The sequence below is a fragment of the Myxocyprinus asiaticus genome, chromosome 21 (genome assembly GCF_019703515.2).
Source record: "Myxocyprinus asiaticus isolate MX2 ecotype Aquarium Trade chromosome 21, UBuf_Myxa_2, whole genome shotgun sequence".
NCBI classification, from domain to species: domain Eukaryota; kingdom Metazoa; phylum Chordata; class Actinopteri; order Cypriniformes; family Catostomidae; genus Myxocyprinus; species Myxocyprinus asiaticus.
The window spans coordinates 40605667-40666614 of NC_059364.1; the positions used below are offsets into that span (position 1 = coordinate 40605667).

Below are 60948 nucleotides of genomic sequence, written 5' to 3' on the forward strand. Positions count from 1 at the left end.
TTATGCAAACGCGATTACTTCCTGGTTTAAGTGGGAGAGGAGAACCCAGCTCTGCTGACACAGCACACAATCGGCTGCACCACAGGAGAAGGTAAATGCACATGAACTGATGCAAAATTGTCTGATGGAGATGGCGCTTGTTAGTAGCTTGGATTGTACTGGAACAATCTGTAGCAACATGTCAACTTCGCGTGTGATCATCTTGGTATATCAGCTATTTTTTTACAACAGGTTGCTTGTGGCTCAACAAATCAGAATTTAGAGTCAGAATAATTTGTTTTATAATATTAGTTTTACTTTTTGGGGTCTTTTCCTTTTAACTAAAGTGTTACAGAATGTGAAGTTGTTTTACACTGATGACAGACTTATTTATTTGTTATAATATAATAATAATCAAATATTTTGTTTGTGTTCATCACATTCCAAATAAAATTGGAAAATAATCAAATGTGATGAAGAAACTTTCGTTTGTAAAACAATTAATTCACTGGATTATTCAAAAATAGACATTACCACATGGTTATTAAAATATTTAAACAATTTGTCATTGAATATTCAGCAAAAATAAGCATTATATTATGATTATAAAAAATTACTGGCTACCCCTAGGTCAAGTTTTTTTCTGCTTAATGACATTTTTAAAGCAGTCTAGGACATGAATGTATAGCATTACCACCACCATTTTGTATTTTCTTTATATATGTGTGTGTGTCCACAAAAGCAAACAAAACCAAGTTGCTTTGTTAGTAGGGAATGTAAGATTTTGCACTAGTTCCAGATGTCACACTGGTCCATTTAATGACGTTCAGTGTACCAACAGCGGCTCTTACACCCACTGACTTCTTTTTGTTTGCTTCCAATTGTCCTGGATGAAACAGTTTTGTTCCATGAAACTTCCCTTGCAGGACTCTGAATCGCTTCTCTACCAGAGCAAATGAGATCTAAGGGCCCAGGTTGCAACAGTTGAAAGGGGGTGGCTCTGCATTGTGAGGACTGACAGGTGACCACTATGCTTGAACAAAAGATGGGTCATTGCTGCTGCGAAATCCCTTTTCTGATGCTCATGTTCCCCTCTCACCACAATCTGTCAAAGTTTTACTTGCCATTGAAGGACTTGGCAGCAGAAAATAGCTTTATAGGGACTACACCTAGCAGAAGTAAGATTATACATATAGACTGATTCGGAGGCATGTTGTAAACTAATATCACTCAACGTTTCCCAGAACAAAGAAGACAGCAAATAAACATATAGAGGGTATTTAATCTGTGATGAGATCTGCCCTTGAAGTGGAAACACTAAAACAACCAATCTCAGCTGAAATTTGTCTCTTGTCATGAAAATGTACTTCACCATGAAACGTCTTGTGCCGTCAATGGTTGCAACCTGCAAAAAAAAAAAAAGACATAATAACCTGAACAGAACAAAGATTCTGTAGTTAAACAGCAAATGGAAAGAATGTAACTGTTAGAATGACTTGAAATAAAAACAAATAAATAAATAGTGGAATATGTTCTCACTTCTTTGTCTTTTCACACTAAGAGCAAAAATACTACGCAACATGACACAATCGTGGCCAATCAGAACATATTTTATATTTAATATACAGTTATGTGGAGTGGGATTTTGGAACAATGAGATTTTAGTATGGGTGGGGCTACCAGCATGACCTCACAGAAATAGCTTTTTGCGACTGGTTAGGACAAAAACCCATTTACATGGAAGAGATTGTTGCTTTATCACATTGTTACTGGTTTGGACAATGTGTTCTGATTGGCTGTGATTGTGTCACGTCGCAAAACAGTTTTACATTTGCACTAAATATGCAAACCCAACTATAAATAAGCCATTAAAGGTTGATTTATTCTAAAACTTTAACCCTGTGGCACTATCATTCCTCTGTTTGTTTAGAACTTGCCCATCCAGCCCATCGAGCCAGATACAGCAATGCCTGCTCCACCAACTGTGTGACCAATGGAAGATGAGGGGAGTTTTCTGGAACCTGTTTGACAACATTAATTATTTTTGACATTTTGTTTTTCAAAAAATGTCCAATATAGTCTCATGACATCTAATGTAATAATTCGTACAAGATGGTGAAACTGTAAGATATAGTACGCATTGGTTTGTACAAAAAGGAACAACTTTTATTCCTATAGAGACCAACCAATGAACAAACAGAATTTCAAATTGATACAGTACAGGCATCAATTTAGCTAGCCTCCTATCCAACACTTTATTGTAAGAATGGAAACGTCAGTGAACAAATTGGGTTACTCAATTCATATTTATTTATGCAATAAAAATGTGTATGTCAGTAACCTGTAGTACATGTAATCCAAATCCAAATTGTTCCTATTTAAATCATGGTTAGGTTTAGGGTATGGGTAAGGTGTTACACTTTATGGTAATGCTAGGCCCAGTGGATATTCGGGGCTTAGCCCAGACCTCTGTGAATACATAAGGGGCCATCCTTTAATGAAATTTCAGAATATAATACACTTTATAGTAAAAGTTTAAATGTTACATCTGTGAGATGTTATTTACATAGTAAATCTTTAAATATAACTGAAACTAAAACTAAAGGTTCTACTTTTCTCTCAGTTTCAGAGGCGCTCGAAGATCAGATCATTGCATGCTTTTAACACTATGTACTTTAAAAAGTGATTTGAAAAGACACTGTATTGTGCCTTTCGGTTTACCGTAGTTTGATGATACTTGTTTTGTCAGGTGCTTTAAGTTAGTTTAGAAGATAGCAGGCTGTACATTTTCAAAAATATTTACTTATGAGGAAATCTTTTTTTGCTAGATTTGCCAAAGTTTGCAAGGTTTATGTCACTCTGTCTTAATAAAAAAAAAAAAAAAATAAAAAAATATATATATATATATATATTTTTTATATGTGTGTACAGATTTGAGTCTGTATTGGTATTATCGATACTGTAGAAAGACAGGTATCTTTAATTTAGATATACTGTATATATTACTTAATACTAATATATATATATATATATATATATATATATATATATATATATATATATATATATATATATATATATATTTTTTTTTTTTTCCTTTTTCACCCAATTTGGAATGCCCAATTCCCAGTGTGCTTTTTTAAGTACTTGTGGTCGTGTAGTGATCACAATCTCGTGGAGTTGCCTCTGCGTATGAGTCCATCAACCCGCGCATCTTATCACGTGGCTTGTTGAGCGCATTGCCACGGAGACATAGCGTGTGTGGAGGCTTCACGCCACCCACCGCGGCATCCACGCTCAACTCACCACGTGCTCCACTGAGAACGAACCACATTATAGCGATCACGAGGAGGTTACCCCATGTGATTCTACCCTCCCTAGCAACCGGGCCAATTTGGTTGCTTAGGAGACCTGGCTGGAGTCACTCAGCACGCCCTGGGATTCGAACTAGCGAACTAGCGAACTCCAGGGATGGTAGCCAGCGTCTTTTACCACTGAGCTACCCAGGGCCCCAATATTAAAATATATTGTTAAAATATTAAAAATATTATATGTTTAGTATCAACTTGATACCGAAGCACTTGTGTTTCTGACATCACTACAAGATGATAAAACATTCAGGGCTTTACGGAAAACATTTGTGGCTTAAGCCCCAGTAGCCCAGCCCTAGCGCCGCCCATGTGGTTAGGTTTAGGTTTAGGTTTGGGTTAGGGGATAAACTTAAGAAAATAACATTAATAACATTGTCCATTGGTTCGTTTATTTTTCTCTGGGTGAAAACCTGAGAAAAACCTGAAAAAATATGTCCTGGTTCTATTTTTCTCCCAAATCAAAAGAAACAAATAAAAAATTATATTTTGCATATAGAAAATTAACCTTTTAAGGGCAATTAAGATTTTTTACATTGTGGCATTTTTTTCAATACAGTTATGCACATTTTACCCACAATTTGCTTTACTAAAATGCGAGAAAAAAAAGAAAATAATTATGTGAAAATGCTATATTATTTTAATTGTTAACTATTTATACAAAGTACTATCTAGGTACTGCCTTTCATTTTCTTCAATTGCTTATAAGTCCTGAAAATAATGTCACAATTGAATAATCGCCATGGCCCTTGATGTAGGCTTTATTTTCTTCATGCAAAATCTAATTTCTTCTTCTTTTTATTTATTTATTTATTTTTTTATATAGGTTCAAATATGACCAAGACATTTTCTTGACAGATTTTGTGAGAAACACCCCTCTATGGGAGTAAAAGTTGTTCGTTTTTGCCATCTCGTACAATTATTATGACTTGAGAATGGGTTGGAAATGAAACACCTCAGCTTTAAAACATAAAACTGTACATAAAGAACTATACACTGAAGCAATGTATGTTTTATACTTTAGGCTTTGATGTTACATTGCATTAAAGCTGAAATATAAAGTTATGCTACAATTTTAAAGGTCCATACCAGCATCTGGATTAATTTGCCCTAAAAAATATCCTGTTGTAAACTCTTATGATTGAAATGCTAGCAAACAGGATAAATTATAATGTCCATTGATCTCTCTATATAAAATACTTTTACTTTTTCCTCCAGTAGTACATTTTCAGGTTTGCAAAACTTTTTTATTCTTCCTGTTTTTAAAGACTGGTCGCAATAAGAGCACCACCACAGGTAAAACACATGCAACAATCCCATATCCATGTACAATTACACAAATGAACGTCTTTTCTAGCAGTGGTTTTGTGGGATAGTTTTAAACACCTAGTTTAAAATGGTTTTAAACTATTTTGATCTATTGTCAGCCCGCATCGGATTGCTACGAGTACACCATAAAAATCTGAAAAACACCAACATTTGTACAACAATTTTAACGCTTTTTACTGCCTGGGTTGAAAATGACATCTAATATGAGGATTGCACAAAAATAAGGAATTGGGACCCACTTTATATTAGGTGTCTCTAACTACTATGTACTTAAGCATTTCATACAATGTACTTATCATGTACATACATGTTGTTGTACTGCACTTACATTTAAAATACCTGCATTAAATGACATCTGTAGTTACACTGTTAACCTTACGCCAACCCTTACCCTAAACACTAAGTGCTACCCTAATCCTACCTCTACTCCTAAACCTATCCGTACCTCAACCTCAATAGTGGCAAATTGAATTTATTTATTTATTTATTTATTTTTGCAGAGCAATATGTAGTTACACAATAAATGCATTGTATTGTATATATTTTAATGTTAGTATATAGTAGTTAAAGACATCTAATATGAATTGTACTGCTGTAGCAAAATAGCAACCATTAAAACTGCATAAAAACCTTTTCCAACTGGAGCCTACATCATTTGTTAGCATAGCTGAGCACATAAGTGAACTTGTCATCATAACCTTTAATACCATTTAAACCTTTTGACCCTGAGCCTGATCATTCTGAGAGCATTAAAAATATTATTTGAGTGATAATCACAAGCAAATCTTTTTGGTTTCTAAATAAGACCATAACATAAGCATTTTGTCATTTATCACATACCAAACATTGTTCAAAACACATAACTGAAAAAGATCAAATAGAAGATATCTGTCACTGGCTGCTGAGCAGTGCAACAGGCCTACACTGAATGAAGAAACAAAAGAGCTGCTTTAGGCCTGTCTCCTGATATTTTCCAAACTCAGCGAAATCCTATTGTGTGAGTGAAAAAAGTTACAAGTTAAAAGCTTAGCGTGGTATGTGAAAGCAACTGTCCAACAGTTGGGTAATACCAGCAAATACTTTTCACTGTATCCTCACTGCCCTCACAACAAGACGGTTCTACTTTACAGAGCTGAGGCATGAAACCTACTTTTAAATTTTGCAGTAATTGGTTAAAAGGAAGATAAAGAAAGGGATAATGTCAGCCCATCATTATAAAATAATATAAATGATCAAGACCCTGATGCAAGTGGAAGGGACTTGTATCACTAAGAAGGAATTTATTTTGCAATAATGACTGGCTGACTGCACTTTATCCCACTTATTACATGGCTACAAACCAAATAAATAGATAAATGGATTTGATGCTGATTTGATTTGAAATTATTTTACAGTATTATGTGAAAAGAAAGAGACAGTGGTACGAGAAACATGAAACTGGTACAACTATGTAGGAAATCGGTTGCCTGGGACAGCGGTCAATCATACAGTTTAGCGGTCAGTATACAAAAATATCTGACTGCAGAATGTTGCGATTGACCAATCACAATTAAGTATTCCAGAGAGCCATATAAAGCCACGTTATAAAGATAATGAATTACTTCCTATAATGAAATGATAAAAAACGAAATAACAAAAACAATGAATTGGACTTATAAACCATTTTCTGCCATCATTTGTTCACGTATGGACCATGATTTTGTCTCTCTTTGTAAAGCAAGGCTGCTGGAATATGTTGACTTCTGAAGCAATGCATATAAAGTATTATGCTACTATGCTCTGAGCACCCATAAAACGCCATTCCTCAAATGTCATAATGCCATCTCAGTTGATATCACCTTTAGAATGACTTATAGTGTTGTTTAGTTGTTTGCTCAAGTGATGTGTCAAATACCTTATTTGGCACTGAATTGTCTCTTTTAAAATGTTTTCACCTTTACCCCCTGATGATTCTGGGAGATTGGGAGATAATGAGAATATTCTGTAAATGATAAACACAAGAATTTTATTTTGAAAAATAGACGGCACTACATAAGCATTTTTTTCAATTATCGCAAACCAAACATTGTTGAAAACAACACAGAAGATATTTGAGTTGAGCCTAATTTTACCTTTAAATACCTTGATTTGGCTTCTACATTGCATATTTAATTCATATTATGATACTATGGGAGTGTTTCTCTTCTCCATTTGCACTATATAAGTCACTTAATGAGCATGGCTACATCTTAAACATAAAAAGTTAGAAACTTTGACCAAACCATTTACAAAAAGTGGTTTCTCATGTTTTTGTCAGAGTGCTTTTGCATCCCCAAAATATCCTGCCATCAAGATGAAGGCTGTAATTTGTGATTACCGGGTGTGTCTTTGTCTCACATAAAGTGAGGTACAAAAAGGAAATAGTTGTCTTCATCAGATCAAGAGTCCATGCCACAATACACACACAGATTGATTGTGCAGATATATCCGGAGATCTTGATAAAATGAACAGAACAATTCAAATATAGTTAGCATTACTTCCTTTGACTTTTCGTTAAGCACAGCATATTGTCATTATGCAAACAGCTGAAACTGACCAACTGAGTGAACAAACTGTTCATTAATTCAGAAATGTCTGACCCATTTTATAATATTTCATTCAGGATTTATTTGGAATAATATTAAGGTGATTTTCTTCATTAACAAGTCATAAAACAATTCCTGTACATTTTTGACAGCATGTTTAAATACATTTACATCAGAACACAGTCACATCGACCCGAAGTGCCTTATTTACAATAGACAAATCTGCAAAATGAAATGGATAATAAATTACATCAAACTTCACACACACAGAAATAAAGTCACAAACACATCAATCACAAATAAGCATTTAAATAAAAGAAATACAACCTTTGAAAAAAAAAAAAGAAAAGAAAAAATCAGTAACAAACAAATTTGATGGCAGTGTTTTTCCTCTCCTGATCTAGAATGGATCAGAGAACTTCCAGATACACACTGCGGTCAGTGCATATGCATACACAGTATTCGATTCAATTGTGTGTTAAATACATAAAAAAATACAACCCATCGTAGTGCAATGAGGTAAAACCGTCCCTACAGGAAGTGCAACGAGTCCATTTGGCACGTTCCTGGGAAACAAACTTTGTCCGAGCCAGTATGGCCCAACGTCCTTTCCTGCAGACACTGTGTTTACTTCAGTTGAGAACCAGCTCATTCTGAATATCACTTTCAACATAAGTTTCACAGCAGCAGTCACATGAAGGGAAACTTCCCTCTGGTTTGAGCAGCATTACTGGAGTAAAACCTCCTGTAAAACAAGATGAGCTACAGCTCTGTAGTGGCGTTACACCTGTAAAGAGACAAAATGGCCCAAAGTTAGCTTTCGGAAATCTAAATTTGCAGACTAATATGTCAGGACATCAAGTACTGGTTTCTCGACTCACCTCGGTTGCAATAATACATTCATCCTTTTCCTCTGATATAACAAAGACTGACTGGTACTTTGTGTCTTTGCACAAAGAATCTGTACATTTCTTCTCTGAAGAATCACTGGAAATGAAAAAAAAAAGAAAAGAGAACTTTAGTACTGTATGAAAACACCTTATCGTCATTAACCCATGTCAAAAGTCCTCATGCAACGATTTTTACCTTTTTAAATGATTTCTGTGCTTCTCCTCCAAGTCCAAATCGAGGGACTCACATTTTGTCATTTCGCTCTTCTCAGAATCCTCTTTTACCAAGTCATCCTGCTTCAACTCATGAACAAAATTGTAATCCACCAGTGAGTAACGAGATTTGAATCCATTTGTTTCTCCACCTGCAGCATCACTCTGAATATCCACCTTCTTGTTGATGTTCTTTACTTGCGTGGTTCCAATGATGCTCACGGACAAGTCCTTGTCTCGGCTGCAGTTGTTGGTCAAGTTGTTCATTGTCTCAATTTCATTATGGCTGTCAACTTGCTGGCTCCTTTGCTGCAGCTTAAGACGGATGTAGACGACTAACACAGCACCACTGATCAGGACTAAAAGCACCAAAATAATCCCAGCGCAAACTGCCGTCCAAGGAAAGGCACCATCATCCTCATCGTACCTGTTGGGTCCCTCTACAACAGCTTGTCCTTGTGGGTTATCTGGCAGCAAGAACTGACAGTTACGTCCGCCGTATCCAGGAACACAAGCACACACATAACGGTTGTCCCTTTCATGGCAAGTGGCCCCATTGTGGCAAGGGTTGTGGATGCACTTGTTAACTGGAGAGCTGCAGTTCTTGCCAGTGTATCCAGGTGGGCAGGTGCAGGTGTAGTCATTGAGTCCATCCTGGCACGTGCCACCGTTCTGGCAGGGATAGGCAGCGCACTCATCGATGTTGTCTTCGCAGTGCATTCCGCTAAAACCTTCTGGACACTGACAAAGATAGGAGTCCACAAGATCGAGACACTGAGCACCTGGAAAATAGTTAAAATGGAAGACATTAGAAACTCACTTTGCATTTTAGTTCTGGCATTAGAATTGAAGCATTCAACGTACTATTTGAGCATGGGTTGGAGCTGCAGTGATCAATCTTCTTTTCACAGTTGAAGCTGGCATAGCCTGCCGGACACTGACAAAAGTATCCTCCATCAGGGTTGTCAGTGCAGCGTCCACCATTGAAGCAGGGGCCATCAGCACAAGTCATGGCGCTCAGCTCACAGTTTCTTCCATAGAAACCAGGGGGACATGTACAGCTGTACGTGTTTTCGAGATCCTGCAATATCAAAGAAATGGTTGAGAAGATGTTCATATTGAACACAACTTACTTCTTTGTTACAACAGAGAATGAAACAATTAATATATTAATGAATACTTACAGAGCAGCTTCCACCATTTCTGCACGGGCTTCCAGAGCATTCATTGACCTCGATTTCACAGCTTTCACCAGTGAAGCCAGGTCTGCATGAGCAGGTGTAGCTTCCCTGGCCAGTGTTGGTGCAAGTGGCCCCATTCTGACACGGTTTGTGATGTGTGCAGTAATTGAGATCTGAAACACAAAATGAATGTAGGTTTGTATCCTTTGCCAATAGACAACTCTAAACCAACAACTTCACCAATTACATCTCAATCTACTATGACACTAATCCTTTTTTAAATATAGCCGCAAGCAACAATTATCAGGGTCCAAGCCCATGTGAAGATGTGAAGATGACCAAAATAGACAGATTTGACAGAATATATCCTGTGGATGCAGTGGACACAGTGGTTTTGGGGCCGAATTTCAACTGCTTTGATGACAGTTGCACAATTTGGTTATAGCAACCCCTAGCATGGGAAATTGATTAAATTTGGCACGTGACCTCAGAAGATACTGCTGTCCATGTGTACCAACTTTTGTTCAGTTTGAATATTGTGCTTGCAAGACACAAGCCATTTACACATTATGGGCCACACCCAAAAACATATTGGCTTATATCTTCCAAACGACTTTATGAATCAAAATTCGGCCTGGGACAAGTAAAAAAAAAAAAATCTTGATCTACAATGACAATAATCCTCTTTGAAAAAGACTCACCTTGGTTACAGAAGAGGCCTCCCCAACCCTCTTGGCAGTTGCATTGCCATGGCTGTTGGCAGGTGCCATGCAAGCAACCAGGATAACGGATGCAGTCATCACAGTACTTTCCACTAAAGCCCACTCTGCATCTAAAAACATGACAGAGGACCAGTTAGTACATTGTTAACTTTCATAGTGATGAAAGTTGAGTGTTAAAAAACGTAAAAACTGAGAATCTCCACCACACTTACTTGCATTCACCAGGTTTATCGCAAAATCCATGGTCCTCGTCACATCCCGGAAGACAGATTGCTATAAAGAGAAATATATTGATTAATAACAGTTCCCTGAAGAAACTGAAGTCAATTCTTACCAAGCTGCTCACCCTTACTGTGTGGGAAACAACAACAACAAAAATGTTCTCCTCAATACCATTGGAAGGACCCTCTGGTTAACACAGTTGCACTCATACAAAAGCTTCCCAAACAAAAGCTCCTTTTTTCCCTAACTGTGGGTCAGAAGTCCCCTTTTTCACCCTGTTCATCCAACCCCCCTCCCTGTAACGTCCCAGAGTCTGCGCAGATAAGGGAGGACAGCTGGTGTACATGGTGCCAGTGCAGGGCAGCTGCTCTATTGTCTATGTTCACTCTGCAGCTGCCCCCTTTCAACAATACCTCAGTGCGCTGAGCCAATCAGTGCCGAGCGCTCTTCCAAGTAACCAATCAGGCGTTACATTTAATCTATGGCACGCGTTCCATTATTTGGCTACCATCCCTCATTTGAATCACACAAACGCCTGTTGCGACCATAGTAATGAAGTTTGTTGTTGTTTTTTTAGCGAAGTACCGCAACATATCCAGTAAAATATCTTCTAAACACAAAATACTTCGACGCTGATTGACAGAAATGATGACAAATATCGTTTGTAGCCCACTTACGTTCTGTGCAGTAATGTCCTTTCCATCCAGAATTGCAGATGATTTCTCCGCGCTCTCCGCAGCTAAAGTGGCCGAAGGTGTCGTCGCGTGGGCGGCAGAAGACCGAGCAGCCCTCGCCGTAGTAATGCTCATCACAGACGAATCTGTACGAGTACTTCAGCTCTGTCCTCCCAGCAACCTGTATATCCTGGGACCATTCTTCACCCACTGTTAAATGCCTCTGGGTTGTCATGCGGCTGATGAGTCGGTCTGGGTTTTCTATGAGAGTTAATAGAGATGTAAGTAAGCCTTATGTTATTGTTGCATAAGCATGCCAAGAATTTGCGCGCTGTTTGTATTTTAGTTCGGCTTACCTGTTGACAGATCATCGTTGGAATCGGTGTGCAGAGCTTCAATAATAAGCGAAAATGTGCCCTGAAACATTGAAGAGGATTATGTAAAAAAACAGAAAATAGTTTATTAGACATGACGCGTATTCCTCTTCACGGATGATGTGAGTGACAAGAGGTGTGATCGCATTGGGGATTCAAGCCTCATTTCTCCGATTTCACACTTACTTATTGCAGTGAAATGAAAGGTTTCGGAATTTCACACTGAGCTCTCAATTATATTCCAACCCAGGGGATGTGACTTTTCCCACCCCACCAAGAAGCGTTAAAGCGTCCTAATGCCTATATCCTGAGTACAAATATCCTTCTTGAGTCATGCACTAATTTGTAAGATCTGTATGCTAAACGTACTATAAAACAAGTTAAACCAGTCCCGTTTTGTCCAAATACAGAGTACAGCCTAAGAATAATAAGGTTAGGAAGAAACCAAGTACTCACCGGCCATGTGAATCCGAATGAGAACTGAATGGGGTTGGTGAAAGAATTGTCTGGAGAGGTCACGGGAACTTGGAAAGAGTTTGATCCGAGCACCGGGGTGACTGCGCCACCGTATGTGCATGGAGGATCCGGAGATACATTGGCTTGATAATGTTTAAGGCAAATCCTAAAAAAAGTTTTGCATTCACATTGCTGAATCACTGACGCGGACGCAGTTCCTTTGCAGCAGTTTGCGTTGCCTGCCACCCCTTTCTTGTTGAGAAACTCCTGCAACTTTAACTCGAAAACCCCAGAACAAAAACCCTGAAAAGGAATGAAAATAGAATTAATGACCAAAAGTTGCCATCATAAAACTTATTTCCATGTTATAGGCTACTTAACTGCTATAGTCATGTGAGAGCATCATCAACCACATATTGATTTTCATACCTGGCTTATCATGATACAGAGGAAAGCAGCTATCATAAGTCGTCCCATGGTGGAGAGGATCTGTACTGTGTTGTTAAGCGTCCACTGGCCAGGCAAATGTGTAAGACCGTGTCTCAATAAATCATTGAGACTCGAAGTTCTCCACTTACTGGGAGCTCTTTCTGATGCTCTCTTGTATTCACTTTATCTGCGCATGCAAGCCCATCAAAGTCCCCCTTGGAAATATTCAAGCCAATAAATCCCAAATACGAATATAAAAAGAAAACCCCGACGCGCAAAGGGTTGACGAACAGGAAATTCCCTCAGAAGACGAATACTCCAAGTTGTCAAAAGTTTGCAGTCCACTTGCGGTTATTTGAAAAAAAAAAAAAAAAAAAAAAAAAAAAATGCAGAAAACTCAGAGGTTGTCTACACGTGTGTCGCTTATTCTCCGTGTATGCACTTGGCGTGGAGATGGTCCAAAACTACTGTTCCAAACTTTCCTCCGGTACTCTTGTGTCCATGTAAGAGACTGGCTGACGGTGCGTGTTTAATGTCCCAGTCCTCCTGCAGTCGGTTATATACAGACTGCGCCTGCTAGGGTAATGAGATGCAAATGAGCTACTCCCCAATCTGGCTCTGGTTGTTACAAAGGGACAATTTTCAATCTACACCACCCCCGACCCCCCGAAAAAAAATTCGGCAAATGGTCACTGAGCTGTAAAATGTGCAACTCTTTGCCACTGCTAAAAGGGAGAGAGTGGGATAGAAAAAAAAATCTAATTTACATACAGGAAAATAAGCAACCTTGAGAATCCTGTACATCCCACTCTGACATAAACCGCAAATTACATCACACATTGCGCACGCATGGCGCATACCTTATCATAGGGCAACATCCTTATGGTGCGGGCGAAATGGAAAGTTTAGGAAGAACGGTTTTGCTTGATTGCAACATGATTAAAACATTTTAAAACATCGCCGTGAATCTGATCATTAGTCTTTGAAACATGAATAACCAACATATTATAATTTCTGAACTAAAACAGACAGGGATAACTTTTTTTAAATTATTTTTTATTATTAATTTAGTCTACGAGTCATTGACATATAATGTTGTTCGAGGTGATACAATTAGAAATCTTTTAAAAATCTAGTTTAAAACATAACTGTCAAGTTCGTAGAAATGTAACCTTTGAGTCCAAGTGGGTTTCACTCATTTAAAAAAATAAAAAAATAAATAATAAAAATAAAGATTATAGCATTTTCTACAATAATAATAATAATAATAATAATAATAATAATAATGTAAAATAAATTATTTAATGACTTTAAAAATGTCATGTGGTGTAACTATGAAGTAAAAGGTATTAAAATGCTTTCCTTACACACTGAATACACGATAGTGTATGCAACTAAATTATTAATATATAAAAAGTTTTTAAAATTATATTTTTCAAGGTACAAAATAGCTTTTGCCAATATCATGAATTTTTGAGTCAATAATATCAATAAGTTTTCTCAGTGTTACTCCATATGGCCTATAAATGTGCATTTGCATAAAATTTTATATATATATATATATATATATATATATATATATATATATATATATATATATAATATTTTGTATATATATTTGTATATAATATTTTGATGAGGAAGCAGGTCAAGTGAATATATATATATATATATATATATATATATATATATATATATATATATATATATATATATATATATATATTATATATATAATAACAATAACTATATATATATATATATATATATATATATATATATATATATATATATATATATATATATATATATATATATTGATATGACAAAATACTGATTTTTTACAAACTTTTTTAGGGTCTAAAAGGGTCCTCTCAATTCTCTTTTTTTTTTCTTTTTTGATACATGACAAACAAAATGGCTAAACGTGTTGGTTATATCACATGACTTTAATTTGGTTGACAGGTTTTTCATATATTAGCTATATTTTAAAACTAAATTGGTTAACTGCTTATTTATTTATTTATTTAAGAAATATTAATAAAAGATTATTCTGATTATTTCGCATTTAATGAGACTTTCATTTCTTTTACTGTCTCCAGACCACCACATGGCAAATAAAATAAAATACAAATCTCAGTAATTAAAAACATATTCATCAAAATAGGTTAATTCAAGTAATTGCTTTGTGTGAATTGCATTTTGTATGTACACTTTTTTTTTTTTTTTTTCGGAATATTTTAATAGATCTGGACAAAATCATGATCGTCACTAAGTACACAGAATGTGTTGGCACCTCGCATAATTAGGTCAAGTGAACATTTATAGTAGGCTAAAACATTCTTTAGTTTTCTTTCTTGGCCTCATCACTTCTTTACCACACTTCATTTCCATGCTTAAAAGTATTGGTGACTCTATACGTTCAGAGTTTCCATCTCTGAGCTGGATTGTAAAAAGTGAACTGGTGTGTGTCGTTCGCGTGGCTGTCATTAAGGCACTTTGTTATTGTGTGAGGGGAGAATACGTTTTTTCTCTCTCTGTGCTCTCAGCTGTATGGTAATTCAGACAGCACCTGCTCCCCTCACAATGTAGCGGGGAGAAAGAGCTCCCCTCTCTACACATCATCTCCAACAAAAGTAACTAGCAGCTTCTGTTGTTTTTGTGTTTTATCAATTATTTTGCGTTTAATTTGATGAGGAAGTTGCGTTTTGCTCTTTCAGATGCGCGCTTTTAATCATTCATATTGTTGGATTAATCAAGGTCTCACCTTTTCCGCTCTGTCTCACGCATGAGATGAGCATTTGTTTGTGTGTATAGTGCGTCGCCGTTTTAAATCTAGAGGAATGCGACAATGTGACAATAAGTGCGTTTGTGAAGTCATCAGAGCAGCGGCATGCGCACAGTTTTGGTTTCAAATTCAATCACAAATTCATTTCGGCATTTAATGTCGGTTATGCTTGCAAAACAAAATAAATACTAACTAAAAACTTTTTATTAAAGGCATTTTCTTGGACTTCGAAGATGTTTTCGGGCGACAGGTGTCATTGCAACACACTGTGGGATTCGCTCAATGCCTCCGCACCATGATCGTTATTGAACTGTTGACCATAAATAAGAGTGGACGCATGTCACCCAGCTATCATCACACTTTCCCCCACAATTTTACCACTGACATCGCACACATTTCCCGATTGCCGCAGCAAAGCGTAACTGAAAAGCATGTTGAAAACTCTCAGATTTATGCCCACTTCGCTTATTCTTTTCAGGCATAATTTATGCCACGCGATTCTGTCCGGGTTAAATCAAGCAGAAAGCTCCTTTCTCGCATTCCTCCTCTTTTCTGAAGGTGGACTATGGGGAGACTGTTTAACTTAAGTGTTTCTATAGGGGGCTGTTGTACTTTAACTCCTGCCCACCAGTAGCTGCGACGAACAAAGCCTGGACTCGAGGTCTGACTCTTCATCTTTTCTTTGCGCTTTAATTTTCATTGATTCTGAATACAAGGGGAGCCCTCGGGGATTCTCTCTGAAGACGCGGACAGCCCCCAAGCCAACCATCTGCTCCCAACCAAATGGCGTTTTTTCACATCACCGCTGCATGTCTCCACTGCCTCTCTGGGCAGTGCGCACACGCAAGCTTCCTCCAAATTAGACTGGAAGCATGCTAAAGAAGCAGCACATGAATGGTACTGGGCCATATGGTTAGGGAAACTGGAGTATGTGGCCGTGGGAACAGCAGCAGTGTACGGCTATACAATAACGACCACATAACGGCCTGTGTGAGAGTGTCTGAGAATCGGTACAGATCTGTCAAACCAAGTAGAGCGCAAATTTACCGAAAATTATTGTCAGAGTGGCGTGAATGTTGATTTCGGTTGACCAAATGCCTAGTTTGGCTGAATAAGATTGCGCATTCCTTTGCAACAGTGATGCGACTGTTGAGGCAGTAAATAGATTTTAAAAGTTATTTTGTTTTTAGAACAAAACACTTTTTATTTTGTTTATTTTATTTTATTTTTTTGCTGAGAGGTAACAGTAGGTTAGCCAACATGATGCAGCAAGGGCTTGCACTGATTAAAATAACAAAGGATGTGTCGCGTGGCTCGGGTGAGGCACACATCATGGAAAAGCAACAACAAGCAAGAAGAAAACTTTAATGTGCAACAAATCAACTGCATCCGGTCTAGAAAATTACTTAAAAAAAAAAAAAAAAAATAAAATTATGGGTGAGCTGTTGTATATGTCCTGATGACGTTGAGTTGGTTACCCGTGCTTGTGTGTGTGTGTGTGTGTGTGTGTGTGACTCGTGGAGGAGGGGTTTGCATTCTTCAGCAGGCTTGAGGACTGTCGCGTGCCGTTGTCCTTAGTGAACATCTGCCCCTTTCCCTGGGGTGGTTTTGTTTATGTGAAAAACTTTGGTTTAAATTGGCAGAAAATCAATAGTTCAAAAACCCTCTGCTTATAGGCACTCATGCAGGCTACACTGAATTCTTTCATCGGCCAAATGTGACAACACATCTGTTATTAGCCCTACTATTATTCAGGTATGATCAATAGCACATCATAGGCTACAACGGGCGTTTTTGGTAACACTTTATAATAACGGTCCGTCATTAATAGGTAACTATGCAGGAATGAGTAGTACTACATTGCCACTTTAGTTACTACTATTAACTAATATGGAAACATGATTAACTAATCAGTAAGTAATAGCAAACTGATGACTGAAGTAGTTCACTGTTAGGTAATCAGTAATTACTGAATTTGATGTATCTGATTGAGAACTATTAAGTAACTATGGCTGATTTAAAATAACTACTAATTAATTACTAATCAAACATTAATATGTGTCTAAAATGTGAGCAAGTATGTTTTTATTGTGAACATGATCATGATATGTGCCTTCAAATAAACATGCGCCTCACCCTCGTTCTTTGTGGAAATTAATTTATGAATGTAACAGCTCTCTAAATCAAGGCTACAGAGTATCTGACTGGTAGAGTACAATAGTCAGCTTACCTTACAGATATATGGATGTATGCGCCCAACCTGTGTATTCCTTGGGATATCTCTTCTGTTCATTACAAATTATTAACTTCAGTATGTTTGCTGGAGGTCTTTTTTAATCATTTTTGTAATCTATAAGTAATGAGTCAAGTGTTACCACACACAGTAAACATTAAGGAATTACTAATGATTGGGACCATTATTTAAAAGTGGGGGTCATGGTAACGCATAATTAAATGAGCAATATGTAAGCGTTTAAAATGGGTACTGCAGTTCAAATTCAAAATATTGGAGAGAGTTGTCTCCCTTCCTCCCCAGACTCGAAACTCACGCGGGTTGCCAGGTTGAGGGCACGCAACAGGAATGAGCAAACTGACAATGGCCAGCGACGAGCCTTATGTAAGTTGATCAGCTAATGTATACGTTTGCAATGTTTTTATTGTTGGCAAATTATAAACCAGCTCATGTGGATTTTTTATTACTTTGTCATTGTTAGCTAGATGTATTGCTGGCTTCCATGGCTGCAGCTTGCTTTCAAATCTGGCAACCCGGGATGTCGAAATACTATTGGGAAATGGGCAGTGGGCGGGATCACACAGGCCAAAACACAAACAGAAATTTTGGCCTGGAACAGACATTTCAAAGTAGAATATACTGGCCGTAGCATTGTTATCGGAGAAGCCAGTATTTCAACTTAGCATGTTTCCTAAATCATATTATGATAATTTTATGCTTTAGTAGAGTAAATATATTACATATTGTACCTTTAATTAATGAATATACTCTTGAATATAGCTACACAATGTTTTTTTAACAAAATATTTTTACAATGAATTTTTTTTTTGTCATAGAAACTGTAGGTTAATCTCACAAGAAGTGTTTAATTTTATGTGAAGTGCCTTTTAAAAAAAAATTCAGAGTAACTTAATGGATCCAATAAAAAAATAAAATAAAAAAAGAATGAGTGTCACATCCATCAAGCTTCTGATCCAATCAGGGTTTGCCATATTGGATGCTCCTGCTGAAACTGAAAGAAGATCCAGTGTGATTTTGCTCCGCCCTCCAGTGCTGCCAGATTGGGCAGTTTCCCACCCAATTGGGCTACTTTCAATAGATTTGTACTTGCAAAAATGTGATTGGGCGGGTGGTCAAAATTTGGGCTGCTTTGGAATGATTTTGGTGGGTTTTTAAAATGATACAATTAAGAATTTCCATTGGCCATGCAAATAAAATAAAGAAAACGTCTCCAGAAACAAATATTCAATCAAATAGCCAGAACACTAATTGACAGAAAATTTGTTTAATCCTGTTCAGAGGAGCTACGAGTTGCCACGCCCACCGGTGATCTGCATGTTTTGTTTGTTAATTTTTGTGACAGAAATGAGATAATCTTAACAATGACAAAGTTGTAAAAATGTAAGAGAACATATCGAAAATGGTGAAATAACCCTGATATCAAGTGGTGGTTAATGCCAGGACTTATCTGTGGAGTATTTACAGAGTGGACTGTCTAGGGCGGAATTACATAGGTGGAATCGGCCTCATAGCTGCACGCCGGTTTTCTCTCCGTTTTCTGTTGAAGCCTTGTGGCGATCAGCACACTTGTTCATTAGACACATCATTTTAATATTTATTTTGATTTATTATTTTACTTTATTTTAAGAGATAAGACTTTTAAAACATGTAGTAACCGTGAGCACCAGCCATTAAAAGCATTATCCTGCTAAAGGTTTACAAGAAGACATTGTGTTTAGTTAAGTATGCGATTATGTTCAGTTATTTTAATGATTCATAATTTAATGCCAGAATTGTTTTTTTTTTTTTTAATGTCTGTGAATACTTGTTAACTATCTGTTTGATTAAATTAATAAAATGTAGGAACAAGCACTTGAGTATTCATTACTAACTGACAAGTAACACCTCAGTTACATTCTTAAAAATAAAGGTTCTTTATCAGCACGTATGGTTCCATAAAGAACCTTTAACATCTGTGGAACCTTCCCAATGCACAAAATATTCTTAGTAATGGGAAAAGTTTCTTTAGATTGGAAAAAGTTTATTCAAAATGGTTCTTTTGAGAACCTTTCACTGACAGGTTCTTTGGGGAACCAGAAATTGTTCTTCTATGGCATTGCTGTGAAACACCCTTTTTTGAATGTACTATTAATGGTTTATAATATGTTTTCACTTTATAATAATGGTCCACATACCCTTTAACTCCCAAGGAAGGAAACAGTAAGATCTCATTAATTAATACTGCGTTACCATGACCCTCTCTTTAAAATATTGGTCCCGATCATTAGTAATTGCTTCATATTTATGTGGTAACACTCGACTCATTACTTATGGGTTACCAAATTTATTAAAAAAGACCTCCAGCAATCTCAAACATGCCAAAGTTAATAATTTGTAATGAACAGAAGAGATTTCCCAAGGAATACACAGGTTGGGCACATACATCCATATTTCTGAAAGGTAAGCTGACTATTGTACTCTACCAGACAGATACTCTGTAGCCTTGATTTAGAGAGCTGTAACATTCATAAATTAATTTCCAGAAAGAACACACGTGAGGCGCATGTTTCTCTGATGGCACATTTCATGATCTTCTTCACAACATAATCATTCACATTTAAGACACATGTTAATGTTTTATTAGTAATTAATTATTACTTATTTTTTAATAAGCCATAGTTAGTACATAGTTCTTAATGAGGCAAATCAAATTCAGTAATTATTGATTAGCTAACAGTGAACTACCTCAGTCATCAGTTCACTATTACTTACTGATTAGTTAATCATTTTCCATATTAGTTAATTGTAGAAACTAAAGTGTAAATGTAGTACTACTCCTTTGTCCTGAGTTAATTCTTGCACTGGTACTTATTAATGATGGACCATAATTATAAAGTGTTACCATGTTTTTTTCTGGTCACAAAGTGTATCAAGATTGAATAATTACATTTATTGTTATTGAATATTGATGGAGCAAAATAATTTGTGTGAAAATAAATAATAACGGAAGGTTGTTTTGATTAAAATTCTTTAATAAAAAAAAGGTGGCGAGGGAGCCTTTAACCCCACACTTGGGTTAAAAGGCCCCCAGTGGGGTTATAGTGATATCGTGTAAATATAGGGACAATACTTGTAGGGTAAAATTTGTCAACTTAGATAGCAAGATGCTTTTTGAGTAACAATTTATAATAATAATTAGTCAAAATAACCTAATTTCATAACATCTTAAGTATTCTATAAACAAATTAATCTCCATTGTGTTGAATTGGTCAATGTGAGCCCACTTTGACATTTTTTTCATAACAAATCTATTCACCTCAAAGGAATATTCCAGTTTCACAGTTAAGCTCAATCAACCCCATTTGTGGCGTAATGTTGATTAACACAAAAAAATAATTTCTACTTATCCCTCCTTCTCTTTATAAAAGCAAAAAATCTGTGTTACAGTGAGGCACTTACACGAGACTAATTTTACACAGAAAGGTTAGTAAGCAATTTTATCTCACTAAATTCATGTTAACACACACATTGTTTATGTTTTGTGCCTATACTCTAGATAGATTCATTTTGTGTAGTTTGAATGTTGTCCATTTATTCATGAACAGACATTGGCAATTTCTTCCCGTGTATTCCCATGGCTTTTTCTGTGATAGTAACATATTTATATTCTTATTAATTTAGCAAAACATACAAAAACAGTTACCTTACACATGGGTGAGATACAATACAATTATTAATACAAGAATACATTAAAATAATAGAAAGGTCTCATTTTCTTCTTTAACACATGGACATATAAATTAGGCTATTTTCCTTTTATACAGCTGTCATAAAGGAAGAGATGTTTGGCAGAGTAATCAAAGATGTATGCTGTAGTATGTCACTAGTCAGCGCTTGGTAACTTTAGTATTCCAATTAAAGTGTGCGTCTCACCCCATCGAATAGTGAGTCAGTTTTGGTTTCTTTAAGCGCATTGGATTAATTATTTGTGACATTAAATGATAAAGAATAGCTTTCTTTATCTTGTTTGGCAGCTTTGCAGCAGCATTAGTGGTGAAATTCCAGCACTGACACAGATGTTACAGGTTTCTCAAAATGATAGTTTTTTACTGATATGCATCCTATTTAGAATGAATACATGTTAAAGATAAATTATTAATATTTAATTATTTGTATTTTATAAATATGTAGGCATTTAACGCATAACATGTCCATGGAATTTTTCTTTGGTCTACATCATGATTTTAGGTTAAAATAAAAGCTGCATGCATAATATTTTATACTGTGTGAGAAAAATAGTACGTGATATTAATTAGACAGCATGTTGTTTGCAAAAATATATATATTCGGCACTGTTCTAAAGTCAAAAGAAATTATTAAAATATTATCAGGACAATATTTAATTTAGTTTACATTGTCTTTTTTTCGACCCACTATTAGAGCTATGGCGTAAACCTGAAGAAAAACATTTTCAACTTCAACTGAAATTACTTTTTTACATGATTATCCTCTAGAACCCCTTTGCGGCCCCCTGGGGGTCCCCGAACCCCAGTTTGAAAACCCCTGGAAATATAGCATGTCACACTGTACTTTCCAAATTTATTTCATGTCAGCCAATCATATAATATAAACTAAGAATACATGTAAAAAACAAACAAAAAGATACATATTTAATCATAGCTTAAAATTATTATGCACTGCCGTTTCTTTCCAAGTTTCCTCTTTGTAAGGATGTAGACAGTTTATTAAATGCTTATGTATTCACTATGTTTCAATATAGGTGCATTTATGAACTTTAAACAACTAATTAAGTCTAAAACAACTTTATCGAGACATGTTGCCCAGGTACTTGTGTGCCGGTAGACCTGAAACAGATGGCAGAGAATCACGTCAAAGCCCATCCTGACAGTACCGCTACAGTTGTAGTGGATGGAATGGCCTGTTTAAGATACTGGTATCACTGTCAAGCTTGGGTCCATGGAGGTCAGTGGCAAGAGTGCATGCACATCATTCAGGAATTCATCAGTGCATTCACGGCTGCAGGCACATGATTGGTCTTTTTCTTTGACGGAACTGTTGAGGAACAAAAACAGGCCGAGTGGATGAAGAGACGTCTGAAGTCAACCAAGAGATCGCAAGAATATTTCAGCACATTAAGACTCACAATCAACAGCCAAACAGCAGAGACCTTTTCTGTCTACCCTCTGGACTCGCGACCTTCTTCAGATTCGCCCTCAAAACCCTTGGCCAAGAAACATGGTGCTCTGTGCGTGAAGGAGATTATGAGATTGCCTACTATGCCCTATCTCACAACTGCATGGGCATCTTGGGTCAAGATACAGACTTTGTTATGTACAACACAGTCCCTTACCTGTCCATCAGTAAACTCAATTTAGACGTTATGACAAGAATATTGTCCAGAGAGAGGTTATGTCAGGTCCTGAAGTTTCATGTCTCCCTTTTGTTGGCCTGTATGTTGGGTAATGACATTGTGTCTGAACAGCAAATGCAACGTCTCTGCAACACTGCTTTGGCATCATATCGCAAGAAACACAGGCAAGTTCAGGGAGACAACATCTATGCGGTCGCAGATTTCATCGACATTCATCGTCCCCGCAGCGAGGGAACGTTTGGTGTTTCCTCACTGCTGTTAATTAAAGCAGAGAAAGAGGCTTTAGAAAAAGGCGTACACATATATCTACTTCCTGGGCAAACGTCCCCTTGGTTAGAGTGCCGCCGCCCCTCTCCTGAGTCAGTGTGCTTGATGGGCAAGTACGTACCTCTTGACATATTACAAGTAAAAAGTAAGTATACAATGGGGTCCAAAAGTCTGAGACCATCCGTGAAATGCTATTTAGCATTTTTCTAGTTTGACACAAAATTTGTCATTACAAATTATATTATCAGCATAACAATTTGAGTGAAAGACTGAATTGAAAAATTAACATAAATTTCAGATTTTTTTTAGTATTTGATACGCCCCATTTTGCTTTAATGGCAGCATGCACTAGAGCTGACAGGTTTATGCAAAACCGGATGATTCATGTTATTCAGCATGATTTGAAAATATTCCAATGAGAATGTTCTAATATTGGGAATGCTAAAAACATTTCTGTGTATTTCCTGGTGTAAATTATATAAAATAAAAAAAACAGATTTTCAATGTGGTCTCCAACTTTAGAACACTACTGTAAATGACAAAAACAATTGACACTCCTGAAGTGATGTGACATTTCCATGTTGCAGGCAGCAAAAGAGAAGCACACTCACACAGAGTGTTTTATGATCTATAATGTGTTAAATGATGGAGTCATGGAGTGCAGTAACACAGTAGAAGATGAGGATGAGTTTGAGTTACAACCACAAGCCATTTTAAACCTGCCTGTCCGAGAGCTCATCTATGGCCTTTTCCTGCCAGTGCAGCCAGGTGTGTTTCAGTTCATTTCCACTGTGAATTTAACATTGAAATGTTATTTTTGTGTGTCCTATCTGTTACTTTGAATCCAATTGTGATTAAGCCAAATAATTTGAGGAGAGTATTTTGAGTGACAGTGGATAAGGCAATAGTACAGTGGTGGCCAAAAATATTGGCACCCTTGGTAAATTCGAGCAAAGAAGGTTGTGAAAAAAAAATCTTTTGATCTTTCATTCAAAAAATTCTCAAAAATCTAACCTTCAATTGAAGTAAAACAATTGAAAGAGGTGAAATATCTTATTATTAAATATTTTTCTGCAAAACACGTTGGCCACAATTATTGGCACCCCTAGAAATTCTAATGAGTAAAATACATCTGAAGTACACTACCGGTCACTTGACACACTTGACTGAAATGTTTCACATGATCTTAAAAATCTTTTGATCTGAAGGTGTATGCTTAAATGTTTGAAATTAGTTTTGTAGATAAAAATATAATTGTGCTACCATATTAATTTATTTCATTATAAAACGAAAATTTTATAAAAAAAAAAAAAAAAATTTTAAAATGTTTTTGAAATTGATGACTTGGACCAAATAATAAAGAAAAGCAGCCAATAAGTGCCCAACATAGATGGGAACTCCTTCAATACTGTTTAAGAAGCATCCCAGGGTGATACCTCAAGAAGTTGGTTGAGAAAATGTCAAGAGTACATGTCTGCAAATTCTAGACAAAGGGTGACTACTTTGAAGATGCTAAAATATAACATAGTTTTTATTTATTTTGGATTTTGTTTAGTCACAACATAATTCCCATAGTTCCATTTATGTTATTCCATAGTTTTGTTGACTTTACTATTATTCTACATGTGAATATATATATATATATTATAATAAAGAATGAGTGTTTCAAAACTTTTGACCAGTAGTGTATATTTCCATTCATATTTTACATTTTTTAGTGCACCTGGGTGACTAGGAACATGAAATTGTTCAGCCATGACTTCCTGTTTCATAGGGGTATAAATATGAGGTAACACACAGGCCAAATTCCCTTAATCATCAATCACAGTGGGTTAGATTAAAGAATATAGTTCTGATGTGTGGTAAAATGTTGTTGAGCTTCACAAAATGGGAAGTGGCTATAAGAAAATAGCCAAAGCATTGAAAATGCCCATTTCCACCATCAGGGCAATAATTAACAAGTTCCAATCAACTGATGATCTTAAAAATTGGCCTGGAAAAGGACATGTGTCTATATTGTCTCCATGCACAGTGAGGAGGATGGTTCAAGTGGCCAAAGAATCTCCAAGGATCACAGCTGGAGAATTGCAGAAATTAGTTGGGTCTTGGGGTCAGAAAGTCTAAAAAAAAAAAAAAAAAATATCAGACATCACCTATATCACAACAAGTTGTTTGGGAGGGTTTCAAGAAAAAAAGCCTCTGCTATCATCCAACAACAAACTCAAGCATCTTCAGTTTGCCAGACACTACTGAAACTTCAAATGCGACCAGGTTCTATGGTCAGATGAAACAAAAAAAGAGCTTTTTGGCAGCAAACACCAGAGATGGTTTTGGCTCACACAGAGATGAAGAAGTACCCAATGCCCACGGTTAAATGTGGTGCTGGATCTTTAATGTTGTGGGACTGTTTTTATGCCAGAGGTCCTGGACCTCTTGTTCGGATACATGGCATCACGGACTCTATCAAATACCAACAGATAAAAATTCTAAACCTGGCTGCCAGAAAGCTTACAATGGGCCCTGGTTGGATCTTCCAGCAGGACAATGATCCAAAACAAACATCAGAATCAACACAAAAATTGTTCACTGACCACAAAATCAAGGTTATGCCATGGCCATCCCAGTCCCCTGACCTGAACCCCATAGAAAATTTGTGGGGTGAACTGAAGAGGAGAGTCCACCAACATGGACCTCTGAATTTGAAGGATCTGTAGAGATTCTGTATGGAGGAATGCTCTCAGATCCCTTGCCAGGTGTTCTCCAACCTCAATAGGCATTATAAGAGAAGAATCAGAGCTGTTATCTTGGCAAAGGGAGGTTGCAAAAAGTATTGAATAAAAGGGTGCCAATAATTATAGCCAATGCATTTTTGGAAAAAAATATGTATTTAATAATGAGATATTTCCTCTGTTTTAATTGTTTTACTTCAATTAAAGGTTAGATTTTTGTGATTTTATTTTAATGAAAGATCAAAAGGATAAACAATGCAGATTTTTTTCACAGCCTTCTTTGCTCATATTTACCAAGGGTGTCAATATTTTTGGCCACAACTGTATACTTAGGTTAATCACGTGCCGCTAAGTATTGCACAGTTTGTGTGACGTGAATTTCGTCATTAGCAGAGTATACGTTTACTGTCCGCTTGCAGCCCTGGGGTGCATTCCCAAAACCAGCATTAGCCAACTATGGTTGCAAGTTCCATCGTTACCAACATAGTTCAATGAATTGATGTTTCCCGAAACAGCTCTTTACCTGTGGTTAGAAGCATAGTTCCTTGTTAGTTTACTGTGTGCACATAATTTCACTTTGCTGAGGCTTCTGTATCTTTTATATATCTTTCATTCTGTCAAGACTTTGGTCACATTTACATGCACTTAAGAAAACTGCTTAATCTGATGTTTTAAGAAAAATTGCTTTAACACACTTGGCATCCATTGGAGAACACGGATGCTGTGTCCATGTTAACGCACAAGTGACGTTTTTGACTGCGTCCAAATGGGGTAAATCAACCTCCGAAGGGCACTTCTTTGGGAAAACAATCATAATAGGTATGCTGTAAGATAGCTTCAAACTGAATTTTCAATAAAAATGGCTTAAAAAATCAGTAACAGATTACTGTTTTGGAGCCCCACGTCTTTCAGCCCTCCACTGCTCTTACAGTGGATGGTAAAGACTTTGAGGGGAATAGGGCAAAGGGAAGATCACTTCTGAATGAAACGCACCCATTTAAAGAGTGCACATGTGCGTATGTACTAAAACACATCGGGGGAACCCCGGTGTCTAATGAAGAGGGAAACCCATCTATTGCAGCCCAATGTATCTGTCTCATTACACGGTGCACGGCAATTTCGTGTCTTCAGCAGCTTTCTCGCATTAAACGTCTTTCTGGTGTACGTTAATGAGCTATTATAATTTAATTATCCCGTAAGTTATTACTCCACCCCCTGTGTAACATCATTAACCAATGTGGTTCGAACGACAGATGTGTCACATAGTTTGTACGGTTTCGGGAAGAAGTTGTAACTAGCTTCAGTAGTTTGCAAGTTAATGTAATCCTGCATAGAGGATAGTGTAAATGTTTGTGGCTCGCTGTCCTGGGCGAAGGGCTCGAGGCTCGAGGCTTGACCTGAACTCGAATACCCCCCTGGACTTAAATTAGTTGTTAATAAATAAATAGAAGGTGAAAGGAAAGTTGGAGGGATGCCGGAAGACTCGAAGCCATGTAGAGGTAAGCAGCAGTTTATATACGCTTACTCTAGCGATGTGATTGGTCGGATTAAATGACCTTGCTCCTCCTGAACCTTGTTTATAAAACGCCATATTGTACTATGTTGGCAGTGAGTTATGTCATTGTACAGGAAACCCACCCCAGTTTAAGCCACAGTACACTTCACTTTGTTACATGCCAGTAAGTCTTGCGCACAGTGCGAGTGATGCAAATTTTGTAATCAGGACAGTACGTGTGGACTGTCTACTTGCAGCGTAGTTTTTTTAGACATGCCAACAGTCCCCGTCTTTGCGTGTCATCTGTAAATTTAATGCTAGCATATACCGCGAGCCCATATGGATGCGTTCAACGCTTGCGCACAACGAGTGCTATAGTCAACAGTAGTGATGGGAAGATCGGATAATTTTACTGACTTGAATCTTTGAGTCTCGTTCAGCAAAATGAACGAATCTTTATTCAAGTCATTGCATTCATTTTGTTCATTTGAGCAGAATTAAATTAAAATGTTACATTTTCAATAGCCAAATCCCCCCAACACGTCTACCTATGCAAACTTTGATTATAGTCCCATTAAGGAAAAATTGATAATGCAGCCAAGGACAAATTATGAGAAACAGAAAGATTAGTTCACCTCTGGAATCTTCTTCGTTTGTTCTTTTGTCACTGCATAGCGTATACAGCTGTCACGTGACAAAAGAACGAACGACTCAGTCCAGAAGACTCGAGAGGTGAACTAATCATTTCTGTTTACTGTGTGAGCAATGCATAGCGTATACGGCTGTCACGTGACAAAAGAATGAACAACTCGGACCAAAAGACTCGAGAAGTGAACTAATCATTTCTGTTTACACTGTGAGCAATGCATAGCGTATACGGCTGTCACGTGACAAAAGAACGAACGACTCGGACCAGAAGACTTGAGAGGTGAACTAATCATTTCTATTTACTGTGTGAGCAATGCATAGCGTATACAGCTGTCACGTGACAAAAGAACGAACAACTCGGACCAAAAGACTCGAGAGGTGAACTAATCATTTCTGTTTCCTGTACAGCGCCTATGCGGTTTTCACGTAACAAACGAACGGAGGTTGCGCAATGCACATGCGTGGCCAACACAAAATGAACGAATCACTCTCTGAGACTACTCATTCATCTGAGTCACATAAAAGATTCGTTCAAAATGAATGAATTGTTCACAAATGTCCCATCACTAGTCAACAGCAGGCACATGTGCTGATGAGGCATAAAGAGATGGACTGTCCGCATGTCTAGAAAAACTATGCATCATGCAGACAGCCCACACATACTGCGCTGATGAGTAAATTTGTGTCAAGCGTACTGTGCACAAGATGTAATGGCATGCAGAAAACTGAAGAATACTTGGCCTTAAGTCCCATCTCATGAAAACATGAAAAACATTAAAAAATTTTAATCTTGATTTTCAGGCTTGGAAAAGTCATTGTAATTATAACATTCATAAAAAGTGGCTATATCTGTAGTGAAGAATTTATATAGAATGTTTGTCTTGTTATTTTCATGATATTTCATCGGCTAGACAGTGCTAAAGGTGACTGCATTTCCATAAAATGATTTTATCCAGTAATCACGAACAACAGGAAAAGTTAAGAATATTCATTGTTAAGGTAAAGGGACTGAAGTTAATTATTCTACCATCCCAGATAACTAAAACAAAAAACTAAATCAATTCATCATTATTATTTGAATATGATTTATTTACACTTTATTATTTGTCTTTTTCCTTTCTTTCTTTTTTTCTTTTTTTATCCCCTTTTCTCCAAATGTTTAATGCCCAATTCCCACTACTTAGTAGGTCCTCGTGGTGTTGCAGTTACTCACCTCAATTGGGGTGGCGGAGGACAAGTCTCAGTTGAGACAGTCAATCCGTGCATCTTATCACATGGCTCATTTAGCATGACACCACAGAAACTCACAGCATGTAGAGACTCATGCTATTCTCCGCAATCCACGCACAACTTTCCACGCACCCCATTGAGAGCGAGAACCCCTAATCGCGACCACGAGGAGGTTACCCCATGTGACTCTACCCTCCCTAGCAACCGGGCCAATTTGGTTGCTTAGGAGACATGGCTAGATTCACTCAGCACACCCTGGATGCGAACTCACGACTTCAGGGGTGATAGTCAGCGTCAATACTTTTTCCTTTCTTAAAATCTAGGCACTGAGTTGAGGTCTAGAACTAGTATGTAGGTTACCCTCTTACTGTCATGTTTACAGAAAATAACTCTTCATTGCTATTTAGTATTCTGGGAATTGTCCCATTGTTCTGTCCAATATATGTGGTGTGGGGAAATATGTGCATGCTATTGAAAAAGAAGGGGTAGACCAATGGGGACAAACATATCAGACTTCAAACAGTGGAGACTGCAGTGTAATTTTGGAAAGACTTCAATCAATTCAATTCTGTCAATCATATTATTTCATAACATACAAGCTGATTTCACAAATTCCATTTCACTGCTGCATTTAAGGGATTTAAATGTACATTATTATTTTGTTTTTAGTGGTATTTTTAATGTCAGTTTGTTTACTTTTCTCCGCTTCTTTCCTCTCTCTATTATAGATTGTTCCGTTTCAGTCAAGGAATGGTTTGTCTTCCCAGGAAATCCACTTAAGGAGCCAAACAGAGTCACTCCAAATGCCCTCAACCATCCAAGTACATAATTAAATAGTTGCATTTACAAATATGCTTTTAAATGTTTTTTTTCTTTTTTTAAAGGTATCCCTGCATCTAACCTAAACGCTGTTAAATTCCTGATTTTATCAAACTAAAATCATGTTAGCAGATATAACATTTACATCTTGTGGCTTTGAAACTGTTTGTATTTTAGGGTTTATTGACTGGCCCCATTCATTTCCATTGTAAGTGTCTTACTGTAACTGCAATTTTGACTTTTAAGTAAACGAGGGACGAGTCGAAATTATTTTTGGTGGTAATCTACATTATGCCGCAAATGCTGTTGATTGAGCTAAACTTTTATTGAACCCGGAACATTCCTTTAAGTAGTATTTGTTCTTTAAATACTATAACAATCTCAAAAGATCTGTGTTCTGATATTAGTGTAAATAATTAACTTTGTTTGCTCTTTTGTAGTTCCTTGTAAAAAAGGCCATTTGGCTTTATTCATGCATTTTTCATCACTGAAATATGGTTCCCACAGGAAAAATAAAAATAAAAAATACCTTGAAATGTCAGGAAATTTTAAAGTTGTGGCTTTTAAGGCTTTGAAGAGTCATTGAAATGACTAATTAAAAGTATCTTAAAAAGTAATGGACATTTCTATAGTGAATAGATTTTTTCTAGTTATGCTCAGCTCTAAAATATTCACTGGCTAGAAATTTCTCTTTGTGAGTGCAATCTCTTTGAAATGATTGGAAAAGTCATGGCAGTTCTTTGGTCAAAAGGTTTGGGAACCCTGTTATTAGAACAAGCCTGTCATTATTTTAATTTGTTTTATGTATTTAATTTACTCTCACAAATAACATGTTAAACTTGTGGTATGTATTGTATTAACAGAAGAGCTCCCTGATCAAATGGCTCTGTGTGTCTTTGACCTTTGCGAGTTTACTGAAGAGCTGAAGCAGTTTGACAGCCCTTTGATTGCCTTGATTTGTCTTGTAACCTACATCTCCATTCAGGTGTGTCTAACTTTTCATCGTTGATGCCATGGACCACTGACAATTTCACTTGAATGTAAACCTATGCCTTTGTTTGGGTCCATTTTCACCACATATGCTTTGTTGGCCTTTATTTAATAATGATGTTGACACATTGCATGTCAAAAGAGTTCACTGGTGTTGACTCTTCAACACTGTTTATTGTGTGTAGTTCTTATCAAACTATTGATGCATACCCAACCACAGCTCACATAGCATTTCATTGTGTATAAGTGTGTAGTGACGTCTTTCTAAACGATCAGTGCTAGTTGTGTATACTTGAGTGTGATTTTCACAGCTTGCATGTTGAATAAAAACTGTTTGCTCTTGGATCTAGACGAGACACTTTCACTGGAAAACATAGATGCTTATCTAAGCCAAGCAGTTTGTGTCAGATTCAAATCCTTCAAACATCTGCAGCAGCTCAGGGTGAGTCATGTGAACTGCCTTTGCATGTTTGAAAGTATTTTGTACACTCACCCATGCTGTCACCCATTTTAACTGGGTTTGGTTTGGAGTTTTCTTTAAAACAACTGTGGTCATGTATGTTATTTTGTAACATACCAAAAAGATAAAAAAAAAAAAAAAAAGACCCTGATTACACATGGTATTAAAGGGGTCATGACATACTTTGTACATTGTACATTTTTTTTTTTATCTTTCCTGAGGTCCACTTATAATGTTGGTATAGTTTTGGCACATAAACAGTCATAATTTAGTCATATATAATAATTTTCCACCCTGTCTCTGGCCCTTCGTCTGAAATACTCAGTTTTAAGTTGGCTAGCCCTTTAAGACCTCAGTGTAAATGCCCACTGCTGTGATTGGCTAACATCATGCAGCCCTTCCAATACAGGCATATTTAAAATGCAGTCCGAAGAAAATGAACAAATTCCACAAGACCACAACATTTATAAAACTAAATGTCAGGATTATCATATTGTAGCAATGAGGGAGGTCACGAGGCAGCATCTAAGAGCAGCTATTTTAATAAGAATAAAACAGGATGAACACGGAAACAGGGCAAGACAGGAAACCAGGAAGCAAAACAAACGAAAAACAAACGAAAACAAACGAAAAACAAACGAAAAACAAACGAGAGCATGAACTGGGAAGAAACATTAACAACCAACAAAGGTGAGCAGAAAACAGGGCATTATATACATGAGGGATAATTAGGTAAATGACACACAGGTGAAAACAATAGGGAACAGCTGGTAGCGATCAGGGCAGGGAATCATGGGAAGTGTAGTCCAGGGGGAAACAGATGACAGAGACAAAACACAGGGCAAACAACAGAGAATCGTAACACATATAACTCACATCCAACACATTTCATCTGAATATATTAAACTGTTCACTCAAGCAGCACCATAAATGATCAAACCGTCATGACATATGAAATATTCATGAATTAAATTGTTTACTTACGGATTTGCAGTCTAATAGTGTTTTAATTGCCCCATCCTTCAATAACAGTTCCTGTGACTGGTTCACAAGCATACAATACAATCCACGCTGAAATGTTCTGAATACACAAACATAATAGAGTCCATGGCAATGTTGGGGTGCTTCAACTGGCTTCAACAGGCCAAAGCAGAGACGCTGGTTTTCAAATCACACATCTTCCGTGTTTATTTACACACAGGACTGCGTGACAGCAGCAGAATCAGATGCATTTTTAAAAGTTGTGGTTGTACTACTCTTAAAATACGGCGCACATCGCAAAAATAGCAGATAGGTGCAGAAACGGTCCAGGACGCCTTCAAAACAGCACAACAGCATGACAGTGCAGCTGAATGAAACACAATAGGGGATCCTTTTCAGAGTTATAACTTGACATTGCGTCTTTTAAAAGCGGCGTGAGATGTATGATAATGGTCAATGCTGTTCGTCTAGCGCACGGTTATGTAGAAAAACATTGAAATCCAGACAGGCACATGAAGGTGTCCTGTGTAAACCCAATTTGGATGAATCTCCCATGACAGGCCCATCTCTTTCCTCTTCACCTTTGTGACTGACTGAGTGCCGGTGGATGGGGCCAACAGTGCAGTGATGAAAAATAGACGTGGATGTCTTGCTGAATGTATTTGGTCCTTGTGAAATCACAAGTTCCGCACATGCCAAATGAGCCGTTTCTGCAACTTGGTTTAAATAAATGCTCTTTTTATATTAAGGAGAAAGTTTTGAGTTCTGAAACTTACAGTATGCTTTTATAGTGCAATGACCTCTTATATGTCAAAAGCGTAAAACATTACAGAAACTCTTTTAAATCTAGACATAACAAACATGAAATACTAACTATTATCCCCTTGTATTCACCTTGCACAAAAACACATAAAATAATACTTAATTTCAACATTTACTCTCACCATCCAGTTTCATGCAAAGCATCCTGGGAACTACAAACCACTGATGTTTCGGTTAATGGCAAACAAAAATATTTATGTTGTCCCAACACAAATGGATTAAGTAAATCTGACAAGACACTTTTTCCATTGAAACAACTCATAAGTTCCCTTGGTTACATGCATTTCTTGAGTAATATGAACAAGGGAGAATTCAGTAGAACTGACGATAGTGAAAGTTCTTTTTTTGTGTGTGTGTAATTCTGTTTTTGCATTTGATTTGATTTCAAAGGTTGACCAAAACCTCTGGTGTGAAAGCACCCTTAAGGCACTCTAACCACAGTTCCCTTCAAATGCCTGTGCCGTTAAACTGGATGTGTTATTATTCTGGTAAGTTCATGTTCTTGCATAGAGTATGTTTTGGCCCTCAACTTAACTAAAAAAAAAGTGAATTTTGTAACTTAGTGACCAGCATCACCAGCCAGATTTGGAAAAAAATGGCTGTTTTCAAACAAATTATCCAAACACTCCCCACATCTGCCATTGGTTGTCAATTCAAGTCAAGTCATTTTTATTTGTATATCGCTTTTCACAACACACATCATTTTAAAGCAGCTTTGCAGAAAATTAGGCTTTAACAGAAAAAGAAGCTGTAATATATGTAATGTCTTAGAGACCTAATAAAAAACATGATTGTAAATTGTGCCTTAAAATAAATACATAAATAAATAAAAAAGTAAATATTATTTTTATTTAGACCCCCAGTGAGCAAGGTAAAAGCTACTGTGTGCAAGGAACACTAAACTACTTAAGATGTTGGTTAATGGAGAAAAATATCCTTGGGAGAAACCAAGTTCACTGTGGGGGCCAGTTCCCTTCTGGCTAAACATGAATATAATGCCAATATTACTTATTTATGTGCAGTGCTGGTCATGGTGTAAAAATAGTAAACTAAGTACGCGTTAGGGGCTAATGTTTAAACAAAAAGATTCTGTATGAACAAAATCAAAACTGTACCATTTGGGATGCCTTACAAAGCGTACAGTGAGCTGCAGTAGAGGATACATGATAAACACTGTTTTTCCATGCTGAAGCGGCACAAAAACAGGAAATGCAACAAATCAAGGCCTTTCTCTTTAGAGATGCATCAGATTCATTTGCAATTCAAAAAAAGAGAAAATGGGGAAAGAGACCGGAGGGATAATTTTTGGTTGCTTTGTGACATTCCTCCTAAAACGACTCTAATTGTGGTCTGAACCTGAGAGCGATGCCCTGGTGACGGGCTCCGCGTCGTCCCCGCCGGCGACCACAGGACTATTTCAGCTCCCACCCTAATTTAAGCCTCCTATGTGCGCTATTTCAGATGCAGCCACCAAGGGCGGTCTGTGGTTGTGCAGTGCTTGGATGGAGAGCCCTCCCTACGGCACAGATAATGGATGATAGAGAGACAAATTAGAGCCTCTTGGGAGATATCCTGGAAGCCACCTCCTGTGTCTATGACTGGTGTGAAGCACTCTGTTCGTTGTATTCAGATACAGATGCTTATCTCACTCTTGACACACAAAAAGTCAAACTGTTGACAATACAAATGAACTATTAAGTTGTATTTATGTTTGTTCAGATTGTTTGTATTCTTTTCTAAATGGCAAAGAATTTTAATCACCCAGGTAGACAATGGTTGATGCTGTGACTTCTAGGTCTCCTAATGGTTGTTTACTGTGAACTTGGCCTCAGTATTTATGTTGATACGCTCCCGTGTGTTTACGTTTTGGCTCAAGTGAAGTGATACGGCTCAGTTCATGTTGGCTGATGAGTGATAGCATTGAGCGATTGTGTGTTTAGAGTGTGCGCACAGCAACAGGTGTTGGATTGCTCGCTGACTCAGAGATGTGTGTGTGCACAAGGCGCGGTGGCGACAGCCTGCCGCTGGCCAGATGAAAGTGTGTGAGCTCTCCTGCCTCCCATGTGCTATGGGGTGATGAGAGCACCTGTTACATGCGCCATTGTTGCCTCCCATCAGGAGTTACACTGTCACATCTGCCTGAAATGTGAAAAGGGGTGGGGTGGGGGTGGGGGGTATTAGGAGGCTGGAAGAGTCAAACAGATGGCAAAAGAGTCTCCAGGGGCTGCCTGATACCCCCCTCTAATCTCTTTCCCCCTGTGTTGCTTTGTCATTATAAGGGAATGTAAATGCAAGCTAAGGATGCCTCTACACAGCATCTGTAACTGCTAGGGATGCAAATCATGAAGAATTTAATTATGGTTCCGATTCCATTAACGATTCTTTTAGTACTGTACTTTTTAGAAAGCACCCCTGCCCAACCACCAGTAACTGGTGCTAACAATATATATATATATATATAAAAACAGTACTATTTTTGGTAACATATTTTATTGCTTTAATGTTGTTGTCTTTTTTTAAAGAAAGTGTTTCTTCAACTTCAGGCAATTTCATGTCCCAGGGGTGGATTTTTATTCAAACTAACAGATTTCAACTTTTTTCTGTTATATGTATAGCACATTAAAACAGAATTTGAAATTTTTTTACCAGGCTTTACCGTTTATTTTTGGTAATTTTTACAAATTTTTACTGTTTTAGCCTTGTTCCAGACTCAGACTTTCAATATTAAACTTTGAAAATCCATTATAAATATACAAATTACTACATGTTTAAAATTGTGATAAAGAGTGAAATAAAAATAAACCATTTCAATATTTATTAAGTGAAAATGATCAATTTGTCAAAAATGTCAACTGTGCCACAGCTCATTTCCGTCACACCAAACAATTTTACCCTTTATAAAGTTTTTTCAAAAGTTTTGTTTTGAACAAAAGTGTCAGTGAAGAGCATGCTTGAGATGAAATATGAGACAAGTGATGTTTGAAGAAAACAAAGAAAAATCAAGGTAAATATCTCTTGTGAACTGAATTACGTTGGATGTAATTTCTAGTCAAGATGTAATTTTGCCAAATTATGCAAAAAGTGCAAAAATACTATTTTATTTGTGTGTATTTATGATACATAAAATGTTAGCTATGAAATTAACCTTGGCAAGACAAAGGAGTCAGTTATTATATTTAAAAAATGATGAAAATGTAATTTCCATCAGTGTCATTTCCAGCACAGAATTCTATTAAACAAAATAAGAGAGTATTTAGCAGAGATGAGCAACTTCTATAAAAATATATGGGAGAAATTGGAATGGTCAATGAATAGTTGGAAAGGAAAATACAGCCAATCACCTTTTAGATACAGACATCGCCTGTCAATCAACTCGAGAATACGCTTGCGCATTAGCCATGCAAGCCGGGAAAATTGCTTTTTTTTTTTTTTTTTTGTAATCTGAGGTAAAGAGGCACAATTTATGATACCAGTGTTGTCAGATTTTACTGGTGATTTTAAATATATTCTTTGATCATAATCTTGACCAACCATTTTGGAGATTTCTGTCTTTCCCCATTCAAACAGATAGGAGCTACACTTGTATGCCACTTGTTTACATAGAAAAATAGCTCCCCGAGAGCGTTCCAAGAAGATGGCCGCCAGTGGGCTGACTTGCTAAAAAGACTTTGACACAATACAGAATCTGTATAAGAGAAGTACGGGAAATGACACGGTGGTGGGAATGTTCATGACTTTCAGAAAAAAAAAAAAAATGACATAAATCTCCTGTGATGCATGTACATACACTGTTAGACATTAGTTGAAGACAAATAAAAAAAAAATATAGATATTTTCTACTTTCTAGAAGATCACAGTTCCAAAAATACCCAAAGTTGAAGAAACACCCAAGTACACATAAATCGATAACCCATGACTTTGAGACTGACCCATAAGGCTTTTTGACCAATTATTTCATTAGAATCTGCTCATAAGAGTCATTTGTTCGCAAATCAGACTACATTAGTCACATTTTATGTTTATTGTTGTGTGCAACCAGTGAGAACAATGCAATTAAAAATATGTTTTGTCTCTTTATTGTATTTGTATTATTTCACACCGCCCTTTCCTTCTCTTTCAGTGCATTCAATTCAAGACTGCAAGCTCACAGCTCAACTAAAATATTATTTCTTTTGTCCTGGTGCTGTAGATTTAATAGCTGCATGAGAAACACTGTCAGAGTATTTTAGTGCCGTGTTCCGTCTACATTGGTGGAAGAATGCAGACATTTAAGAATCATTAATGAAATAGAACGTCATGAAAATATTCGGTTCAAGTATTCTTTTAAATAACAGAACCGATTCTCGATTCCCACTCCTAGTAACTGCACAAGACGTGCTTCAAATAGAGCCCAGCATGTTTGTTTGGTAAATCTTAAACTGAAAGTTCAACCAACCTCTTCAAATACCACACAACATTTACACAAGTTTTGTCTCACCATGTATCAATGTTTACAGTAGTAACATTCAGCAGTTGTGTATTAAGGTACGGCACAGGTGCAGAGCCTGATCACAAAGCTGTAGTTTGCCATTAATGCTGAACTGCGTGTCCTCAGGGGTCCAGAAGTCCTTTAGGCATCTGGCAGGAGCGGCTTCCATTGTTCACTGTTGAAATGCTTGCAGAGCAGCTGCTGTTCTGGTTTGATTGTCCCGATACCTTTACAGCAGCAGGGTGGCATCAGCATTGTCCTGAGGCCTATTGACTTCCACACTGAGCAATTAGCGGCTTTAAAGGTGCTAAGACTTTTACGTGTCTTTTAGGCACTTTAATCAAAGCCAGTCTACTTTATCCTGCTCTAAAAACCTTATGCATAAAAGTGAATGCCATTAAATGCTCTTGTTTAACTGAAGAGGCACGGTTTCAAAGAGGAAGTCAGGCACAACTGCCTGAGCAAACAGCCTAATATTTCAAACGACAACCCAGGTCTCAATCTGTGCGCCTGGAAGGCGCGGCAGCGGGTCGCTGCTGTCACTTTGGCTTTATCTCCAGCCTCCCTTTTGTTTGCTTTAGTCTAAGCTGTGTTTGAGAGCAGAGCAGGTGGCAAGCCGATTTTACGTTTTGATGTCATGGAAGCTAATCAGTCCCCCTCTTATATCCTGTGGGCGGGGGGCCAGGTGACCAGCGGACAGTTAGGAGGGGGGTCTTTTGTAAACATACTCTTATCCATACTGCCACTTCAGGTGAGCTCTATTAGGTCACACCCTCCTGCCCTCCAAACCTGTGTGAAAGACACAATAGGTATTAACAGTGTTTGAAACTAGGCTATTGTGAAACTAAGTATATCTGTTTTGAGTTTAAGGCAGTTATGTCTCTCGGTTATGATCCTTCATTGTCTTTATCTTGACCGCATATTTTTTGGTGTTGCATGGTTTCATATAAGATGACAATTTCATGGCCTTAATGTGATGAAAGTTGTTTTATAAAATGGATGGTTCTGACTCTAAATTCTGATTGGATGAGTTACATTCGAAGTCTTTGTAAAATCCAGATAAATCTGTGATCATACATTCTATTTAAGGGGCTGTTCACATTGAATGTGTACTTGGGCTAAGACCACATCTACACTAATCCGTTTTCGTTTGAAAACGCATTGATTTTGCCACATTTTCGCATCTCATCCACACTGGAATGGCCTCCACTGAAAACTGAAACTTTTTAAAATGCTCTCCTTAATCACATACTTTGGAAAACGATGATTTTAGTAGAGTTGCCAGAGTCCCATATTTTTGGCAGAAATTACGGCGTTCCATACGGGACGCCTTTTGTCCCGTATTATAGCGGCGAGACGATTGAGGGCGGCACTAATTCTTTTTAACCTACGTGTTTAAAAATTAGTGAAATGTGACACATCGTCTGCCTAGTGCATGATAGAAAAACAATGGAAAAACAGCACGGATGGATGCAAAAACACGTTCGGTATAAACGGCCCCAATATGCTGCGTTGCTTGGCAACCATAAAACGGCTACGGTTAGGATAATGAACTATATTACTTTTATTACTTGGCATATGAATAGTTTATTCTGATTATTATAAATATTAAAATCACATTTAAATACATTTTGTGTGTGTTTCTTCACACATTTTAAAACAGAAAAAGTTACACAACGCACTGCCTCCGTGGTATTTTGCTTTAATAAATATTCCTTTTTGTATGTTATTTCTTACATCACACTGTTATATCTCCCCCTATGTAGACCCCTGTTGTAGACCCTTGGGCCGTCCAGATCGGCTCTCTCTTTGTGCGGGGTCTGACCTACCTCATTGCAGCCAACAGTGCCTGTGGTTTCCCTTTTCCAGTGGGCGAGCTCATGCCATGGAGGACCTTTGATGGCTTGCTCTTCCATTCCAAATATCTGCAAGCCCACTCGGGGTGTCCAAGTGAGGAGCTTCTAGAGGAAAATGTAAGTACAGGATTTAGGCCCTGTTTAGACCTGGTATTAACATCCATCTGGGGTGATCTGATCACAAGTTGTCAGTGCAATTTACTTCTGGAAAAAAATAAGTCTCTTGTGACCACATTTTGATGTGGAGAGGGTCTCTGATTTTGACTACATGCATCACGCATATCAGTGTGTTACTACATGTTGATAAAAAATAAGCCAAAAAACTGTAAAAACACAGATAAGTGCTGCTTTCAAATGAACAAACGTTAGATTTTGAGTAGAATACCTATAGTTATTTCAGTCGAGCAGCTGTATTATTGGTTATTTACTTTCAGAGTAGCACATCACCAGTAAAGTTCTTTTTTTTTTTTTTTTTTTTGGGCAGTCCTTCGCTGTTGTCCAGGATGCATTAGAACACATCAGGATGCTTTAGTATGTACACTACAAATGTGATGTGGTCCCTTTCTGACTACGTCTGAATGTGGTTTGTGTGATTGGATCTCTGTTCCAAAACGTAACTCTGTTGTGTTTGGACATTGTTTACACCAGTATTTAGTGCTGTCCACTCGAAACAGATGTTAATTAGTTGTAACCAGGCGTTAATATTCTTAGCAACATTGTTCTTCTACTGAAGAAGAGCGCATAAAGACTAGAAAACACCCTAAATGAAAATCATGTCATATTATGGCCCACACATATTTTGTTTACTGGATTTTGTTTTACTTTTGTTTACTAATCTTTGATTTATTGGAAAAGAGTTACAGAATCTCTTTTGTTTTTAATTTCTGCAATGTTTTTTCCAGAGCCAAGGGACCAAAACATTGCAAAAATTCTTAAAACCATGTATATAAACAGTGATTCTCAATTATGAATGCAATTGAGAACTAACTCAGACCAAGATGTGGCTACGTCTCATTCTCATGGAGGTCTCAGCACAAACAGATCTGCTGTTAACATGCTGTGGCTCCAAAAAGTATTTGTACACTCAAGCTGCACTTACAATTTAATTTCTTTTGCATTAGATAACAAAATATCAAACCAAGTGGCATCTGTAAACAGATGATTCTAGGGCTTTTCTCAGAAATACATTTTCTCAGCCATATTTGCAATAACTTTTAAGCAACTAGTGTCAGTATCCATTTTGTATTGTCTTGTAGATGTCTTTGTTCCTGCCCGTCAGAGAGCTGGTGCTGGGAGCCTGCATGAGGCACAGCATCTTCGTCCACAGCTGACCACGCAGACTGCAGTACAGTGAGACAAAATTAACTTTTAGCAGATATACACATTTAAAGCTAACAGTCTTTCTCTTAAGCTCGCCTAAAAATATTGATGACTCATCATGCACTCACTTTCTGTCCAATCAAATGCTTTCAAGAATGAGAATGTCCCCTCCCCCTAATACTACCTGCCTTAAAATAGCAAGAAGCAAATCCTGGTTCATGGCTCTGACTTAAACAAGTCAACTTTGGGGTGGTCCCCAACTTCCTTTTTTAATTGGAAATATGTATACATAGGAAAGCAAACTGCGCTTGTGAAGCAAATTCATGAGGTCTTTAACAAACATGTTATCATACAATGTGACGTTTGGATTTAGAGCTGATTTAAGGGCAAAACCTAGCACAACACAAGGATGCATTGCAGTCTCAACGTTTGCCACAAGGGGCGCTATAGCAGACATTAGTATGTCCGCTTCTATGGTGAGTAACACAACACAAGGACGCATTGCAGTCTCAACGTTTGCCACAAGGGGCGCTATAGCAGACATTAGTATGTCCGCTTCTATGGTGAGTTTTCTCTTTCCAGCCAACTACTGTCATGGTGAAGCAACAGTTTGAAGAGAATATTGCTGAGCAAGTAGTCAATATATTTATAACAACTTACTTGAATAATAACACATATATTAACATGGTAAAATGTGTTAAATGGAGCTGAGTGTACTTCTCTTATTGATAGTCAAAAGCATCATCAAATTAGCCAGAAATAGTTAATTTAACCCATTTAAGGGGTGGGACATGTGTAATATAAAGGGTAGTCCAATTCTTCGGAAATCTGTGGATATGTGCCGGCACAGATTCCTTATGGTTGTGACTCAAACAAATGGAATACATGCCAAGATGTCCATGTTACTTGCATATAAACAATAGCCAGCAGTCTTCATAACACCCTCCATCTGGACTGTGACAGTGGAAACAGTCTGTTTGGCACAACCAGTTTAGATGGAGGGGATGCTTTGTCATAACAAGAATAATTTTGGGTTGCTTTATATAGGAGGTGATCTATATTAAGTAACATAACAAGACAACAAAATTATAACATGGTGGCTGTTACAAACTTCTTGAGCCCCTTTTGCCTTTTACTGCCATCCAGAGTTTTGTGGTTCTGTCCTAAGATTAAAAGAGAACTTATGGTGAAATTGTCTCCATCTGGTTTCCCTCTTGATGTCAAACAGCTCATGGACGGCTCATGTTGTGTCTTAGAGGCAAATAGTCTGTTTTTTGGTCATCAGATATTTTAGTCGGATTACTGCCGATTGGCCCAGTGCATTTGTTTTGAATCTTGAGATTTATTTTGTGTGAGAATGATGTTCCTTTGTTTATACTCGATTTCGGTCGTCTGGAATTCAAGCACAGATCACAGGATAAACAGCTTCACGTGCTGTTCCTAAAGTATCTGTGTTCCAAAACATGTTTTTCAACTTTGGAACGATCTGACGAATCAACTGCACCACTAGTTGTTTAATCCAAAGCAGAAACAAAATAAATACCATCATCCCACAATTGCCCTGAAAGGGTAAAAGCAACCAAAGCCTAACAGTGTAAATACGAGTTTATGTTTCAGTGTGGTGATTCTGATCATCTGAAATTCTCATCTCATTTCTTTTTCTTCTTCTTAATCTTCGTCTTTTTTCCCTGAAGTGAATTCATCCTGTTATTTCTCTGTCACAAAGAGAATTGTGTTTAATCTCAGATGGTCTAAAGTGTCAATTGCACGATGCTGTCGGGGTAGACATTGAAAACGGTCTGGTTTCAATTTATGTCTGCATTTGAGGCGGTAATCATGGCCTCTGTCTTTTGGGGATGTGGTGGTGGAGTTCAAGCTTCAGAGAATTGTACGTTTTCTGTTTCCAGTGATGCTCCGCTGCAAATACTAATTCAGAGAGAGTCAAAACCCCTAATTTAAACTGCCTTGAAATGTTTCTGTTATTCCCTCAGCGAGGCCTGTGGATGTTGATCTGAATCGAGAAAGACGACCCCAGCTCCATCATACCACATGCCAGGAGTTCAGCCAGCCGCACAGAGGTGCTACTCACTACCAGCTAGGTAAAACATGGTAAATGGTTTACCTCTTTTCCACCTCTTTTCCATGACTTAAGAGGTGTACAATGACAAAGCTATGTTACTACATAACCTGCCCACAAATATAGCAAATCGCAGTCTTTGTTTACAAGTTGTACTCCAAAACATCCAAAAAAGATTTTTACATCCAAAGTTATTTAATTCAGCATATTTTTGCCATCACAAGCTGGTTTTGGTATAATGGCCAGGAGTGATTAAAATATAGAAAATATATAGTAATCAAATCACACATATGATATTAAAGCAACATCACATAAGCACGGCAGAGATTCAGCCGTAGGTACGAGGCCGCAGGTAATCACAGCAGTGCTGATAGATGGACAATAAAGCACGATTGCGAGTGTGATATTGCTTTTATAAAACAGTTCAATGAACAAGTAAATAAATAAGTAGGGAAAAACTATGGACTGTCCCAAAAAATCGCTCTTGTGTGTGGAACTACTTTCTTACACTACAGATTCAAGATCAGTTGTCGCTAGTTCGAAAGATGTGCCCAAGTCTCCATTACTAATTTGAAACCATCACTTTAGAACAAGTAATGACAGCTTGAGCTGTTTCTAACAAGTTACTTGATAAACAAGGATGTGTTTGTGTATGAGTGAGAGATGGTGACTGAGTGTGTGATTACCTGTGACTGTTGCAGTGATGAACAGTAATGCTGCAGCTGTTAGTTTAACTCTATGCCTCAGCTGTAGTGTTATTGTAATCCACTCAGATCGTGGAGTGATGCTGACATACGTGCTATCTGAAGTATCCTACATGTATTTGACTTGCGTTAAAGTGTTTTGTTGTTGGAGAGAAAACGTCACTTTCATTCTTGTATATTGCTTGGAACATTTTTCTTGGCCACCGACACAGAAAGCGTTCTCTCCTCTGCCATGTTCAAAGTTTACATGTCCTTCCAACTCGGAAACTTGTATCAGGCAGACACCCTGAGTGTGTTTGATTATTCGGTCTGTTGCGACTCTCAGCTGTGATCACCAGTAAAGCTGAAACTGTTAGTTTAACTCAATTCCTCAGCTGTAGTGTGGTTAAGGTCAAGGTCAAGGTCAATTTATTTACAGAGCACATTTAAAAACAACAAGTGTATACCGAAGTGCTGTACATGGGCAAATAAAAAAATGAATTAAAGGGAAATCAAAAAGATTGACATTAAATAAAATAAACAACACAATATACATTCATACAAAAGCCATAGAATATAGATACGTCTTCAGATGTGATTTAAAAATGTGAAGTGTAGGAGCAGATCTAATGTCCAGAGTTATGTTATTCCATAGTCTATAGCTGACTACGGAGAAGGCACGATCCCCTTTAAACTTCAAGCATGAGTGGGGTGTATGCAGGAGAAGTTTATCAGATGATCTGAGAGTCCTGAAGGATTGCTGATGACTAAGGAGTTCTGAGAGATAAGATGGGGCTAAACAATTTATAGCTTTAAAAACAAATATAAAAATCTTAAAATGAATCCTGTATTGGACTGGTAACCAGTAAAGAGATGCTAGAACAGGTGAAATACTTTCCCTTTTCCTTGTTCCAGTCAGCAACCTAGCAGCTGCATTTTGGACAAAGTGCAAGCGATACAGAGATGAATGACAAAGACCCATGTACAGTGCATTACAATAGTCAAGTCTGGATGAGATGAAGGTATGAATAACTATCTCCAAATCCTTAAATGAGAGCAATGGTTTTAATTTAGCAATCAACCAGAGTTGGAAAAAGCTGCCCTTTGTTTTTCAAAATTTAGAGCCGTGTCAAAGATCACAACCAAGTTTTTAGTAAAGATTGCTAGTGATATCAGAGACCGCACTAGGGAGGTCAAACACAACAATGTCTTGCTCTCATTTAGCTGGAGAAAGTTTCTTGCTATCCAGTATTTAATATCCTCAAAGCATTTTAAAAATTTCAGAATATGAATAATCAGAACTAAGTGGGACACACAGCTGTGTATCATCGGCATAACAATGATATGAAATGTTATATTTCCTAAAAATTGAACCCAGCATATATAAAAAAAATAAAATCAGGCCCAATATGGAACCTTGAGGTACCCCACAAGTGAAAGGTGCAGAGAGAGAGGAAGAATTCCCAGTCCTAACACTCAGAGTTCTATCTGAAAGGTAAGATGTAAGCCAATTAATACCAACTTCACACCTAAGAGAGTCTAGGAGGATAGTATGATCAACTGTATCGAAAGCAGCACTAAGATTGAGCAACATTAAAATTGCAGGTTTACCAGAATTTAAAGTGAGAAGTAAATCATTCATCACATTGAGTAGTGCAGACTCTGTTCTATGACGAGTTTAAAACCAGACTGAAATTTATCTAAAATTTTGTTTTCAGATAGGAATGAAGAGAGTTGAGAAAAAACAATTTTCATCAGGATTTTTGATAAAAATGGCAGTTTAGAAATGGGCTGGAAATTATTAAGGTTGGTAGGACCCAAATTTGGCTTCTTAAGAAGCGGCTGGATCAATGCTTGCTTAAAGCAGGATGGAACAATGCCATTATATAAGGAGCTATTCATAATAGTCAACACACTAGAACCAAAGGTGTCCAGCACCTCTCTCAGGAGCCGAGCATGAATAACATCAACAGAAGAGGTGGTAGGCTTTATCTATTGGACTATATCAAATCAGAATCAGAATCAGAATCAGAATGAGCTTTATTTGCCAAGTGTTCTCACGTACACAAGGAATTTTTTTTGGGGTGATAGGAGAAACAAATGCTCACAGAACATTACAGTGAGACAGAATATAAAACAAGGTAAGAGTATAAATAGACATACAAATAATAGGACATATAACAGAATGGCATATGTACATGTGCAAGTGGTAATGTATGTGCAAGGTACGTACATTTATTGAATTAAATATGTGAATTTACATATGTACATGAGATATTTATTTACATTATTGCACTATGGGGGAGTCCTGAGGCAATTGAATTGTTCATGTGGAAAATGGCCTGAGGGTAAAAACTGTTCTTGTGCCTGGTTCTCCTGGTACTGAGTGCTCTGTAGCGCTGGCCAGAGGGTAACAGTTCAAAAAGGGAGTGGGCAGGGTGTGTGGGGTCCAGAGTGATTCTACCTGCACGTTTCCTCACTCTGGAGATGTACAGGTCTTGGAGGGTGGGCAGGGGGGCACCGATAATCTTCTCAGCAGTCCTGACCATCCGTTGTGGATTCCTTCTGTCTGATTTGGTGGCTGAACCAAACCAGACAGTTATAGATGTACACAGGACAGATTCAATGACAGCTGAGTAGATCTGAGTCAGCAGCTCCAGTGTTAATAGTGAGGGTCCCGGATGTTTCCCCAGTCTCACTAGCTGCTGCCTATCTGTCAGAAAGCTGGTGATCCATAGACAGATTGGGTTGGGCACGGAGAGTTTGGTTGAGAGTAGATCAGGCATGATGGTACTGAAGGCTGAACTGAAGTCCACAAATAGGATCCTTGCATAAGTCCCAGGTCTGTCGAGGTGTTGTAGGATATAATGAAGTCCCACATTGACAGCATCATCCACAGACTTGTTTGCTCAGTAAGCAAACTCAGTGAGAGGTATAGGTTCAAACCGATCAAACAAAACAGAACAAGTGACTAGTTCAGAGGTGTCATGACTACTAGTGGTAATGTAAGATCGTAAAGCACCAACATTACCAATAAAGAAATCTAAAAACGCTACACACGCTCAGGTGTAGCATCAAGACAAGAGGTGGCAGCGGGAGTGAACACTGTATTTATCACGTTAAACAGAATTTTTGGATTATATCAGAAAGATTTTTTTTTTTTTTTGCCTCTTTTACAGAGTGCTGGTATGCAGACAGACAATTCTTAAGGATTTCATAAGACACTTGCAGTCTGTTTTCCATTTTCACTCTACTTTTCTACATTCCTGCCTGAGAGCACGTGTGTTATTGTTTAATCAAGGCTGGGTCCAAAGTTTAGGTTTTCTAGTTTTAAAAAGGAGCAACAGAGTCAAAAATGCAAGTACAGGTATTGTTAAAATGAATGACCATCTCCTCTGTGCCTAGACTTGGATGAAGTAGCTTCATAGTGCACAATACAGGAGAAACAGAGAAGGCCTCAGAGAAATGTCTGGCTGTAGCCGAGGTTATAGAGTGTGAATATGGATTTTGGAATCAGACATGGTAGTGTAACATTAAAAACAACAGGCTTATGATCAGACAGACAAAACTCAGTAATTTCAACATTGTAGATGGGAAGACCAAAAGATAAAACAAGATCAAGAGTATGACCATGATCATGTGTAGAGCCAGTAACATGCTGTGTGAGATTTTAATAATCTAAGTTGAACAAATAAGTTGAACAAACTCCCTAACAAGAAGTTTGGAAGGGCAGCAAACATGAATATTAAAATCACCAAGAATGATAAGATTGCCCGTAGTAGGCACAATGCTAGATAAAAAATCAGCAAATTCCTGAATGAAGTCCTTATTATATTTAAGAGGCCTATAAATGAGAGCACAGTGTATTGGACTGTACAGCTGAGCCTTTAGTAACTGTACTTCAAAATTATTATAATGTTCTGAGGGCAATAATCGGCGCCTCTTCTGTTGATTCACGGTCACACTGGAGCGCATGCAGATGATGCCAAATCTGGAAGGATGGGTAGTAGTCAGGTGTATCGGGGCTCCAAAATACACCGAGGGATGATGTATTTGTGCCAGCCATCGTCTCCACGAAGATCGGCTAATGCGGAACCGACAATCACCGTAGACGTGTGCAAAGATCTCTTAATCCTAACCAAGAGACCGCCTAGTTTTCCTCATTTTCTGTTCGTCTCTTACAATGAAGCGAGCAGCCGGGAATACGGCACACACACTGGAAAAAGTGAAGAAAAGTGGTTATAGAAAAATCGCTTTCCACCAGGATTTCAAACACACAAGTCCATGACAGAGGATTGTATATTAAGAAGAGCTTGGCGATCATAGGACAGTAAGGCACTAATTCCTTGTGCATACACACACGAATAACATGAACAGACTCAGGACAGGTAACACAGGACAGGGGCAATGGCATGCCAACAATCACACTTGCACCATCTTGCTGCACAAACAGGAATCCACATCAGTCCAGTCAGTCCAGAGTTGAAGAAAGCAGTGATGCAGTGTGATAGTAATCCGCTTTGATCGTGGAGTGTTGCTGCTATACGTGCTATTTGAATTATCCTATGAGTATTTCACTCACGTTCATGTGTTTTGTTGTCGGAAAGAAAACAGAGGACACCAGTTTCATTTTGTATATTTCTTGGGGAACTCTTATTTTTACATGACACAGAAAGCATTCTCTACGAACAAAAGTAGAGTGATACAAACAGTAAAGCGTCCCAACGCTGATGGTGTGAGCTATCAGCACTCTTTGAATGCCTCTTGTCCAGTCAGATTGAAGGACTGGAATTAACTCTTGAATAATTGTAAATAAAAATATTTTATTTCAGATGTATAGAGATTGGGCACTGGCACCCTATTGGTGGAAAAGGTTTAACATCAAGATATTGAGGCCTATGTATGTGTAATGTGTGCTGCACACCCAAACTCTACTAGTAAACGGTGATTTCATGATTAGTTATTAAAAGTTCACTTGTAAAACCATGATTGAGGTTTATAAGAAAGTCAATAAAAATGGAGCTTGGATGTTTTATCTTTACCATAGTTTACAGACCAAGATCTAGACATCCAAAGAGAGGGAGGTATCACCTTGCACCTAGGTGAGCTCTACGCATACAACTAAACTCAATATGTATCAGTGAGTGCCTTTACATGAATTTATATTGATGTAATACATAAAATGTAATACACTATATGGCCAGAAGTATGTGGACACCCGAACACCAGACCCATATGGCTGTAATCTCTCAGTTTGCTGCTATAACAGCTTCTAATCTAATCTAGATGTTGGAACATGCGAGGATTTGGTCCCATTCAGACACAAGAGCGTCAGTGAGGTCAGGCACTGGGACATGGCTCACAGTCAGCTTTCCAATTCATCCCAAATGTGTTCCGAGTCAAATCAAAAATCAAATCCCTTTATTGTTACTCAACCATATACACAAGTGCAACTGTGGGTGAAAGTCTTGGGTGCAGTTCCAAGCAACATAGCAGTATGACAATTACAATAAACATCTGATTTACACATAACACAGTTTACACATCTTGTTACACAACACAATATACAATATACACCTAATAATATACAACATACAGTATACACAAAATAAGAAGACTCTATACAATAAAAAATAATATACAATATACAGTACACACAAAATAAGAAGACTGTATACAATAAAAATACTATGTTACGTCCACTACAGAGACGGAGAGTGAACTAACCTCTGTAGCTTTGGCTGCCGGAGCTCTCTCTGTGAGGGTGGTGTTATTTCCCTCAAAACGAGCATAAAAAGTATTAAGCTCATCCGGGAGAGAGGCAGCGGTGTTCACAGCAGAACACCCTTTTTATTCCCTTTGAATTCCGTGACGATATTAATGATATTAATTCCCTGCCACATGCTTCATGCTTCGTGTTGAACTGTCCTTCAATCTTGTCCCTGTACTGGCGTTTGGCTTCTCTGATAGTTTTGCGGAGGGCATAACTGGCTTATTTATGCTACTCCGCGTTCCCGGAATTAAAAGCAGAGTTCCGCGCATTAAGTGCCGCATAAACATCGCTATTAATCCACGGTTTCTGGTTAGGGTAGATCCATATTGTTTTGGTCGGCACTACAACATCTATGCACTTCCTGATGAAACACGTTACAGTATCAGTGTAGACCTCAATGCCATCATCAGAGGTGAACCGGAACATCTCCCAGTCCACGTGATCCCAGAGTGGCTCAAGTGGCTCAAGGTCTGGGCTTTGTGCAGGCCAATCAAGTTTTTCCACACCAGACTCCATGTCGTTATGGACCTCGCTATGTGCACAGGGGCATTGTCATGCTGGAACAGAAAAGGACCCACCACCAAACTGTTGCAATGAAGTTCGTAGCACACAATTTGCAAAAATGTTATTGTATGGAGTTGCATTAAACTTTGTTCTTACAGAAACTACTGGAATAGCCAAACCTGGTAATTAGAAGGGAGTGTCCGCATACTTTTGGCCACATAGTGTATATATATATATATATATATATATATATATATATATATATATATATATAACTGCTGATAACTACCTAAATTAAGCTAATTTTAATGACAAGAGAATGCAAGAAAAAATAAACAGACTTGCATACATTGAATAAGTTGCCAGAGTGCTGGTAAAGGTGTTTACATGCAGAGAGAAAACACAGTATTGGGCACTGTTTAAGGCATTTACGTGACCTTACACATTGTTAGGTTATTAAGCAAGATTGGTTTAAGATTGTGCATGTAAACATGTAAAAAATGACCTGATGAACCCTGATTTCACTCTGCATGTAAGCAGCTTTACTGGCGTAGGACAAAAAACAATCATTTTAAATCTCATGTACACCCGGCTTTAGTTGCGTTGTCAGGGTTTTTGAATTAGTTGAGATTTGATAGTTATCAGCGTATTGTTTAACAACAAAATGTAATATTCTTTATTCTGTTATAGATGGCCTCAGTCTCAAAGCTAAAGATCGTCTAGATGATTAAAATAAATTGCTTTGCCTCTTGTGGAAACAGTTGTCATCCATGAAAAAGAGCACTAATAAACTGATGCAGTGATTGTTGCACTCGCAGGTGTGAATCGCCAAGTTCATGTTACATTTCTTGCCATGAACACTTTCATTTACATCCTGCCCCTTTGTTTTGACTGTAGCAATTTCCTGATGGTCTCTGCAATATTAATGAATATTCACACTAAACATGAGCTACAGTGGCAAAAGAAAGTATGTGAACCCTTTGGAATTAGCTGGTTTTCTGCATGAACTGGTTATAAAATATGATCTCATCTTCTTCAAAGTCACAAGTATAGAAAAAACCATGTGCTTAAGCTAACAACACACAAACAATTATAATATTTCACGTCTTTATTGAACACATCCCATTAAACATTCACAGTGCTGTGGAAAAAGTAAGTGAACCCTTGGATTTAATAACAGGTCAGTCCTCCTTTGGCAGAAATAACCTCAACCAAGCGTTCCTGGTAGCTGCGGATTAGACCTGCACAACGTTCAGAAGGAATTTTGGACCATTCTTCCTTAAATAACTGCTTCAGATCAGCCATATTCTTAGGATGTCTGGTGTGAATGGCTCTCTTGAGGTCATTCCACAGCATCTCTATTGGGTTAAGGTCTGGGCTCTGACTGGGCCACTCCAAAAGGAGGATTTTCTTTTTTTAAGCCATTCTGTAGTGGATTTACTTTGATGTTTAAGGTCATTTTCGTGCTTTATCACCCAACTTCTATTGAGCTTCAGTTGGTGCACAGCTACATGGACACCATGCCTGTTTAATATTTTACATATAGTAAACTCATAAACAGAGATTTTAACCAGTTCCAATGTCTTAAGTCTTAAGCTGTCACTCTAGGGTTCTTTTTTTACCTCACTGAGCATTCTACGTTGTGCCCTTTGAGTCATTTTGGCTGGACGGCCACTTCTTGTGAGAATAGCCAAAGTACTAAATCGTCTCCATTTACAGACAGTTTGTCTAACTGTGGACAGATGAAAATCTAAGCTTTTCGAGATAACTTTATAACCCTTCCCAGCTTTAAACAAAGCAACAATTCTTGATTGTGGTCTTCTGAGATTTCTTTTTTCTAGGCATGGTCCACGTCAGCAGATGCCTCTTGTGAATAGCAAACTCAAAATCTTTGAGTGCTTTTTACAAGTCAAAGTAGCTCTACACCACACCTCCAGTCTCATTTCATTAATTGGATGCCAGGTTTGTTAACAGAGGTGGGTAGTAATGTGCTGCATTTACTCCGTCACATTTACTTGAGTAACTTTTTGGGAAAAAATTTACTTTTGGAGTAGGTTTAAAAGTGGGTACTTTTTACTCTCACTCAAAATAATTTCTAATGAAACATTTTTTACTTTTACTTCATTACAATGGGTGGCGTTCCTGTCATTGCATTACTTGGTTTAATTTTAATTAAAGCGGGATTATTGTTTGGGACTTTTACAACAGTGGAAATTCACACAGCTGCACTGCTGTCACAGACTGTCACTCAAGCCGAGTCCATCACTGCTGCAGCATCAAGCTCTTCAAAGTGTAACACTTTCTTCGCTCCGCACAGTGAAAAAATAATAGTTTTGTCATGCAATGCCTTCATTTAACACCAAGACAAGCTGATATTTCAAGATTAAAATTGAAGCTCCAACTTATGGCAGCACTCTGAGGTAAGTTGTGGCTCTAATGATAATGCAGGCTTTTCTGTGACATGGTGATGGTCATTTTCAGGGTGATTCTGTAACTGGGCTCTTATGACATCAGTTTTTAAGTGTACATTTTTAAATCAGTGCAGCAATATATCAGTGCGCTTTGTCCCGCGTCCCGCATGTCATGAGCAGTATTTACACATTTATCCCATGCCCTCGCGGGGATACTGGCAACTATCGCAGCTACTTCGGGCTGATAAACTGAATAAATCCTTGTAAACATCAAAGTTAAGTGTAAATGCCTTTTGTTCTGCTGTTCACATGATTGACAACTGGAGCGCAAACAGACAGCATTTTTGTGCATGCACAGTGAGATGGGCAGACGCGAGGCGAGAGTGGCTGTGTCCGAAATCGTTCACTCATTCACTATTTCCTATATAGTGAATGGCAGTGAGTGCACTATATCTCAGCAGTGAGTGAATGAAATGATCGAGTGAACGCTGACATATACACAGAGTTTCGGAGCTCTGGGGCTGTCACAGAAACAACATCACATATGAACTTTTAAAATACTTGGGCCTTACTTGTTATTCTTATTAAATAATATATTAATAAAATAAATCTTCATTCTGCTTGTCATTTTTAATATATATGTTAATATAAAGAGTAAAAAAAATTTATCTATTGTACATTATTGTATTTATTTGTTATACTTTAGTATCTTTAAACTCCAATACAAGCTGGGTAGCGTTTCTGGGAGCATCGCACCCTCATCCGACCAAATTATCATAACCTACATTTTATTATAACAGAAATATTTAAATCATCCGCAGAATTATCATTTCCACTGTGTGCAGTCTCCTGAGTAAAAGTAATATCACCTCAGTGAATTATTTAGTAAATAAAGAATTCTTCAGCTTAATGGCATAATTCTGTATAAATATAAATAAAGAGTACATTTGAAAATGTATCTGTATGTCTTGCCTCTCTATATGTTATTATGTTATTTTAATCATGTAATGATTTGTCAAAAAGTAATGTAATACATTCAGCATGAAAGAAAACATTGCAGGAGTGAAGGAAGCAGTAATCTTCCAGCTCGTACATCTTCCCTGTGGTGGATTGTGGGCAATTAACTATTGTCAAGTGTACATCAAATGTACACTCGAAATTAAAGTGCATTGTGGGTAAGAATGAGTGAACAAAAGTAAGGAACGAGTGGCTCACTCAGAATTCAGACACTCCTACAAAATGGCGTACACCCGAAATAGTGCACTATATAGTGGAAAGGGGACGGTTTCAGATACAGTGAATGTTCCGCAACCGGGGTTAAAATTATTCCAAACCTCTCTTCTTACTGACAAATTCATCCAGATCTGACAAGAGCCCTTAAAAGGATAGTTCACCCAAAAATGCAAATTCTCTTGTCGTTTACTTACCCTCCTGCCATCACAGATGCGTTTTTTCATCTGCTGAACACAAATGAAGATTTTTAGAAGAATTTCTCAGCTCTGTAGGTCCATACAATGCAAGTTAATGGGTGGCAACATTTTAAAGCTAAAAAACAAATCACATAAATTAGCATTAAAAGTAATCCATAAGACTCCAGTGGTTAAAGCAATATCGTCATAAGCGATGTGATAGGTGTGGATGAGAAACAGAGAAACAGATCACCTTCACATTCTTCTTCTTGTGTTTTGGTGATTCACAGGGAGAAGAATGTCTAGTAAAATATTACAAATATTGACTGTTTCTCACCCACACCTATCATATCACTTCTGAAGATATGGATTTACCTACTGGAGTCTTATGGATTACTTTTATGATTTCTTTATGTGCTTTTTGGAGCATAAAAATGTTGTCACCCATTCACTTGCATTGAACTGACCTACAGAGCTGAAATATTCTTCTAAAAATCAGAATTTGTGTTCTGGAGAAGAAAGAAAGTCATACACATCTGGGATGGCATGAGGGTGAGTAAATGATGAGATAATTTTCATTTTTGAGTGAACTATCCCTTTAAAGTGATAGCTCAGCCATAATTTAATATTCTGTCATCATTTACCTACCCTCATGTTGTTCCAAACACGTGTGACCTTCTGTATTCTGTGGAACACAAAATATGTTAGACAGAATGTTAGGGACTGACAGTTTCGGTCACCATTAACTTTCAAAATATGGAGAAAAAAAAAAACATTCATTGAAAGTAAATAGTGACTTAAATAGGCAAACATTCTGTCTAATATCAACTTATTGTGTTATATGGAAGAAGGAAAGTCAAACGGGTTTGGAACAACATGATGTTGAATGATGACAGAATTTCCATTAATAATAATAATAATAATTCTGTAATACATGTTAAATGTGTATTATGTAATGGAATATAGGGTAGATGACATCCATTATGTCATTTGTGAAAGTAACGAGTTACTCACTGCTTGAGTACTCTTTTAATTGGATACTTTCTTACACTTAAGTAACTATTTATGTTAGTACTTTTACTTCTACTTGAGTAATTATTTTTTTAAAGTAATTGTACTTTTACTTGAGTACAGTTTTTGTTACTCTACCCACTTATGTTTGTGAACACCTGTGAACTCCTGACTCTAATTAGATTTTGTTGACGACATTGGGAGTTCACATAATTTTACCAAACTTCACTGTGAATATTTGAATGATGTGTTCAATATGTACAAGAACAATACAATAATATGTGTGTTACTAGTTCAAACAGATTGTGTTAGTTCATTATTGTGACATAGATGAAGATCAAACCAGATTTTAAGACAAATTTATACATAAATGTAGGAAATTAAAAATGGTTCACATACATTTTTCTTGCCACTGTATCTAGAACAATGTTAATAGATACATTGTATGTTCAGTTTTAAACCCTTCCATCGCCTCCTCAGTTATATCCTGAAATGGCCTCAAAATTATGTCTTACAGTGAGATTACAGTCTTTTTTCCCTCCATGTGGATGATATGAATCAGTGACCAAAATGGAAGCTTCCTCAAGTATGTGCCAAACCCTTCAGCTCAGCTCAGACCCTAATTAGACTCGGATGATATTGTACCTTTCAGCTGCTGGTTTGGCTTTGACTCCAACTGTACACAACTCCAACGATTATTTGTCTGTCTCCCTCAACACACTCAGTTGTGGGTTATTTCAGTTGTTAATGATAATCTGTGTAATAGCATCAGGAACTGAATTTATTTAGATCCATTGAGATGTTGTGGTTTTGGCATATTGTGGTCAAAATGTTCCCACATATACTGTGTCATTCTCATTCAGTTTTAATGTCTATCACAAGTTCCAATATGACATAAACAACTTGTTTGTTTATTCAGGCAGTATTTTATTTCATGAAAAAATTAAAAACTGGAAAGGCTGATACATCTGTTCAAGCACTGTTAAAACATACAAAAAAGTCAGCTAGTTTGAATTTTCATCATCAGCTAACGTCTGGTCATTCTAAAGTCACATTTCCTCAAAGTGAAAAAACCCATTGTGATACTTGTAATTTATGGATTTGATTATGACAAAACTCTAGTGCAAAAATGTTATGATCAACACAAAATTTATAGATAAAGAGCTTTTTTTGCTCTGTTCCTCTCTTTTCCCATTAGGCCATGAAACAGTCCCTCTGCTAGGTATTGTTAAACCTCCCAGAGAGGAAATAGGATGTGGAGAAAGTTCCAGAGCTTAAGTGGTCAAAGCACTGCTCTTCCCCTTATCTACAGAGAATGAAACCCACAGGAATGAAAAACAGCACTAGACAAACAATTTGGCTAGGTAAAGGAGGTGACAGATTTAATCATGCAAAAAAAAAAAAAAAAAAAGCAGATTGTTGAACCTTTGGCCAATATAACTGACATGATTTGCAGGTTCTGAAATGGACAGTAGTAGCTTTGAAAATTGAAAACTGTGAAAACTTAAATCAGGTATGAGGTTATTTAATTAATATATCACTATACGATATAAAGCAAACAACCATTTATGCTGAATTAAATGATCATTTAAATAGTAAAGACCATATTGAGTGCTACGCCCATTTTTTCAGGCATCTTGGTTCCAGAAGTATTTTTCCAATTCTAATGAATGAACTATAATACCATGAAGCATTGCGAATGACGTAATCGGATTAAAAACGATGGAAATTGCTCATTTCAAGTACAGAAACAATATATTTTAAGTTTATTGCAAAATATTTGGCTCGAGTGCATCATTTTGGTGCGCTTTGTTTGCCGTAATTCTCAGAATTTTCTGCCTCAGGATCATGGGAAGTGTAGTTCTTCACCAGGAATTCCGCTAAGAAATGTGTCTTTTTTTAAATGAAGTTGAAATAACAGGCTGATGGCTTTGGCAGAAGCATACACCTTCTATTAACAACTTCGGAGCTCACAGTAGCTCTGTCTTTAAAGAGGCCCTATTATGCTTTTTGGGATTTTACCTTTCCTTTAGTGTTTAATATAGCTGTTTGTGCATGTAAAAGGTCTGCAAAGTTACAAAGCACAAAGGGAGTTACTCTCTCTACAGAAAACATTGCTCCTGAACTGCCTGAAACACCTGGTTTGCAGTCCAGCCATTACTTCCGTGACATAGCTATGTCACTATGTAACACATTTGCATAATGCCCACTAAGGGCTACTTTGGTTATGGTAAGGGGCGTTGCATTTCCGTCACATGCTCTAAGCGGCTGACCAATCACAACAGACTGGGCCAGCTGACCAATCAGAGCAGACTGGGCTTTTCAGAAAAGGGGGCTTTAAAGAGACTGGAGCTAAATCAGAGCGTTTCAGACAGAGGGTGAAAAGAGGTGCTGCAGCAATTTACAGTATGAGAAAAATTATGTGTTTTTTGAACATTAAAGCATGTAAACCTATTCTAGTAGACCCCCAAAATAAAATTATTAATCTGTAAATGAGCATAATATGGGCTCTTTAAAGGTTTATAAGTTATTGTTAATAATCAAACTCCCCGTTGAAGAAATGAATGGGATTTTAACTTCCGGACTGTTGCGCTCTATTTCAGTTTGAACACTTGACATTGCAACTTAATATTACCATAACCTTAGTATTAGTCAAGTGGTACAGTCATAATATAATAAAATATAATAAATAAATAAATAGAACCAAGAGGTGCATGAAGTGTGTTAAAGATCCCTTGATATCACTTTATAAGCAGTGTTGATATATTTCCTATTGAAACAGGAGGTTTCGTGCTGGACATATAAAAGTGTGCATCACTATTTTTTTAAACAGCCAATAGACTTTAGTTTATATCATAGCTGTCAAACATGATTTTATACTTCCTTGTGCTAGTCAGAGGCCGGTAGTATTAGGGGAAGGGGCATTCTCATTCTAGAGAGCATTTGATTGGACAAAAATGTGTATATGCCCCTGTGAACAAGATGAGTCATCCATATTTTTTTGTCTGTTTTCCCAGAAGAGAAAGACTGTAAATTTAAAGGCACATACCTGCTAGAAGTTTATTTTGTAAAGTGTTATGTAGATGACTACAAAACTAACAGACAAGGACTAAAAGCCACAATACACCCATTTTGATTTTATGGGGCCTTTTAAGGCCTCCAAAAGCAACTGGACAGAGCTATTGCTGGACCGGACAGTGAGGTTTCTTAAGCAAATGCTGAATGAAGTTATTTTTAAATACGTAAATTCATTTCCTCAGCAGTGTTTGGCTTTGATTACAAATCTGTTTGCATAGACTGTGTTGACTTGGGACAGGCTGTGTGCCGATTGTGTATCCCATCCTTTTTTTTAACTAAATAAATAAAACCACTAGGTTAGTAACACTATAACACATTGTCCCTTTCATCTGTTTAATGATAGCTTGTATATGTGTGTGTGGGCAGGTTTATGTGGTTTACTAGGACTTTTTTTAGGTTACAAACTGGTAATTACAATTGGTATTATGCTATAAATGTGGTTTATGAGGACATTTCTAGTGTCCGCATAATTCAAATCACTTTAAAAACATACAAAATTATGTTTTTTTGAAAATTGTAAAAATGCAGAAAGTTTTTTGTGAGGGTTAGGTTTAGGGGTAGGGTTAGGGTTAGGGGATAGAATCTATAGTTCATACAGTATAAAAATAATTATGTCTATGGAGAGTCCTCATAAGGATAGCCGCACCAAAGTGTGTGTGTGTGTGTGTGTGTGTGTGTGTGTGTGTGTGTGCGCGCGCGCACGCACTAATGGTAAATATAGCTTCTATTCTCATGGCAGTGTGGTCACAGCTCTGTGGGCTGACGCTGGAGTTAGCGTGAGGGCGTCCGGTGCCGGTCCACTCAGGGTGGGCGGCAGTCGTCTCCAGCCTCAGTGGGGAACAGAGCGTTTGTTCCGCAGCCGACAGTGTGGGGTGGAGGTGGGGAACACATGCTGCCACAAGAAGCCAGACTTTGGCACGCTGTCATCACTGTTTCCTTCACAGAGCACGAGAGAGATGGAGGGACAGAAGCATGATGGAGCTAACAATTATCTGGCTGTTTCTCTCTCTCGCACACACACATATTCATATACTCTTTCTCCTCATGGAGTTGAGGGCAGGCGGAGCTGCCTCTTTGGGTTTGGGTAAAGAACCCCCCCATATAGGAATATTCTGTTTCCAAAAATTAAAATGATTTCCTTACCCTCATGTTGATCCAAACTTGTATGCTGTCATGTTGTCTGTGGAATGCAAAAGAAGAAATTTGGAAGATTCTTCAAGCAGCTCTTCCAAAAACATTTCATAGTGACTGACCATAGCTGTCAAGCTCCAAAAAGTAGTCTACTGAATATGATTACTCCAAGGCTTCTGAAGCCATTTGATAGCTTTATGTGAGGAACAGACCGAAATGTAATTAGTTATTTACTGAAAATGTTGGGACCCACTTTATATTAGGTGTCTTTAACTACTATGTACTTAAGCATATGATACAATGTACTTATTATGTACATTTGTGTTGTTGCATTATACTTATATTTGAAGTACCTGCATTTAATTACATCTGTAGTTACACTGTTAACCTTACCCCTAGCCCTATCCCTACCTCTAAACCTACCCCTGTACCTCAACCTCATTAGCAGCAAATGTGAATCTTGGGAGAATTTTGCAGAACAACATGTACAGTAGTTACGCAATAAATACATTGTATTGTATGTATTTTAATGTTAGTTCCTAGTAGTTAAAGACATATAAAGTGTGACCAAATGTTGCTCTACACAGCAGCTCTCAAATCTCATTCTCTATTCTGCACGTTCTATTTCTCTGGTGGTGGTAATGATGATTATTATAGATTGTTGTAGTATTTCCATTTGCTCTCTTGCTACTGAATCTCCAGCACCATGACAAAACTATGATTCCCAAGTTGTGAGCTTGCAGTCTGAATTGAATGTGATGAGATAAAAAGAGCACGTGCCACGAAAAAAAAAATGCAAAAACATCACGTCTTTCTATTGCATTGTGCAGGGCTGAACGATCTATCGAAAAAATATTGAAATCAAAATATGACCTTTTGTGAATAGTAAACTGCAAAGGGCTGTGATTTAATCAAACAGTCTGCAGACACTGCTCGTGCACAGCTCTGTTCTGAGCACAAGTGAGGCGGATCTGTGCTCACTCCACGAATTTCATCTTGTGCACAGAATAACATTGCATTCGATTCGGTTTGGTTATGTGCACTGAGCATGTTATATTTAGAGCACCCAAATTCACCAAATTTAATTGGCCTCTACAAGTTGCTATACAAATCTAAAATAACCCTATGACACCAGGTTTTGGTGAACAGAAGAGAAGATGCAGTTTTCCACCAAAATAAAGGTTCGAGGGTTTAACCAGATCCCATAGCATTGCCGTGTACAAGTTAATAAATTATTAGAAAAATATCACTTGTATTGTAATAATAATATTAATATAGTTTTATTTGATATTATAATCCAATTGTAATATATTTCTGTAATCTCTCAATGTAGTATTATATTATATATAGTATTCAATATTATATAACAATGATATTGTATTAAAGTTGACTGGGTTCCAAAAAATAATGAGTGCACAGTCAAATGAATCCTTAATGAATGAATTCACTATGACAACATGTAGCTAGCTACAGATAAAGTTTTGCAATTCATTTTTAGTTTATAATTAAGTGTAAACATTGTTTTAACATGTTACCAATTTTCTATAAGAATTATATCATCATTAAAAGGGGGGATAATGCAAGAGCAGAATTCTGTAGGAAACACTGGGTTGTTGGGTTTGTTTTCTATAATAGCCCCTCTTCCATGACATCACTATGTGTCCCTACAAAGTCATTCCGTAGTTATAAATGACCCACTATCACTGTTTCGGAAGATGTGTAATTGCTTCCTGACCAAGAGGAAACAGTGGAAGTCTAACATTACAGTAACATCAGGTATTGTAATTTTATTATTTTCTGTAGAGATTTGTCTCTCTTGTGAGAACACTGCTTTAAATTAACATGCTTCTAAAAATACTGAAGTGTAGTGAGTGCATATATAGCCACTGATATTTACAGCAGCTGCTATGAATAGAGGACTGTAAACTCAGGAACTGGCCCCAGATTGTATGTGGACTCATACCAAGATTC

The 60948-nt window shown here is 37.4% G+C and overlaps 1 protein-coding gene and 1 pseudogene across 1 annotated transcript; one reads left to right on the forward strand and one right to left on the reverse strand.

Moving 5' to 3' along the window:
* Positions 1–6701: 6701 nt before the first annotated feature.
* LOC127412504 (delta-like protein D) lies at positions 6702–12939 on the reverse strand. The gene is made up of 11 exons (XM_051648962.1): positions 12403–12939; positions 11974–12276; positions 11500–11560; positions 11147–11404; positions 10460–10520; positions 10227–10357; positions 9529–9698; positions 9209–9425; positions 8328–9126; positions 8123–8228; positions 6702–8028 (listed from the first exon to the last, which is right to left on the reverse strand). Exons 1-11 carry the CDS (start codon positions 12448–12450, stop codon positions 8023–8025), a joined length of 2160 nt encoding a protein of 719 aa, XP_051504922.1. The 5' UTR covers positions 12451–12939; the 3' UTR covers positions 6702–8022.
* Positions 12940–22246: 9307 nt separating this feature from the next.
* LOC127412046 (constitutive coactivator of peroxisome proliferator-activated receptor gamma-like) lies at positions 22247–58934 on the forward strand (annotated as a pseudogene).
* Positions 58935–60948: the final 2014 nt, after the last annotated feature.

Bases quoted from the DNA above. Each gene is read 5' to 3' on its own strand.
- LOC127412504 (XM_051648962.1), bottom strand. From the start codon at position 12,450: ATGGGACGACTTATGATAGCTGCTTTCCTCTGTATCATGATAAGCCAG. The intron at 9,699-10,226 runs GTGAGTCTTTTT...TTTGTGTTTCAG, and splicing joins AGGCCTCTTCTGTAACCAAG to ATCTCAATTACTGCACACAT. The intron at 9,127-9,208 runs GTACGTTGAATG...ACTATTTTCCAG, and splicing joins CTCCAACCCATGCTCAAATA to GTGCTCAGTGTCTCGATCTT.